General features: G+C 36.5%; 1 protein-coding gene and 2 pseudogenes across 2 annotated transcripts; 1 reads left to right on the forward strand and 2 right to left on the reverse strand.

Annotated features, from left to right (window-relative positions):
* Positions 1-11,787: 11,787 nt before the first annotated feature.
* LOC110773248 (histidine-containing phosphotransfer protein 4-like) lies at positions 11,788-43,527 on the reverse strand. Its single transcript, XM_088255643.1, has 7 exons — positions 43,415-43,527; positions 43,150-43,175; positions 12,779-12,886; positions 12,606-12,674; positions 12,394-12,465; positions 12,116-12,188; positions 11,788-11,991 (listed from the first exon to the last, which is right to left on the reverse strand). The coding sequence occupies exons 1-7, from the start codon at positions 43,472-43,474 to the stop codon at positions 11,944-11,946; spliced, it is 456 nt and encodes a 151-aa protein (XP_088111769.1). The 5' UTR covers positions 43,475-43,527; the 3' UTR covers positions 11,788-11,943.
* Positions 43,528-48,398: 4,871 nt separating this feature from the next.
* On the reverse strand, positions 48,399-52,473 carry LOC110744456 (uncharacterized; annotated as a pseudogene). Its single transcript, XR_015836478.1, has 4 exons — positions 52,301-52,473; positions 51,467-51,540; positions 48,978-49,278; positions 48,399-48,864 (listed from the first exon to the last, which is right to left on the reverse strand). The product of XR_015836478.1 is annotated as an uncharacterized LOC110744456 (transcript).
* An 18,741-nt stretch (positions 52,474-71,214) lies between these two features.
* The window catches only part of LOC110771365 (crocetin glucosyltransferase 3 pseudogene), a 1,288-nt pseudogene continuing 413 nt past the window's right edge, over positions 71,215-72,089 (forward strand).

The following is a 72,089-nucleotide window of genomic DNA, read 5'->3' on the forward strand; positions in this document are numbered from 1 at the left end:
CCGACAAATTCTATGCACTCATTGAGACAACATCTTGCCCGTTAAGGCCTGAAAAATGTAATTTTAGTTTTCAAAGTTCAAATGATATCAAAATTCAAACAAATTTAGAGACAAAGCACGGTACTCCTTATACTTTACATAACATAACCCTAAAGTTTATGTGATCCATTGGTGCCCATAAATTCAAAATGATGAAATCCATATTTTAGCCTACTATTATAGAAGGCATTGTTGTAAGGAGTCCGTTGCAATTTTCGGTTCATTTTTCTCATACTTGTGTATTTTTTTTTATAATTATTGTAAAATTTAGGGTTTAGGGTTTATTGAATCATATCTACGACGTCAGTTATTAAGTAGGGACGTATGTTTTGTTTACAACGTCGGTGTTGTGTGGAAACCGCCGTCGTAAGTGCATATTAGACATCCATATATAAGTATTTACTGTCGTCGTTGAAAAACGCGGTACTTTTAAATTTTTGACCGCGATCTAAAATTTTCATAATTTCCCTTTAACCCTAAAATAGTTCATTCTCTCTCTTCAACATAAATTTGTCTTAAAGTTTTCGCTCTCTCTCAAAGCATTGGGTATATTCTCTTAGCTCTCTCTCAAGCTTTTGTTATATTCTCTCAGCTCTCTCTGAAGCATTGGTTATCTTATCCATGTAAGTGCAAACCCTAATCTCTTTATTTAATGATATTGCACGGCTTCTTATATCCATAAGTGTTTTCGTTCGTAGCTATATTTGGGTTATTTTATGTTTTAGTGTTTGCATTCTTGTAATAATTACTCTCTGTTTGGGTTCTTTTATGTTTGTTTGGCCATCGGTTCTTGGAAAAGGAATGGGGATGGGAGATTTAAGCTGTTTTTTTTTTTAAAACCACGACGACGGTTTGATCGTCTAAATGTTTATTATACGTCGGTTGTTCATTTACTCCCGTCGTCTAAGTTTTAAGCCGCAACTGGTAGCCTAAAGACTATTGTTTCTCCATTAAACATCGTCTTTAGGCTACCAAAACCCCGTACAAATTTCTGGGTTTGGGTATCTTAATGACGACAGTAACTATAGATGCCGTTGTCTGAATTTATATTAAACGACGATTATGTTGTAAAAACGGTCGTCTTGTTCATTTTTATTTTTTATTTTCAATTTGTCTCTGCTATTTGAATGAGGTAGTGTTCCATTGCTGGTCTTTCCACTTTAATATATATATATATATATATATATATATATATATATATACAGTTATTCTCTTATCCGGATGTCCGCACATTATTATCGTGCGGATCCTATTGTAAACAGGCAGGAAAACAGAGAGGGGTAGTACAAAATACACTGTGTCCGCACGATAATAACGTCCGGATGTCCGCATAAGAGAATTTCTGTATATATATATATATATATATATTTATATGATTTTATAGAGTGTGAGATGGATAAGTCATGGATGCATGCGGATAGAAGATCGAAGGCATATGAGTTAGGGGTGGAAGGATTTTTGAATTTTGCTGTAGAAAATCTTGGAAATACAACTCATATTCATTGTCCATGTGTTAAATGTGGGAATATTCGATTGTTTGGGGTTGGAATTATAAGGGAACACTTATACTTTAATGGAATTGACCAAAGCTATAAGATTTGGATATGGCACGGAGAACCTTGGGAATGGACTACCAATGCTAGTAGAAATGTGGAAGAAGATGAGCAAAGTAGGTTCAGTTATGTTTATGAAGAATTAGGGATGGATGATAATGATTTTGCCAATATTGGATCTGATCCTTATGAGTTTGCCAATGTGATTGGGGATGGCGATGAACCCTTGTACCCTGGTTGCAGTAAGTACACGAAGTTGTCGGCTTTGGTGAAGTTATATAATTTGAAAGCAAAACATGGGATGAGTGATGTTTGCTTTACAGAATTATTGATACTTCAAGGAGAATTGCTTCCAGAAGGAAATACACTACCTTCCTCTATGTACGAGGCAAAAAAGACTTTGTCTGCTTTAGGGATGAGTTATGAGAAAATCCACGCATGTCCCAATGACTGCATTTTGTATCAGAAGGAGTATGAGGATTCAACTAATTGTCCTACTTGTGGTATCTCAAGGTGGAAGGAAACCAAAGATGGGTTCTTGAAAGAGGGTGTGGCAGCGAAGGTGGTGTGGTATTTTCCTCCAATTCCAAGGTTTAAAAGGTATTTCAATCACATAAGACAGCTAAGAGTTTGACTTGGCATGCTGCAAGAAAATCAGTTGACGGTCATATGTCTCATCCAATGGATTCCCCGTCTTGGAAACTTGTTGATGATAAATGGCCCGACTTTGGTAATGAGCCAAGAAACTTGAAATTGGCTCTCTCATCTGATGGATTCAATTCCCACAGTTCTTTAAGTAGCAGATACAGTTGTTGGCCAGTTATCTTAGTTACATATAATCTCCCACCATGGCTATGCATGAAGCGGAAGTTCATGATGTTGACCTTATTGATTTCCGGTCCTAAACAGCCCGAAAATGATATAGACGTCTACTTAGAGCCTTTGATTGATGATTTAAAATCTCTGTGGGATGGGATTAGAGGAGTGTATGATGCCCACATAGGAGAATACTTTACACTCATAGGTGTATTACTGTGGACAATTAATGATTTTTCTGCCTATGGAAACTTATCTGATTGTGTCGTTAAAGGATATAAAGCTTGTCCAATATGTGGCGATGATACACCTAGTCACAGGTTGAAAAATGGCCACAAAATTTGTTACATTGGGCATAGAAAATGGTTACCAATCAATCATCCATATAGGAGGCAACGTGCAGCTTTTAATGGGAAACCTGAATATGGCATGCCTCCCGAGCCATTAATTGGAGAAGAAGTGCTGCATATGGTTGAAGATATTAATTACATATGGGGCTTGAAAAATGGGGGAAGTGTTGGTGAGAATGATGGTGACAGAGTTTGTTGGAAGAAGAAATCAAAATTCTTTGATCTCGAGTATTGGAAATACCTCCCTGTGAGGCATGTCCTAGTTGTTATGCACATTGAGAAGAATGTTTGCGATAGTATCATTGGTACATTGCTAGAGATCCCTGGAAAAAATAAAGATGGGATTGCTGCTCGGTTAGACTTATTGAACGTGGGGGTCAAAACTGATTTGCAACCCGAGTATGGAGAAAGACGTACTCGCTTGCCTCCAGGGCCTTGGAATTTGTCAAGAGCAGAGAAGAGAGCGGTTTGCAATTCTTTCTACGGTATGAAGGTCCCTGAAGGTTATTCTTCAAATATAAAAAATCTTGTATCTTTAAAAGATTCAAGACTTCTTGGCCTTAAATCTCATGATTGTCATACCTTGATGCAACAATTGCTCCCTGTGGCAATTCGTTCTGTTTTGGAGAAGCATGCAGGGTATGCAATAACTCGATTGTGCTTCTTCTTCAATGCTATATGTGCAAAGACGGTAGATGTTTCCAAGCTAGATAAGTTGGAAGAAGATGTAGTAGTTACTTTGTGTTTGCTTGAGAAGTACTTTCCCCCTTCATTCTTTGATATCATGGTTCATCTAGTAGTACATCTTGTCAGAGAAGTTCATCTATGTGGGCCAGTATATTTTAGATGGATGTATCCGTTTGAAAGATATATGAAGTGCTAAAGGGGTATGTTCAGAATCGTACTTGTCCCGAAGGTTGCATTGCTGAGCGGTATATAGCTGAAGAAGCTGTAGATTTTGTACCGAGCATTTATCTGATGTTACTACAGTTGGAGTGCCTTCAAGCCAGAAGATGGGAGTTTCAAAGCCATTATCAGGTTGCACAGTGAGCTTAGTTGATCTGGACTTGTTGAACCAGGCACATCTATATGTCTTGGAGAATATGGAGGAAGTCCTACCTTATATCGACTAATTAATTTTGTTAAAATTATGGCATTCATTGTTTTACAACATGAGCCTTCCCATTTATTATTGTTTGATGATAATAATTTGAGGAAAAATGTCATCGTGTTCATCCATATGGAATTTGTAGTTAGTTTCTCCCACATGAAACTTTTCCAAAAGTAAATATGCCATTTTTGCATCATAAACTTTCAATTCATTTTCATTTTCTGCTTATTCTTTCAAATGAATATGAACAATTCATTTGGTAAATCTTCAGATAAATTTTCATGTTTAAACGAGGTAATCCATTACAAAACTCACGTTCTCCCTGCAAAACTGATTAAGACCCAAGAAAAATCATCTTTGTTGCTTATCTAGGTCTGCACCTGAAACCCATCTCAATTCTCAATAAATATATAAGTTCTCAATTGGCGACCTTGAATCTGCAAGAATGCCTATATAAAGTGATTATTTGGAAAATAGCAGCAACATAGAGAATAAATAGACAAAGAGAAAGGACTTACAGCTATGTTGGCTTTTCTCTTCTGTCATGGAGAGGAAAGGATAGGGAAAGAGAGAGGCGATGGAGAGGAGAGAGGCTGCAGTGCGACTGTGAGTGAGGGATGTACATATATAAGAAAATTGAGACAACAAGAATCTAAACCCTAGTATGGTCTGGTTTTGTTTTGTTTTTTTTTTTGGGATAGGATTAAAAAACAATATATTTGCTAGCATATATGGGTTAGCACGCGCTTTTGGGAAGGGAGGATTAAACAAAAATGCACGCCTGGTTATTATTATTTTTTTTTCTGAGGACTTTTTGTTTTTTTATTTGTTTTGTTCTATACATATATAATATATGGCTTAACTTGATTTTTTTTTTGGTGCCCCTTTCAATTATGGGCCCCGAGCCCAAGCCCCAGTTGCCCTCCCCAAGGGTCGGCTCTACACTGATGCTAGGTTGGCATCAGCAACAAAAACTTTTTTTTTTTTTAACCATTGGCGATGAGTGTTCAATTTTAACAATCTATATAATTTTTTTACCATTGGCGTAAGGAACCTATAAGTTTTTACTCTAAAAGAAGACCCAAAAGTCCAATAGCATCGCGCTTTTGAACGAAGTATGATTCGTAATTGCAAACATCATGTATGATTTTACTGAATAAATGGGGCTGCATTCTATATCGCCCTCGAAAATCAACATTAGAGTACTACGAATTTAGGATAAAATAATCTTCCAAGAGATTCTTACCCCGAGAGTGCCTATGTTTGTCCACGTTTGGGCCTTAGTCGAGTTGTGAACCACAGTGGTGTTGGCTTCATTGATCGAGCACACCCACCACTAAAACAACTTGATTGTTATGTGCTTCCCACTCTCTTTTTTCTTTAGCATGTTTGTGCATTTTTTCTTCATTTTCTCGCTCGGCCCTCACTAATAACCTCCTCGTGTAAGACATTGAAAGTAGAATGTGTTTTGTAAAATCTGAGAAATGAAAGGATAGAGAGGATAGGGATGCTTGGTGTGAGTTGAGGGTGTGGTTTTATAATAGGATTTAGAAGATAGAGATGACACGTGGCGCAATAGTAGCAACTGAAAATCTTATCTGAAATTTGAGATGTAAATTTTATAATAAATATAGACACGTGGCAACCGAAAATCTTATCCAAAAATTTTATCAGAAATTTGATATGTGAATTTTTATAATAAATATGGACACGTGGCAACTGAAAATTCGAATATTTGATCCGGAATCTAATATGTGAATTTTTGACAGGACCCATCCCAAATTCTCCCTTGGAATCCGTAATGAACCCTGTTGCCCGTTCGACATCTGGCCGATGTTGAACCCACTTTACTAAAAAGCCATTTAACCCTAATTTAAACTGATAGACAATTCGACTTCTACCAAAATTTCGGTAGAGTCTCTCCTGTAATTGGAATATTTTTCAATTTACAGTACCTGCAAACAAGTGCCAGAACAAATCCAACTTCCAACAAGGTAAAGAGTCTAAAGATAGTAGTCGCGAGAGGAGAAAGAGAAAAGTGTGAGAGAAGGAGCTGTCCAGGTTTTTAAAATTTTGACTTAGCAAAAATTATGATTGTGCCACTGCACTTCCGTAGATCATAACTCCTCTGTTTTAAATCGAAACTAAGCATGCCACTTGTCTACAAACTCATATCAACGAGCTCTACGCAACAGTGTCACTCAATTCCCCAAATTCTTTTTCGAACAAGTGACTAAAATACCCCTACTGCCAAGGGAAAAAATGTACTTTCACAATTAAATAATTAAATAAATTACTTAAATGGGTCGGGATGTTACAATTTTATAATAAATATGAACACGTGGCAACTAAAAATCTTATCAAAATTGATATTATAAGTATAATAAATAAAATTAATTTCATGTGAATAGTGATTGCCCTTTGTCATGGCAATGTGTGGAAAAGCCATAAAAACATTGCCATGGCAAGCACTATTCACATGAATAGTAATAGCCCTTACCTCCCCTTGCCCTTTACCATGGCAAATGGGTGGAGGTGCTCTTATAGCCTTTAGATGTTTACTCATCCCATAGTTAAAAATGTCTCTGGCACCAATAGAAAAACATTTATTGTTGTTATTTAAAATAGGTTTAATTTCGATTTAGTACCCTGGACTCTTACCTTTAAAGCATGTTTGCCTATGCACTCTCAATTTTAACGATTACATACCCTATGCTTTTCAATATTTTGCAATTTGGTTCTGGCGTTAACTTCGATATCAAAATTTCAGTTAATTGCTTGCATGGCAGGGATGGGTCTCATCTTTTCACTTATTTCAATGTCAGTTGAAGAGTATTTTCGAGTAATTAGTGTCTTCCAACCCATGAAGAACACATTACACGCATTAATACCGAACCATTTTTTTTTTTAATAGAATACCCTTCAACTGACATTAAAAGAAGTGAATAGGTGGGATCCAAGCCTGTCACACAAGCAATTAACAGAAATTTTAATGATGAAGTTAACGCTGGAACCAGATTGCATAAAATTGAAAACCTTAGGGTATGTAATCCTTAGAATTGAGAGAGCAAGGGCAAACATGTCTTAAAAGTAAGAGTTCAGGGTACTAAATTGAAATTTACCCTTTAAAATATTAGTTTGCTACACCAACACATTCAACAAGGTGTTGATCTCTCCACCTCCTTTACTTATTCTTTTCTTTTTACTTACCACAAAAAACTCTTCTCTCTCCGTCAAACCCTCCTATCTCCATCTTCTTTCTTATTAAACTTTGGTGGGAGTATGAAAAACCCCATATGCAGATATATGAATCTAATCACTTCCTAAAGGCAGATGCAAAACTCTCATCTCCTCCAATCCCTCTTAATTTGGAATTGAAACCCGAACAACTCCAACAATATGGGTCTCCTCTCCTATACAACTTTTGGTCCATAACAATGCAACAGGAAATGATTCATCCATTTAATAACTTTTGAATTTTTTTTTTGAATTTTTTTTCTTGATGGAGTTCCGATATGGGAAAGAAGCCTTCATTTTTTGTTTGTAATATTGTGATGGCTCAATATTGTCAGGTTTTTCATGACGAAGCAGGTAAAAGAAAATTACTTTTGATATCACCAACTGTTCTTGACAAGTTAAATGATATTTGATTATGGAAAATGGTTTGATCAGCAGAGAGGGTATTTCACTTGTTATACCATTTTCCTTCATTAATTATCTTCACATTCCTAAGCAGTCATTAATTATGCTAGTTCCCAAAAATACTATTAACTTGTTGACTGAGGGTGTTCCATGAATTTATAGACGAATAATTTTAGTATGAAACACACAGATTTTATAGGCTGAACTGAACATACATAATCAGATAACTCTTCCATCCCTTGTACAATTTTTAGCATATGATTTCGCCCACTTGCACCAATCTCAGAGACCACCTCCAGTAGTTTTAGTGAGAAAGGCACCAATGTCAACCACAGCACCCATATAGCCCTAGTGCCTTCTCAGACAAAAATTTAGATATTGGCAAGAAATCTCCAGGGAATGTACCAGGGGCAGTCAGTGCGACTGCCCTGGGCCCATTATTTAGGGGGGCCCCAAAATTTTATTTTAATAATTGTTATATTATATTATTATAAACTGATTTAATATTTTTGAGAGAAAAACAAAAAATAGCATTCAGAACGACGACTTCTTCTTCTTCTTCTTCTTCTTCTTCTTTCTTCTTCTTCTTCTTCTTCCTCTGCGAAATTCTTCTTCTACCTTACTTTCCTCTTGGAATTGTTCCTCTGCGAAATTCTTCTACCTTGCTTTCCTCTTGGAATTGTTCCTTTGCGAAAATAACCTGGGTGATTTCCTATTTTTCTTGTAAGATGAATCAAAATTAAATAGACATTGTTTTCCATAATTTAGGAATAGGATATTGAGATGAATCTGAAATTTTGGAACAAAGGACCTATGACGAGAGTTTTAATTCTTTGATATTGGCTTGACTTGCATTCTTGAAATTCTTTGACTCACTGGTATGGTATCTATAGTTGGACATTTGTTTTCATTATTTAGGAATATGGAAGAATAGCTCAAGTCTATAAACATTTTGGAATAAATACTTTCTAAAAGAACCAATGCTTAGTTGATAAAATAAGAAGTATACTAGTGTTAGTGATTAATGTGTGTAGGGCACACTTTAGATTTTCGCCCTGGGCCTTTGAAAACTCAGGACCGGCCCTGCTCTTCCATCCCTTGTACAATTTTTAGCATATGATTTCGCCCACTTGCACCAATCTCAGAGACCACCTCCAGTAGTTTTAGTGAGAAAGGCACCAATGTCAACCACAGCACCCATATAGCCTAGTGCCTTCTCAGACAAAAATTTAGATATTGGCAAGAAATCTCCAGGGAATGTAGCCAGAATCTGTAAACCCTTCACTGCATATCAATTTAAAATGAAAACCACCACAGTCAATAAAAATATCTGCGCATTGCTACCTTAAACTTTCAAATAAGTATATGTCTTTGTCCTTTTACTTTCATTTATTTTTATATAACTCTATTTACTTAAGTTTACAATGTAAATAAGGAAGTTACCCCCATATGGATTCAAATAAAAATACTAGAAAATCAAATTCCCACCAAATCAAAATATGAAAAATCGGTTTTAGTGCAAAATACGATTTAGGCTAAAAATGATAGCTCATTAAATCAATATATACTTCACACTAAAATTCCCTAAAATCATGTTTTCTTATTTGATGTGTAAGGAATAAAAGCTGCCAAAAATTATCTTGAGAAAATGATTATTCCTTTAAACCATTTTTTATACTTAGCTAATATTTTTACATAAAACAAATTTTCATGTATGATATGAATGCATGAAGAGACCTAAGGTCAATTTAGGTAAAAAGCCTTAGATGTTCAATCCACAAAGAGTTTTACAAGAATAACCTAACTCTTACATATCGAAGAAATAAAAGCCGCCACTGGCTGTTGCACATCATGCTTGTTTTTATTATTTATTTTTATAAATAAATCTTGGCCAAAATTGCACCTCCATTAAAAAATTCTTGAGTCCGCCAGTGAATGTCATTGATATTTTTTTGAATCATTATATATATGTTTGCTATCTAATCACCCTTTAGGTGTCTCCATTGGAGAATATGGACACCAGAATCGAATTTGTCAATACTACCCCCTAGACATCACAAAACCCCCAATCACTCCAATCACTCGAATTTGTCCACGTTCTACCCTCAGTTCCCCTCCTACACACACCCAACCAATTATTATTTAAACCCCTCCTTGCTTCTTAACAATTTATCTCATCACACATTGTCCTTACAACTCTCTCTCTCTCTCTCCCTCCCCCCAATATATCTTCTTTATTATCCTTTGCTTTTCTACCCTTCTCATCAAATGGACAAAAACCAGTCGTGTAGGCAGGTTCGTCTCATGAGGCAGTCCCTCTTTTTTTTGGTTACATTGGAGGAAAGAAACCCCACTGGGGTTCGATCCTGGGTGCCATGGGGGGAAGGAGGAATCCACCACCATCCTGGGTGCCATGGGGGGAAGGAGGAATCCACCACCACTGTGGTGGGCAGTCCCTCTTTGATCAGGTTTTTCTTTTTCTTTTGCATCTCTTTACCTTTTCTTTTTCCCTTTTTCTTTTCAAATTTAAATTCCTCACTTTTTTTTTCTTATGAAAAATTCCTCACTTTATTAATCTTCAAACTCGTAATATATATTTTACAAGGTACTAATGCAAGGAGACACTGTTCATATCATACATGTAATGCATGACGCCATTAAGTGTTAGAAGTATGCCCTAAAAGCCAATCATTAGATGAAATCTTTTATGCATCAACAGAAACTTCATTTAAACCAATCAGTTGGGTTAACATAAAAGGGCAAATATGTCAACACAGTAACAATTCATGTGTAACCATCGACTTACTTGACAAGTCCATGAATTCATGAGATAAGGAAAGTGATCCAAAGAGGTTAGATGCAAAGGGACCTTTCCCTATAACTTAAACAAAAAATATTCTCAGTCATAGGATCGATCAACTGGGCATTGACGAATGGCAAAGACCGGTACACACTCTATCTGCTCAATTATGAGGATGACTAGTCTCAAGTTATTCATATATGGACACTAAGATAAGTGCGTAGGTGCTTGCTAGAGAGTGAGTTCATTGAACATAATCAAGTTAAGGAATCTTGTATGGAAGTTCTACTAGCATGTCAAAAAAGATTTCTTCGGTTGCAAAAACGCAAGATTAATCCTTAGACTTGAGGCACCATGGTTGTCTTATGAATGCTTAATTGGTCTCTGATTGTATCATAAGGTTGAGCTCATCCTTGGGCTCGATTCAAGGTAATGTCAGGATCCTCGACAAGTTCATAGAGGCAAGTGAGTGCACAATAAGGAATCTCAACTTCTAGTAAGAGGGAGAGAATGTTATGAGATATGATTTAGGAATCTCCGGCCGGAGTCGGAGCACAATTGAGAAATAGTCTTCTAATTGTGTTCATATTGAATCATATAGTCATATAGCCAAGAGCGATCACGTTAGAGATTTGACATGAATTCCGTATCCTATTAATGAGATCAAGAACATTGTGAAATAGAGAAGGATCGAATTGCATTGTAATTCCAACTAAATGGATTCTCCTAATATAGAAAACAAAGACTTTTACAAAGATTTGTATGGATGATATCACTGAAGGGATGAGAACAAAGGTGGGTTAAAAAGGATGGTGAAAAGTCGAATATATCAGAGGAAAGAAGAGTTAGGGTAGACGGAGACGGTGAAAATTAAAAAGGAAATTAATAAAATCCCTTAATTAATAAAATACATTAATATGTGTGTCAATTTTAATTAAGTTAGGTGAGTTAAGATTTTTAACCTAAGTCCTTAGAAGTCATTTTATAAAGGGATAAATTTATCTTTAAAATTTTAAAGATAAGATGAGTGGGGAAATAGAACATGGGGTAGAAATAGCAGCACTCTTTAACAAACGAGATAGTAGTGTTGTACTAGCCACTTGGTAAAAGGCATTTATGTATTATGAGAAAACAACGTAAGAGTAGTTTTGGTATGAAAATGTTAATTCCAACTTATCGTTTCTCAGTGCCACCTAAGCCATATGACACTAGAGGTCGTAACCTCAAAATTACAAGAGACAATTATAAAGTTTCCCAAAATTGGAATAAATTTTTCCCTGACCATTTTCAGCATACATCCCATCTTTGGGTATGACAATCCTTTCCCTTCAATTTAGTGGGCATTGATTTGGGCCTGAAGACCAAGGGTGCGTTGATCCAACCCCAGAAATTCTGAAGCATTCTTGTTGTGTATAATAAAACCCATTTCATATTCTAGCAAGGAACACGATAATCATGAAGAAATGCATAGCTTACATAGATATTAGAATCCAAAAAGCACCTAATTAAGTTTTCTAATACACCTTCATTAATCTAACGGAGGTTGGTGCACATACATAGTACAAAATCCACTAACCACTCAAACTAATTGTAGCCTCTGGCCCCCCTCTCTGGCTGTTAATAATTTTTTCTTCACTTGGGGCGACATGCTGTCTCAATAGGCCCAGCTTGCCTTGCCATCTGAAAGAAAAAAATAATAATTCAACACACATTTTAATGTATATATATATATATATATATATATATATATATATATATATATATATATACACACACACTGGAAGGTGTAATTTGGAGAGTTTACCTGAAAATAAGCCTCAAGCCTCTTCTTCAGTGTTGCATGCTCTTTCTTCAATGCTTGGAAAGTCCTCATGCATCTGGATTTACCATCAAAACTTTTAAGTGACATACCAATTTTATTTACACATTTTTTTCCTTCTAAAATTTATTCTCTATATTATCAATTTGTTATATGTTTTGTACAAATATAAAGAGAGAAGATTCGAGATTCGAAATTCGAGTTAAGAGAATATAAATATGACGAGAGTTTTTTAGTGATTGATACTAGGATTGCGTACGTACCCTTCTCCATTTCCTGCCTTGCAATATTCCCTAAACTGTTGGCACTCAGCTTTTACCTTTTTGGCTCCGATGCTGCACCAATTAAGAGAAATGTTTAGTTGGGATTAAATCTTGTCATCTCTAAAGCCAACATAGAATATACTTACAGATTCCTTTATAATATTTCTTAAAATTAATAACAAATTGAGGACATTTTATTTTTTATTTTTTACCTTGAGCTACTTCCCTTGAACTGATGCATGTAGCCGTCCAATTTATTAAAATCACGAGGGGTCTTCTCTCTGCATATATATCCTATACATTATTATATGTCCCTGACATATATAATCAACCACATATATATTGTCATTAAAAAGAAGTGAAAATTATAATTAATTTGACTCACAGCGCCAGCTCTATGGTTTGGAGTGATCTAGATGAATCTCGGTAGTAGGATGTAGCAATTTCCTCCACAAAATTTGGGTTAGCATCATCTTGCAGCTCCTCCAACTCACTACTATGTTTTACTATTTGCACGACGATAGTTTGCGCGACGAAGACAGAATCGTCTTATATAAGACCATAGCGTGACGGACAAGAATATGCGTAGCGTAAAATTGAGCGACAGCGTAGATGACCGTCGCGTAAAACAACTTAGCGCGACAGCGTAGACAACCGTCACGTAAAACTAGGGGAAAAAATCGCGATTCTGGCGCCAAATTCTTGCGCGACGACTAAGCTCGTCGCAAAAGAGATCTTTGCGCGACAATTTCCTTATCCGTCGCACAAAAAAGTGGAAGGAAAATAAAGCAGCAATGGCGCGAATATGTTGCGCGACGAATATGCAACATTTGGCGCACTGAGTCTCTTGCGACGAGAAAGAAAGTCGTCGCGTAAGAAAAACGCGCGAAAGATGACTTTTGCGCGATGAAAAAAGTGAATCGTCGCATATAATCGTTGTCGGCAGAGTGGTTTTTGCGCGACGATAAAAAATTATGCGTGACGAAAAAGTTTAATGCGACGAGAAATGCATTCATCGCGCAAAAATCTCAAACTTTGCGCCACGACATAGAGGCTTAATGCGACGAATATGTATTCGTCGCGCAAATGTTGACATTTTTGAGCGACAATAATTATTTTTGCGCGACGAATATTGTTCGTCGCGCAAAAAAGTTCATCTACTACATTATCCGGTTCAGCCATGGCAGAGGCAAACTGCAAAAAGAAATTGCAGCTTGCCTCTCCCTGTCTCTTCCTCTCTCTCGAACGTTTTGGGCCAAAAAAGGTATTCAATTTCGTTTCCTGTATGAGTTGAACTACCTCTACCACTGCTAAGTTCGTTCGGTATGTATTTTTTGTCGTTAGTGTAAAAGTGTTAATGTAAATTTATACTAACACTATTAATTTCGTTGTTTATAGGGATATTATATGTGATTAGCGATTGGTGGAGAACGATTGATAAGGTATTTTCGTCGTTTTATAATTTAAAATAAAAAATTTATTACATTATGTTTATATTGATTTATGAAATTATATTTATAATATGTTGTTAAATTATGTATGTACGTTGATGTACGAGGTTAATTGAAATTAACTTCGTACATTTTTTTTTTGTAAAGCTTAGTTCAGGTTCGAGGTTAGTTGGACCGCGCATGGGTGGGTAAACCACGACTACAGTCCAATTAATTCTTGAATTGTCCCATATTTTGGACAGTTTGGAAATGCATAGTCGTGTCACGTAGTTTACAGCTACAGGATTAGGTTTCGATTGTGGAGAATTCGGTGTCATCTCGGTACGTTCTTCGGGTGGTACGTAGGTATTTTATATCTACGGTACACCTCAAGAACTGTACCGAGATGCTGCCGAAATTCATCCACATCGAAATCTAATCTCATGTAGCTGTAAATTACGTGACGTGACTATGCATTTCCGAATGGGATAGGGCCATTACCGGAGGCATAAGGAAAGATTTTGTACGAATACAACATAATTGTTGTATTGTGATTGTGATTCCAGGAACTATGAGCAGGAGGTGGATACAGAACCCGAATAGGTGCGCAGACGAATACTTGGACGGAATCGAGGATTTTATTGACTTTGCACGGACACACAACCCGGGTGCAACTAGAATCCGGTGTCCTTGTAGGAGCTGTAACAACACGTTGTGGGACACAATTGAAAATGTTTGATTTCATTTAGTGAGGAATGGAATGATTGAGACATACATCACTTGGAACCATCACGGGGAACAGTTAGACATTGCTTCGTCTTCAGGGGCCACAAGAGTAGACAATGTTGAATTGAACCCATTGTGGATCCTAATGAACAAGTCAGGGATATTATAATGATGCATTTCCATTTGCATTGACCAGCAGCAATCAGGAAGGTGAAGATGACGTGCCTACACAAATGGACAGTGCAGAGTTCGAACAGTATGAAAACTTGTTAAGAAATGCCAACCAAGAGTTATACCCGGGGTGTGAGAGCTTTTCCGTTCTGACGGCGATTGTGGAGCTAATGCACGGAAAAATAAAGTATCGTATGTCGAACCTGTGTTTCGATTACTTTTTGGGGGTTTTCAAGAAAATGCTTCCAATGGACAATTGTTTGCCGAAAGACCACAGACAGGCGCAGAAGATGTTGAGTGGTCTTGGATTGGGTTATGAAAAAATCCACGCTTGCAAAAATAATTGCATGTTATTCTACAAAGAGTATGAAACGTTGGATACATGTCCTATATGCAATGAGTCAAGGTTCAAACAGACGTCTCAGAATAGAATGACTAAGGTTCCACAAAAAGTCATGCGTTATTTGCCCCTGAAACCAAGATTGCAGCGACTTTATATGTCGACGCATACTGCCACAGACATGAGATGGCATAAGGAAAAACGGGTAGACGACGATGTGATACGGCATCCTGCAGATGGGGAGGCATGGAAAGAGTTCGATCGAACGTTCCCTAAGTTTGCTGCTGATCCTCGAAATGTTAGATTGGGACTTGCCACAGACGGATTCAATCCGTACAGGGTTCTAAACTAACACCACAGCACTTGGCCGATTTTCGTATTCCCATATAATTTGCCGCCATGGAAGTGCATGAAAAAAGAGTACATGATGATGACTGTTTTGATAACTGAGGATCCTGGCAGGTCAATCGATGTGTACTTAAGGCCATTGGTTGATGAGCTGAAGGATTTGTGGACAAATGGTGTGCGCACGTACGATAAATCCACTAGGAAGATGTTCACTTGCGGGCTACAGTTATGTAGACTGTGAATGATTTTCCCGCATATGCAATGGTGTTGGGGTGGAGCACAAAGGGTTATATGGCATGCCCTGTATGCAAGGAAGATGTGACTTCTGGTTGGCACGCTGGAAAAGTGTGTTTCCTTGGGCATCGAAGATGGTTGCCATGGGACCACGAGTGGCCGGAAAAGGATAAAGAGTTCGACGGGAACAAAGAGCGTCGCGCAAGACCTAGAGAATCGTCCAGTGATCAGATCTTAGAACAACTAAACCGTTTGGATTTTGCTCAATTCGGAAAAACAGTTAGTAGGACCAGACCTGCTACACATATGAACTGGACGCACAAGTCTATGTTTTTTGAGCTCCCATATTGGTCGAAACTAAAATTGAGGCACAATCTCGACGTTATGCATGTTGAGAAAAATGTGTTTGACACATTGATGGGAACGATTCTAGATATCAAGGAGAAGACAAAGGACACGATAAAAGCTCGTCTTGATTTGGAAAGAATGGGCATACGAAAGGGTTTATGGCTGAAAAGGGGCAGTGATAAAGCTATAAGGGATCTTGCATTTTTTTCCATGAAACCGAATGACAAAAAAGAGTTTCTGCAGTTTGTATCGTCTGTAAAGTTTCCTGACGGGTATGCTTCTAATATCGCACGTTGCATGAATGTTGACAGGGGTAAATTTACTGGACTCAAGAGCCATGACTGCCATGTGTTTATGCAACGCCTACTTCCTGTGGGGATTCGACACCTATTGCCGGAAGATGTAGTCAAGCCAATCATATTGTTGTCCAGATTTTTTTCCCAACTGACGGCAAAAACGTTGCGAAAGACAGACTTTGATCAATTGCGCCATGACATTGTCCAAGTCTTATGCAAGTTTGAGATGATATTTCCTCCGGCTTTCTTCACAAGTATGATTCACGTGACGGTTCACTTGCCAGAAGAGGCATTGCTTGCTGGTCCAGTCAACTATCGTTGGATGTATCCAATAGAAAGGTATATAATCCTCATCATTTTTGTATGCATTTTTATCCTATGCTTGCTACTTGCTAATTTGCATCTTGTCGTTTTAATTTGGCAGGCTTCTTGGAGAGCTGAAAAAAAACGTATGCAACAGTGCGAAGCCCGAAGGATCAATTGTAGAGGCTTGGGTTCAATATGAGGCGCTTACTTTCTGTGGAATGTATTTAAAGGATGTGGACACGGCTTTCAATCGACCTTAGCGCAATAATGACGGAGGTGTCAGAAATGAGCAACTTTCTATTTTTAGCCAAAGCGCACGACCCTTTGGAGATCCTGTACGAGGAGAGTCGTTTTCCAGAAATGACATGGGGTAGCTCATTGGTTCGTATTGAACAATTGTGATGAGATAATAGCATACTTAGATGAGCATGAAGAGATGATGAAGCGAGAACATCCATCACATTTGTATTCGAAGAAACACCGTGAATTGTTTCCAAAATGGTTTTTGGAATATGTAAGTTATAAGTGTTTTGTAATTTACATATATATTGTAGTATTTAATTTTCTCAAACTAATATGTGAATGTTTTAATTAATATTAGGTGAATAAGTTGAAATCAGAGAATTCCCCCACTTACAGTGAAGAGTTATATAAATTGGCATTCGGCCCAATTCGGGTTGAATTGTTCTCGGGTTGTCATGTTAACGGCGTCAAGTTTTTGGGGACTGCACGAGATGACAAGTTGTGTACGCAAAACAGCGGTGTCCTTGTTCCGGGTGGAGGCGAAAGTACGGACATTAATTTCTATGGCAAATTCACAACTGTCGTGCAATTGCTTTACAAAGACCGATACCAAGTGATCATGTTTAAGTGTCAATGGTTTGATACGAACCCAAATAGGCAGGGAAGTGTTAAAATTGATCATGGGTTACTATATGTGAACATCAACAGAACTTGGTATGATGACAACCCTTACATTTTGGCAAACATGGCAAAACAAATTGTCTATCTAGATGACCCTAAAGCAGGGAGCGGGTGGAAAGTTGTTCAGCAGATGGATCAGAGGAATGTGTATGCTATACCAGAACTAGACCCATCTGACAACGACGTTGACGTCGCTGACCAACGTTTCGAATCTTCCATGGAACATGATGCAGAAACACTTCTAGATACAAATGTCGTACAAGAACCCTTTCAGCTTGAAGGAGTGTCTTCAAGAGAAATACCGATTCAGTCAATTACAATTGACCTATGTTTTCTTCCGCGATACGATCCAACCATGGCCCCGAACAACGATGATGATGTACTTATGGAGGAGGAGGAGGAGGAGGAGGAGGATTGGGAGACCCAAAGTGATCATAGCAACGATAACGAAGATTATTATAGTTCAGATGATGAATAATGTAATTTATTTGCGACTTGCCATGTAAAACATAGTAATGTGAAATTATTTGTAATTTAATAATGTTAGTGTAAAGATTTTGGCAAGTATGCTTGTTTGAATATATGTACTTGTTATATCCATGGATTAGGCATCAAAATAAGCTTGATGTTGAAAATTTGGTAGTACGAATTAGATTTGGTGTTGATGTTGAAAATTAGGCATCAATGTAATATATCTCGGTTACAACTATATCGATGTATTGAACCTTATTTATGTTTCTAATATTGGGAAAAAAAAAAAAAGCAAGATGAAAACAAATTATAAAATAGAATGAGCCAAATTTAGTTTGACACATAAACAAATCATATTTTGTTATACTTTTAATGAGTTATTTCGATTGTGTTTCACGTCACGAAAAAAGACTACTTAGAAGGAAAGAGCCACTTTAGCTACCACATCCACTTGCTTGTTTATTTATATGGCCTCAGGTTCTGCATTACGAGATCATAGCAAAGAAAAAAAATGGCATACTCAGGAGAATCTGTAAAAAAAAAAATAATAATAATTATTAAAAAAAAACCGAGACCTATTTGCGCGACGAACAATGGAATAGTGTCGCGCTAGATAACTTTGCGGGACGAACAACTTCGTCGCGCAATAACAAAAATTTTGAGAAATAAAAGTGACTCTTCCGTGTAGAATCTGTAAAAAAACGACCGGTCGCATAACAATCTGTGCAAAAACGACCGGTCGTCGCTTATCCCCGACCGGTCGCCGATATTTGCACGACGAACAAGATTTTTCCATCGCACAAGGACAGTTTGCGGGACGCAGATATTCTTCGTGCAAAGTAGAAAATATCCCCAAATTATGAAGATTCGGAGTGACCCTTGCGCGACGAGAAACCCTATGCCGTCGCAGCTTCACAGTTTGTGGGACGAACACTGTTCGTCGCGCAACGTACAATATGCAAAACCATTAATCCTACGCCTTAAATTTAATTTTGCCATCTAAATCATATGTTTTTCATTGAATGTAGTGAAGATCATCATTCATACCATTTTAATTATGGGAATGGTAGAGGAGAATCTTTTTGTAGGGTTATCAACCTCCATACGAATAAATTTTAGGGTTATCAATTTCCCTACGAAGAGAACAGCGCGAAATATGTTTTGAAACTAAAAAGTGTTCCTTCAACTCTACAAAACTAGTTTCAACGATCCAACCATCAAACGTGTTTGTATATACTACGAGATCGTATATCCCAAAAATCGCAAAAAACAAACATTCAGAGATCATGTAACGAACAAAAATTTTCAACGGTTATAAATGAAAAATCACTATTTAACGGTTATTTTAATTCCGATTTTTATAATTTTTTTACAACTACACTCATTGACCCTATATAAAAACAATGATTGAATTTGATCTTCAATTGAAATGATTTACACTAGTGGATACCACAAAATCTTAAGCTATATATAACAAAAGTATGTATAAACTCTTAAATGTTAGAGAATATATTGTTGGGATGGCATACACATTATATGAAACTCGTTTCAACAATCCAACCGTTAAACGTGTTTGTATATACTGTGAGATCGTATATCCTAAAAATCGCAAATAACAAATATTCAGAGATCTAGAAATGGGACAAAATATTCAAAGGTTATAAATGAAAACATTTGCGAGACGCACTCTTTCGTCGCGCAACAGCACTTTGCGCAACGACATATTATTTTACGTCGCCAAAACTATTGACAGACGAAGAAATTCGTCGCGCAATGTTATATTTTCAGGACTTTGGGTTTAGGGTTTGCGCGACGGACACCATTTTTCGTTGCGCAAAGTGCAGAAAAATTTTGGCGGTTCGTTTCCCGGGTATTAAAAATTATTTTCGCGACGTCTTATTTATGTACGTCACGCAAGGTTGAATTATCGGACATTGATTTCCTTTTACGTCGCGCAAGGTTGAAATATCGAGTTTACGCGACGTCATTTGACTTCGTCACGCAAGGTCTTGAATATTTTTTCTTAAGAACGCGACTCTCTGTTTCTCTCTGTCTTCCTCCGTGAAAAATCTCAGTCCTCCTCCAGCCGTGCCCTCCCAAACGTCCAGACCACCACCGCCGGCAACGCCCAGCCCCAAGACCACCCCATCCAGCCGTCACAAACCCGAGCCCTTTCCCCCTCACTGTTCCCCCCCCCCCCCCACCGTCGACCCCAACTTCACAAACCCTCTCTCCCTTTCCCTCACTGACCTCAAGTTCTCTCCCTCTCTCTCCAACCCAACCTCCGCCGCACCGTCGACGCCCCCTCACCAAACCACAAACCCTCTCTCCCTTTCCCCCTCACTGACCTCAAATTCTCTCCCTCTCTGTCCAACCAGAACCCACCATTGGTGAAATCCCACGGTTTCCTCCCTCTGCGTGTCTCTGTCGCCATCTCCATCTTCCTCTCACACTGCCTCTCGCGTCCGCTGCCTCTCGCATCCACGGTATAATTTCTGTTTCCTTTTTCTTTAAATTTTGTTAATGCATTTGTGATTTTCTTTAAATTTTATAATTTCTGTTTGTGATTTCTGTTTCCTTAGTCTGATGGTTGGTTAGGATTTTATGTTTCTGATTTGATTTCAAATTTTATGTTAGGATTTTGTAAGCGTTGAAATTGCTTAGTCTGTTTCCTTTTTGTATTGGCTTTTGATTTCAGATTTGATTGTATTGGTTAGGGTGACTGCATTGTGTTGAAATTGTATTATTTGATAGCAAAACAGCGATTGTATATGTCAAAATCCCGTAGGTTTCTAATTCTATAAATCTGAAATTTTTTGGAATTGTGGTTCTTGGGTTTGTTTTATTGTTCATATTGCATATATCCATTTAATTTTGTAAATCTGAATTTGTTTGGAATTGAGGTTCTTGGTTTGCTTCACATAATAGAATGATGTGTTTTTCTTTTTTATTTAGGTAGAAATTATTCTAGTATATCAAGGATTGATTTTTTTGTTTATTGCTACTTGATACTGCAGCATTTGGGGACTCCATGAGTTTTTGCAATTTGATTTGTTGGTATTTGGTGAATGAATATGTTTAATATTGAATTTGTTCTTGATTAGTTGTTGGGGTTATTTTTATTATAAATTTTTTGTGTTATAAATTATAAATTTTTGGCCAAGGAGGTACTTTAAATGTTTGTTTCGTGCAGATGTCGAACCTTATCAAAACTCGTAAGGCGATGACGACTGCACAACCTTTGCCTCCCCCGGCTTCGACGTCGGCTGCCAATGCTCCACCACAGGTGGACGTTGTGCCGGTTTCTCCTCACGTCTCCCATGTGGCGGTGTCATCTGAGTCATCAGTGGCGCAACCTGTTAGCGCCAAGCGGCGTCATCGCCCCCCCCCCCCCCCCCCCATATGACCGACGCCACTTCGCCCTCTGTTGCTGGTGCGTCGGATTCACAACCAGGTAAAGATTTCTTTCAACTCCAGCTGTTTTAGACCAAGATTTTGGTAGGATTATATATTTAATGTTAATGTTATATGTGTTTGCAGCCAAGAGGAACACCCTGGGACCTTGTCGCCAGTTGAACACGGCGAAGGCCACCCGGGTGACCAACAGTCGTGTCAACATCGGATATGACGAGCGACATCGAGCTACACCAACAGCGGACCAACATAGCTCATTGGCCCACGACATTGGTCACGTCGTTCGGACCCATTGTCCGATGAAATGGAAGTCTTGGAAGGTCATGCCTGACGAGATGCGGACGGTGGTGCGCGGACAGCTGTCGGTATGTATTCCTTTTAATTGTTTTGCTTTCAAATTATATATATTTCTAATACTTAATGAATATAATTAATGTATTGCAGGCGAATTACAATTTAGAGAACCTCCCTGATGAGTCGTTGGCGTATGTCAACAGACTCTTTGGTGAGAGGTACAAGCAGTGGAAGAGCGATCTGCACCACCATTTTATGGCATATGATGATCCGCAGGTCGCTCTTCAGGAGGGTTGCCTGAAGGAGCTTGAGGGGCGGGAGGATAGTTGGGCGTGGCTCTGCAGTCATTTTCAAGACTCTGATTATGTGGTAATTTTTTTATATTAAGTTGAAATTTATTATATGTTTCTTACTAATGTTTATTTACTTTTTTTTAATTTCATTTAATTTTCAACTAATACGTTTATTTTTGGTATAACAGAAGAAGGCAAAAGCAAATAAGGGCAATAGGGACAAGAAGACTCTTCTCCATCATTCCGGTTCCAGGCCCTTCTCATATAGGATGGAGGCGCGGCGGCGGGTAATAATTAAATCGTCTTTTTTATAAAAATTTTAATATGTCATTAATATGAATTTGTTTTTTTTGTACTAACAATTTTCTTCTCTTGTTCAATCAAGGGGGGGTCCAAATTCCCGGAGATCGACGTCTTTGGCGACATTTATGTTCGACCCGGGAATGAGTTGGCGGAGTCCCTTCATGTAAGTATTCTTTAATTTTAATTATTGTTTTACGCATTCAAGTTCATGGTTATTATATGAGTGTTTTAATTAATATTTTATGTTATGTTAAATAGACGACCATGATGGAGAAGAGCCAGTTGGTTCTTCAAGAGTCCGCCTCCCAGCTTCCTCCCGATACTCCGCTCGATGTTGTGGATCCTCCACCGGATGCGGGGTTTCAAATACTGACGGAGACCTTAGATAAGACTCTCGGGAGGAGGCCAGGGACATATTGTCGAGGGATGGGGAATGCCAGACGGCGGGAACCTAGAGCCCCTCCATCGTCCCAATCAGACGGTGAAGTGATTGCTTTGAAAGCTAAGGTGGCCGAGCTTAAGACCCAAATGGCTACCCAAATGGCCTCGTATAATACCCAGATGTCACAGCTTATAGAGTCCCTCTCTCAGTCCGGCATTCCACTCCCGTCACATTTTGGTTCCTCGTCGACCTCCGAGCCCCCTTAACCAGAGCATGGCCACCACACTTCTGCCCCTGTTGACCATGTCCAGACTTCCGAGCTGCATTTGCAAGACGACAACATAGATCACTACTACAAAAAGGGCAAAAGACGACAGTAGAACAAAAAGCCGTCGTTGTTTTTAAAAAGACGACGGTAATAAAAAACCGTCGTGGATAAGTGACTTAAATAACTAAAAAATGGAGATACTGTTGAGAATTTTTTTATAATGACGCACACAAATAAAATAGCGTCGTCTTATTAAAAAGCTTTTCTTCAGAGTTAAAATCTGACCAAAAAACAACGACAGCAGGTATGACAAGCGTCGTCTTTTAAAAATCAAGTGTCCTTTTTTTGGTAAAGACATGGTTGTTTTGAAAAAACTGTCGTCTATTATAAGTAAAGACGACGGTTTTTTTATAAAACGGGTCGTCTATTATTAAGTAAAGATGACCCTTTTTATATGAAAAGGGTCGTCTATTATGAAGTAAAGACGACCCTTTTTATATAAAAAGGGTCGTCTATTATATGTAAAGACGACGGTTTTTTTATAAAAAGGGTCGTCTATTATTAAGTAAAGACGACGGTTTTTTTATAAAAAGGGTCGTCTTTACTTCAACATAGACGACCCTTTTTATATAAAAAGGGTCGTCTATTATATTTAAAGACGACGGTTTTTTTATAAAAAGGGTCGTCTATTATATGTAAAGACGACGGTTTTTTTTATAAAAAGGGTCGTCTATTATTAAGTAAAGACACTACTACAAAAAAGGCAAAAGACGACGGGAATTCACCGTCGTGAATTTGGTCGTAAAATCGATCGACGTCTTTTGCAAAGTAAAACCACGACGCGAAATCACCGTCGTTGTTATAACAAACAACGTCATTAACAAAAAAACAACCGACGTCTGTATACTGAAAAATGAACCAAAAAATTGTCTTGGAGAAGAATAGACGACCTATTTTATACAACCTCCGTCGTGTAAAAGAATACAATACGTCTTTAAATAAATAAAATATGACGTTATTAAATCATACGACGTCCAATGTATTTATATAACCGTCGTGCAATAGTAATGCCACTTCGTTTTTTCCATTAATATTGACGTGGAAATAGCGGTTAGGGTAAATCACCGTCGTTGTTGTAACAAATAACGTCATTTACAAAAACAACCGACGTCTGTACACTGAAAAATGAACCAAAAAATTGTCATGGAGAAGAATAGACGACTTATTTTATACAACATTCGTCGTGTAAAAGAAAACACTACGTCTTTAAATAAATAAAATATGACGTTATTAAATCATACGACGTCGAATATATTTATATAACCGTCGTGAAATAGTATTGTTACTTCAGTTTTTCCATTAATATTGACGTGGAAATAGCGGTTAAGGTAAATCACCTTCGTTGTTGTAATAAACAACGTCATTTACAAAAACAACCGACGTCTGTATACTAAAAATGAACAAAAAAATTTTCATTTAGAAGAATAGACGACCTATTTTATACAAACACAGTCGTGTGTATGTATATACTACGTCTTTAAATAAATAAAATACGACGTTATTAATATTTACTACGTCTTATATATTTACATAACCGACGTGGAAAATATGTTAGGCTCATGACTTACGACATATTTATTTCTATAAATGACGTAGTATGTGATATACAACGTCGTGATCATGTAAAAGACAGCTGTGTTTCTCTATTTATAAATCGTCTTTAGTAAAATAATAGTCGTCTAATCCATCCAAGACGTCATCTTTTGTAACGTTCAGGTTCGATATCTGTCCTTTTAGACGTCACTATTATTGTACTGAAGTCGTGTTATTTGTAATTACATGTCGGCTCTTTATCCTTCTCCGACGTGATATCGTTAATAACTGTTTCACAATAACGTCGTCTTTTTTCACTTTTAGTTCGCTTTTAGACGTCGGTAAATTCAATGACGTCGTTGAATGCTCCAAAACGTCATTTTTTATTGACAATTTTATGGCAACAGACGTCTGTTTTTCACAGTTTTATAAGGACCGTCGTTTTATAATACTGAACCAGTATTTTATGTACTGATTGTTTTGTGTCCAAAACCTGCATAATGAAAGTGAAGAAAACACATTACAATTTATTGCAAAATTAATGTCATACAGTAGTGCTGTTTAGGGCATAAATAATTTCATAAATTACAAGAGCATCATTCAATCCATATATCTTCACACCCATCTCGAATATTTTGACTCCCAAACTCACCCACTAGTTCATCAAATGTGTCAACATTTGGCATCCCTCTAGTAAATGGCTCACACTCAATTCTCACATCACCAAAGACATCATCACCAATAACATCATCATTATATTCTCTATTAGGCGCTGATAACACTACCGACCAACCATGATGCATCGGGTCGTCAACAAAAAATACTTGTTTGACTTCAGAAGCCAAAACAAATTGGTCATTCCTATGTCCAATTTTACTCAAATCTACAAGGGTAAATCCAAGTTCGTCGACTACAAGGCCGGAAGTACTATCTATCCAATCGCACCTAAAGACTGGGATTGTAAACTTTTGGTAGTCAAGGTCCCAAATTTCTTGAATGACACCATAAAAACCCATATTTGAGAGAATTGGGTTTTTATCCTTGGCACCAGCAACTTGCATGGTATGTGCAAGTAAATAAACTCCACTATTTTGAACTGTCCGCACATCATCTTGTGCCTTGATGTTAAATTTAACACCTTTAATAAGATAGCTCCTATATAATGGCACTGCCATGTTTGGACCAGCTGCTAGCCACCTTAAATTTTCTGATACCCCATGATTGTCTCCCTCATCAAGTTCACTTTGAACCTGCAAATTAATCATATCTTAATTCAATCTAACATAGAAAGAAGAAAATTAAAAGTCCAATATGTTATTGAATAACATATACCTTGAAGTGTAGCCATTGAATGAAAGTGCTATTGTGCTTATCTTGCAACCACTTTGTTCTCTTTCTAAATTTTGGATAAGCGGCCTTGATGTGGATCATATGTTCCCTACATGACACGAAAAATTCAAGCATTACGGTCCCAAACATATAAGATAAACATAAGGAATAATTTAAAATGGAAACTTAAGGAATAAAACTCATACTCGATATAAGGTAGAACTTCCTCCGTATTCTCCAAGACATATAGATGTGCTTGGTTCAACAGGTCCCGATCAACTAAGCTCACTGTGCAACCTGATAATGGCTTTGAAACTCCTATCTTCTGACTTGATGGCACTCCAATTGTACTAATATCAGATAAATGTTCAGTGCAATATTCTACAGCTTCTTCAGCTATATAACGCTCCGCAATGCAACCTTCGGGATGAGTACGGTTCTAAACATACCCCTTTAGAACTTTCATATATCTTTCGAACGGATACATCCATCTAAAATAAACTGGCCCACATAGACGAACTTCTCTGACAAGATGTACTACTAGATGAACCATGATATCGAAGAATGAAGGTGGAAAGTATTTTTCAAGCAAACACAAAGTAACTACTACATCTTCTTCCAACTTATCTAGCTTGGAAACATCAACCATCTTTGCCCATATAGCAATGAAGAAGAAGCACAAACGAGTTATTGCATACCTTGCAGGCTTCTCCAAAACAGAACGAATTGCCACAGGGAGCAATTGTTGCATTAAGGTATGACAATCATGTGATTTAAGGCCAAGAAGTCTTGAATCTTGTAAAGATAAAAGATTTTTTATATTTGAAGAATAACCTTCAGGGACCTTCATACCATAGAAAGAATTGCAAACCGCTCTTTTCTCTGCTCTTGACAAATTCCAAGGCCCTGGAGGCAAACGAGTACTTCTTTCTCCATACTCGGGTTGTAAATCAATTTTGACCCCCATGTTCAATAAATCTAACCGAGCAGCAATCCCATCTTTATTTTTTCCAGGGATCTCCAGCAATGTACCAATGATACTATCACAAACATTTTTCTCAATGTGCATAACATCGAGGACATGCCTCACTGGAAGGTATTTCCAATACTCAAGATCAAAGAATTTTGACTTCTTCTTCCAACAAACTCTGTCACCATCATTTTCACCTCCACCTCCCCCTTTTTTCGATCCCCATATGTAATTAATATCTTCAACCATATGCAGCACTTCTTCTCCCCTTAATGTCTCCAAAGGCGTGCCATATTCAGGTTTCCCATTAAAAGCTGCACGTTGCCTTCTATATGGATGATTAATTGGTAACCATTTTCTATGCCCAATGTAACAAATTTTGTGGCCATTTTTCAACTTGTGACTAGGTGTATCATCGCCGCATATTGGACAAGCTTTATATCCTTTAACAACACAACCTGATAAGTTTCCATAGGCGGGAAAATCATTAATGGTCCACAGTAATGCAGCTCTGAGTGTAAAATATTCTCCTATGTGTGCATCATACACTCCTCTAATCCCATCCCACAAAGATTTTAAATCATCAATCAAAGGCTCTGAGTAGACGTCTATATCATTTCCGGGTTGTTTAGGACCGGAAATCAATAAAGTCAACATCATGAACTTTCGTTTCATGCACAGCCATGGTGGGAGATTATATGTAACTAAGATAACTGGCCAGCAACTATATCTGCTACTTAGAGAACTGTGGGGATTGAATCCATCAGATGAAAGAGCCAATCTCAAGTTTCTCGGCTCATTACCAAACTCGGGCCATTTATCATCAACAAGTTTCCAAGACGGGGAATCCGCCGGATGAGACATCTGACCGTCAATTGATTTTCTAGCAGCATGCCAAGTCAAATTCTTAGCTGTCTCATGTGATTGAAACATCCTTTTAAACCTTGGAATTGGAGGAAAATACCACAACACCTTCGCTGCCACACCCTCTTTCAAGAATCCATCTTTGGTTTCCTTCCACCTTGAGATACCACAAGTAGGACAATTAGTTGAATCTTCATACTCCTTCCTATACAAGATGCAATCATTGGGGCATGCGTGGATTTTCTCATAACTCAGCCCCAATGCACACAAAGTCTTTTTTGCCTCATACAAAGAGGCCGGTATTGTATTTCCTTCTGGAAGCAACTTGCCCTGAAGTATCAATAATTCTGTAAAACATACATCACTCATCCCATGTTTTGCCTTCAAATTATACAACTTCACTAATGCCGATAACTTGGTGTACTTTCTACAACCAGGGTACAATGGTTGATCTCCATCCCCAATCACATTAGCAAACTCATAAGGATCGGATCCAAAATCACCAAAATCATTATCATCCATCTCTATTTCTTCAGACACAAAACTGTACCTACTATGGTCATCATCTTCTTCAACATTTCTACTAGCATTACTAGTTGCAATTGGTTCCCAAGGTTCTCCATGAAATGTCCAATTCTTATAGCTTTGGTCAACTCCATTAAAGTATAAGTGATCCCTTATAATTCCAACCCCAAACAATTTCAAATTCGCACATTTAACACATGGACAACGGATATGCGTTGTAGTTAGAAGATTTTCTACAGAAAATTGCAAAAATGCTTCCACCCCTAACTCATATGCCTTCGATCTTCTATCCGAGTGCATCCATGACTTATCCATCTCCGACACTATATCCTATTATCTATAATAAGGTGAAAAGACAAGCAATGACTATCACTTATAGCAGATTATATAAGGTTTTAATAGCAAATAATAGAGTAAACAGACGACGGTTTTTAAACAACAACATACGTATTACACATATATAGACGACGGGTTTTAAAAGAAACGTCGTCTAATGCTAGCAAGAAACGACGCCAGCGAACTTGAACCACGACGGTAGTTAAAAACTGCGTCGTGGTATATATTTACAAACGACGGTTTGTTAAAAAAACCATCGTCGTATGCATAAAAAGATATCGAAATCCCAGTTTATTTTCAAGAACCCAAAATATATTCAGAACACAACATATATAAGGTGAAAAGACAAGCAATGACTATCACTATAGCAGATTATATAAGGTTTTAATAGCAAATAATATAGTAAACAGACGACGGTTTTTAAACAACAACAGACGTATTACACATATATAGACGACGGGTTTTAAAAAAACGTCGTCTAATGCTAGCAAGAAACAGACGCCAGCAAACTTGAACCACGACGGTAGTTAAAACAAGCGTCGTGGTATATTTTTATAGACGACGGTTTGTTAAAACAAGCGTCGTCGTATGCATAAAAAAGATTTCGAAATCCCAGTTTATTTTCAAGAACCCAGAATATATTCAGAACACAACATATACATTAATACTAAGCACGAAACCAACATATACTAAGCATGAAAACATTAAATCCATTCCCGATTCATAATAACAGAGAGTATTAAAAGATCCGACAACATTAAACCCTAAACCCGATTCATGAAAACAATAAACATTAAATCCATTAACCCATACCGTCGACAACATTAAAACATCACAAAACCCTTTACCACAGAACTGAATATCATTCAATGAATTTACAAGCATGAGATTAGGGTTTGCACTTACAGGTAGGCAAAGCTCACAGCTTATGGCCAACTTGGATTCGACGGAGTTGTAAACTTGGCCAACTTGGATTCGACGGAGAGACCAACTTTGACTTAGAGTTGAAGTGAGAGAGCGGAGCGAAATGTTTTAGGACACAGAAATTTTGGCAACTTGTATAAGAGTTAGAGCGAAATCTGAAAATTTTAGGTCGAGGTGAAATTTTTAGAAAGCACGCTTTTTAAAAAACATCGACGAAAACAAAAACACAATCGTCGTTAAAAGTTCAACCTAAACATGACGCTTATTTTAAAAATGACGTCGTTGTAAATATCCTTACGACGCAAAACCAAACTACCGTCGTTAAACCCTAATAGACAAATATAACCTAAACCCTAAACCCTAATAAATAAAACCACAATTATATATATTTTTATAAAAAAAATAATTTCTCCAAAGGAATTAGGGTTTTATGCCCTAAAATATCTCGTCCATAAAACCCTAAACCCTAATCCCTTTTCTAAATGTATATAAACCCTAAACCATGAAAGTATAAGTGATGTTGTGACTCATGAAAACATTTCTCTTTTTGGTTTTAATTTTAAATTTGTATAACTCAAACTTAATTTTTTAAAGCTTAAGGGGGAAGAAAATATCTCAATGACTTCATAGGAGTTGACGTTGCATTTTTTGGATTTATTTTCAATTTATTATGAATATTTTGAATTAAATAGAATAAAATATTATTAATAAAACCCACAAACCACGTCCGCGTTAATAAATTAACGACGTTTTAAATTATAATAAACGACGTAATTTTTAAACAAACGTCGTTTAAAGTTAAAACCATGGCCATTTTTACACAGAAAACGATGTACAAACCATTTTCCACGACCTAAACGTGTATAATGTAATTAATACACGTCGGTATATTACAAAAAACGACGTGTTAAATAATATACCATGACGCGAGAGATTAATTTATCGACTTATTATTTTGGAGCATACTACGACGGTACCTACAACACTACTGTCGTGTTTATTTACCACGTCCTAAGTTCAAATTACCGTTGTATTTTTTCAATTTATACGTCTGCCTTCTCTGTAAACCGCCGTCTTATTTTTATAGCTTTTAAAAATTAATTAATTTTTCTTTTATTTTGGTAATATCTTTCTTAACACAAAACAAAATTTAATTCTCAATCCTCAACAACATTTTCATCTTAAAAGGCAAATCTCTTCGTGTTAAATATTGATCAATATTTACACAATATATGTACACAAATTTGGCAAATACATCTGAAAAATATATGTTCAACTGTTTCTTCCTCTCATATGCAAGCTGGGCCCTCTCCTTCCTCTTGTTCTCAAGCTCCTGCACAGCCTCGATTCCTGAAAATCAAAATCAAAATCAAAATCAAAATCAAAATCAACAAAGTGTGAACCCTCACTCCTCGATTCCTGGTTACATTGTAGTCCCCTTTTCCACAGTGATCAACTTCAAAACTCCTGTGTAGCAAGGTGGAACCAGCCTTAGAACCTGTTGTGGGTTGTGCCTTTGGGGTGAAGCTGGGAGAGGGCTTGAGGTTCAGAATGAATAGACACCACCTACTCATTTTGAACCTCAAGCCCACTCCCAGCTACAGCCACCACCTGAGTCCGTCTCTGCGAGCACCAGGAACACCCATGCAGGTTCTAAAGCTGGTTCCACCCTTGCTACACAGGAGGATGTAGCAAACCCATGCTTGGTCTTGTGAGGAATCATTCTGCAAACCCATTTGCTTTCAGAAAGACAATTTCTTGTGAGGAATCATTCTGCAACCCTAATTGAAAACTGAGAGTTAAAAAACGCGTGAAAAAATCATATTTAAACAAATTATCGAAGTACAACGTCGGTTCTAATATACATAGCGACGTCATATTTTAATAATCAACGTCCGTTTAGATAAACAAGCGCCGTCATAACTACATCGGAAATCCAAAAGTCATTTGGCGAGTATTAAAAAGAGAACGACGTCGTTTTCAGAACCCCAAAGTAACCACGTCGGTTTATTAAAATACACAGTCGTTCGGCAGTTGTGATAACTACGTCAGTTATGAATTATTTACCGTCGTTATAAATTTATAATACGACGGTTTGTAAACCCTTTTACGTCGCTTGGTAAAAACTATGACGTTGTTATGTGTGTACAACGTCATTTTAAAGAAACCAAGGTTCAGAAATGCGCTCTTCGTAAATCATCGACGGAAAACAATAAAATCGTCGTTAAATATGACATCTATACCCTAAACCCTAAACCCTAAACCCTAAACCATAAAATATAAACCATAAATTATATATATATTTTTAAATAATTATAGAAAAGGATTTATGGTTTTAGGGCCTAATATATATTAACCATAAACCCTAAACCCCAAAAATAAACCTTCATCCCCCTAAACCCTAAACCCTAAACCATTAAAGTATAAGTGATGTTGTGACTCATGAAAACATTTTTCTTTTTGGTGGTAATTTTAAATTTGTATAACTCAAACTTAATTTTTTTAAAGCTTAAGGGGGAAGAAAATATCTCAATGACTTCATAGGAGTTGACGTTGCATTTTTTGGATTTATTTTAAATTTATTATGAATATTTGAATGAAATGGAATAAAATATTATGAATAAAACCCACAAACCATGTCGGCGTTAATAAATTAACGACGTTTTGAATTATTATAAACGACTTAATTTTAAAACAAAACGTCGTTTAAATTCTAAACCATGACCATTTTGCACATAAAACGACGTACAAAACATTTTCCACGACCACAACTCTTAACTTCTCGCCGTCTAATATAAAAAAAACAACGTCGTCTATAGAACCAAGAGTGTCGTTTGAACAACCTTTTACGTCGCTTTTTTAAAAACTGTGACGTTGTTATGTGTCTACAACATCTTTTTGAACAAACTACGGTTTTTCACAACATGAAAACCTCAACAAATTTACAGGGACGTTGATTTCAACAAAAACTTGCGAATTCTAACCAATTTTGTACAAAAACTTGTCTAATTCTAACAAAATTTGTACATTTTATAAAAATGTTTAAGTATGCTAAAATTCCTCTACTCCATATGAACACACACAAACTCTGCCCATTCTTTCCTAACTTCTTCAATGGCAGCTTGGGGGAATGGCGCTTGATCCTTTCCTTTGGCAAACTGCAGTCCATAAACAAAGATTAATCTCACAGACGACGCTATTATTCATTCACCGACGTAGTATATATATTCAACGACGGTATTTTTAATTTACCGTCGTTGATAATATAAAAACCCACATAAAAATAAATCTGAAAATTTTCTTCTTACCATCTTCTCAAATTCCAGTGAAGTATCCTTTATGATGTCTCTCATAAAGCGCATGACATAATACCCGCATTCTACACTGCTTGGTTGCTTTGGAGTGCCGGGCAGAGTTTTCCAGAGAGGTGTTTTACGGCCTACTCTGCCTATGTGTGTATTATACATTTTTAGAGTAGAGTTCACAATGTTTTTCCCGTCCTCATCCACAACCCGATTTCCAGGCAGTGGATCCAGAAAATAGACGGTTTCCTTCTTTGCTCTTACAATGATCAAGACCCAATGACGGCTGCACAAAATAAATATAAAGGTTAAATAGTGTTATATGCATAGCATCATACAAACAAAATCCTGTTTTTTGTTTGGAGACTAACCCTGGATTGTAAGGCATCAGGAAAATCTGTTCACCATCTGTTTTTTGAAGACGATTGGCTACGAGACGTGATCTTTCAGTTAATGAACCAGCGTCGGCACTAACTAGAGCAGGGTCTATAAAGCCAACCATATTCACCATATTTGCAGCTTTCAGATGATCAAACAGGCACCTAAATATATGAATTGAAACCATGAGTGTTTTTTTTTTAAAACATAAAGGAGAGTGTCAAATGAATATTTGATAAGGACAAACCTCATATCTACTGCAACGACAGTAGCCCCAATTTCTTCCATGCCAGCAAATTGGGTAATATCTTCATGCAAGACGAAGGTGTGACGATCTATGCCAAACACCTCCTTCTCAATCATAAAGCTCATAGCCTTCTCCTGAGGCTTTAGTGTCGATTCAACATAACTACAAAGGGATTGTAAAGAAGATGGCAACTCCAGCTTTGAATAATCTGGTACTTCAGTACTCTGTTTGAACAAATAAAGCAACATAAAGTGACGTGGTAAATAAATAACAACGACGGTTTAAATAACAAAACGTCGTCTTAAAATGAGTTACCCGACGGTAAAAAAATACCGTCGTAATGAATACTTTATTACGTCGTTTAAATCAAACCGACGTCTAATTCAAATGCAAAATTCATAATTAATGAATTTACCTTTTCAATTTTCTTTTCTCCAACACTGGATTGTTGTTTTAATAAATAAAGAGATATATATATATAAGAAAGATTGTACAATAATTTAAACATTCAACTAAATAAAAAATGGCGTGGAAATTTAAAACAAACGACGGTTGAAAGAAAATATAGACGTCTGAAAATTGAAAAAGAAATGAAAAAGGCAAAGTTAAGAGAATTTACCTTTTCATCTTTCTTTTCTTCATTCTTTTCACGATCCCCAGATTTCTGTTATAAGAAATAAAGAAATATATATAAGACATAGTACAAAAAGGGCAAAAAAAAAAAGTAAAAAAATTAAATTAAACCGTCGTGGTAATAATAACAAACGACGGTATTTAAGAATTACAGACGTGTATATTTAATCAAACGACGGTAAATAATAAACGTCGTGGTATTTCATATACTACGACGGTATCTAAGCTTGTTCAACAATTTAAACATTCAATTAAATAATTGCAGACGTGTAACATTCATTAAACGTCGTGGTAATTCCTTTATTGAAAAAAAAAATTGAAAAAAGCAAAGTTATGAGAATTTACCTGTTCAACTATCTCAAGTATCTTTCCTTCTACTCTCTTTTCAACTTCCCCTGATTTCTGTTATAAGAAATAAAGAAATATATAAATGACATTGTAGAAAAATTAAAACAAATAAATAAACCGTCGTGGTAAACATTAACAGACGACGGTATGAAATAATTACAGACGTCTGAATAACATCAAACGACGGTTTAATAAAGAGCGTCGTGGTATAACTTTAACACGGCGGTAAATATAAACAGAGAAACAGAGAATTCAAAGTTCAAAGACGTTACCATTTCCTCCTGCTGTTCCCCATTCTTGGCAGTATCCTCCTCAAATTGTAGGGCTCTAACATCAAGTGCCCCAGAACAGCTTGCTTTGTCAGACATTGGATTTTTGGGACTTTGCCCTTGGATTTGGGACAATGTATTCAGTTTCAGCAGGCTTGGATCAAAATTGGGGATGATTTTTGAAAGCTGACTCAGCAAATTTTCCCTCTCAGCTTCTACCAATTGCTTCGTCCTAGCCTCCATCTTTAAACTCTCTTCCCTTGATCTAGCCTCCATTTTCAAAGTCTCTTCTTGAAGGACAAGTCTTACACTTTCCTTCAATTGATCAGCAAACCTAACCTTCTGTTGTCTAGGTAAATTGAAGTATTGCTTAGGGGAAACCCCAGCCCCTACACCTCTAACTCTTCCTGGATGCTCGGGACCCAAAGCCAATGTCAAAACATCATTGGATCTTGACAGAGAAATTGTGCCTTCAGAGACTTGCTTTTGCAAATCATCCTAACAAAAAGACATAATAAAAAGTCAGAATAAGGAAACAAACGACGGTTATTTATAAAAAAAATAGACGTAATATAATATTTCACACGACTCAATAACATAACAATCGACGTAATATAATATTTAAGACGACGCTAACTAAATACCGACGTTATTAATATATTAACACGACGTCAATAATAATCCACCGACGTCTTATGATATAATTACAAAAAACAGAGCATGGATTCCAGATTCAGACCTTTAACGTCGCCTTTTAAAATATTTCGACGTAGTAAAACTTTTCACACGACGGAAAAATATAACAGCAGACGTAATAAAATTTTTAAAACAGAGTGAGTAGGCTTACAATTAATTTTGCTTTCTCTGCAGTCTTTGGATCCAGGATGTTACCATGTTTGTCTTCTCTTGCTTTTTTCCATAAGGTAGATTGATCAATATCTACCCCAGGCATGATTTCCTTCAAGTCCTCCTTAAAACCAACATATCCTTTTCGAGACAATCGATGATTGTACTCGAGTTTCTCCCTCCTCTGTGATTGTTCTTCATGCACAGCCTCAAATTCTTTAGATAACCTTGAAGCTACAAAGGCATCCCATTGAGCTTTCTCTATGAATTTGTATGTTTCAGGGGGCTGCCTTAATCTATCCTGCTCCTTGATGAATGGAAGGATATGAAACCTCGTTAGTGTAGACTTGAAATCTTTCCATTTCTTGGCGGCAGAAGATAACACCATTTGCTTGCCCCCTTTACCAACCACAAAAGCCATGTCAACGGCTTCCCAAATCTGCTCTTTTATATCCTTGGATATTTGAACCCATTTCTTGTCCACAAGTGGGACTCTGGAGCGTGCCAACACACCAATGTAGGACTGCATCTCATTATGTGCACGGCCATAAGGTTTCCCTTCTTCATTGTACTCAACAACAGGCTTGATTTTCTGAATTTTTCTCTGCACAACACGGGGCATTGTGCTCATACCCCGACCTGACTTTGCCTCCTCAGAAATAGTTGCCGTGCTGGCTGGTTCTGTCTCAGAAGATGAAACAAACTTCATCTTCTTCGAGGTCTTGGTTTGAGGATTTACAACTCTAAGCTCCTTCTTCGAGGATTCATTTTTTTTCAAGCTAGACTCCTTACTTTGGGATTGAGAAACCATGGTTACAGACAAATTAAACCTGCAAGTGAAAATATATCAGTGAAATTAAGAAAAACCACGACGATTATTTATAAACTACGACGTATTATAATATTTCAAACGACGTAAGAACAAAAGAAACGACGTAATAATAAATTTACACGACGGTAATTAATCACCGACGTGATAAAATATTACAACGACGTCAATAATAAACAACCGACGTCTTATGATATAATAAAAACAGAGTATTAAATATTACAACGACGTTAATAATAAACATTCGCCGTGGTATTGAAAATAAAACGACGTAAATATTAATATACCGTCGTCTATACCACAAAAACAAATTAGGAACAACGTAAAATATTTTCAACAGAAAAATAATTAAAAAGATTTTCGAAACAAAAACCATTGTTCAGAGAAATCAAACATGCGATGAATATATCCTTAAAAATCAAAAACAAAAAAAGGATATCATTTTAAAAAACAACGACGAACACTTTCACACGACGCTAGGGTGACTGACGAACCGTCGTGGTCTATAAATCTAACCACGTAAATAACAAGCCACCGTCGTCTTATTTAGTTGAAGTAAAAGAACCAGAGTAGTGTTCAAACTTGGAAACTTTTCGTCTTTGTCTGCAAATTTTATCAAACTTGGAAAGAAAAAATGTAAAAAGAATAAAAAAAAACGAAAATGATATGCGCATGCAAAACAGGAACAAAAATCCTTCCAGAAATGCTTACCCTTTGCTTGCGATGAAAGCTTTCTTCTGGAGTTTGGTGTTTCAGTTCAGAGATGAAGACGAAGAGGAGATAAGCTTGAAAGTTTGAAACAGTTCTTGGAGAATGAAAAATGAGAAAAGCTTGAAAGTTTTTCTCGGGTTTGGAACCAATGCAAGTATGGGTCAGGAAGGCGAAAAGTTTAAAATAATAAAAAACCTTTTCATAACAACGACGCTATTAATAGTATGCGCCCTAGTATGATACATTATACGGCGCTATTGTTAACACTGCCCTATAATATTACTTTAAACGACGGTATGTTTTAATGAAACGACGTTTTGAAATCGAATTACACGACGCATGTTTCTTCAAAAAAGATGAATCGTCATTTTCCAATTTACCCAACGACCTTATATTCAATAATAACGACGTTAAAAATTAATACCACGTCGTTTTAATTACTCATACCGACGTGTAATTTTTTTAATTACACAATAAATTAATTTTCCAAAAAATTACAACGTCGTTTTTATATAGCGTCGTTGTTAAATAATTTATACGACCTTATTTTAAATTTAAACGACGTGTATGTTATATATAAACGTCGATATTTTAAAAACCGACGTGGTATATAAGATTTGTTTATAAATAATGGGTTTTCTGTCTTTCTGTCGTCTTCATTTTTCAATTAGGGTTTCAACTTTTTCTCAATTCTCTGGAGGCACATCACCTCTCTGTCTCATCTCGCTTTCATTTTTCAGTTTGGATGTTGATGTGTGTGCGCGTTTGTGTATCTGAAAGACACAAACATGCACACATCATCTAAAAAATTGTCTTTCTGCACAGAAGGAGAACAAGGTCTGCATCAGCCCTCTTTCTCAGCTCCTCCATGATGGGGTTCTCTGGGTTGATCTCCATGGTCTTCTTGCTCGACATGTACCCAGCCGCTCTGTTATCCCTCAAGGCCTGAGCCTTCATGATTCTTTCCATGTTGGCAGTCCAGCACGGTCAGACGGTCAGACACCACAACCTTCTCCACTCTGTCACCCAAAACATCCTTCACAACCTTGCAAAGTCCCTCAAACTTCTCCTTCAACTCTTCCTTCTTCTTTGCCTCGTCTTCACTCTCATCAAGCTTGAGACCTTCCTTGGCGGCTGAGACAAGCTTCTTGCCCTCAAACTCCTTGTGAGAGTAATTGGCACATCATCCACTTCTAAAACATTGCCTTTGTTCATTCTGGTTCGATTATGATGAGGAACAGAGTTCATTCTGGTAATGATAGACGAATAATGGCATAAAATTTGTACGTCGTTAATTTAACAAACCATCGTGGTTAGTACAATTATGCGACAGTAGAGTTATGGATACCGTCGTAGTATATTATAATTAAAAAGTCGATAAATTTATATTTACAGTCGTGGTAACTTAATTTAAAGCGGCGATTTTTTTTGTAATTAATCGTCGTAGATTCCTTTGAATTTATGCGTCTCTGACTAAGAAAATTGGGTCGTGTTTATTAATTAATTAACACGGCGTCTTATTTTTATATCGTCGTCTTTACTTTCTACGGTGGTGATTTCATAGATGCAGTCGTTGTTTTTAGGTTCAGATTTTAACTCTGAAAATACCTTTGTAATAAGACGACGCTTTTTTAATTTGGTGCGTCGTGGTTTCAAAATATCTATACGTGTGCCGTTTTTTAGGTGTTTAAAGTATGTTTCTACGACGGGTTTCTATTACCGTCGTCTTTTAAAAAACAACGACGGTTTTTTGATCTACCGTCGTTGTTTACTGGTCGTCTTTTGCCCTTTTTGTAGTAGTGAGACGACGGTTTTTTTATAAAAAGGGTCGTCTTTACTTCATCATAGACGACCCTTTTTATATAAAAAGGGTCGTCTATTATATTTAAAGACGACGGTTTTTTTATAAAAAGGGTCGTCTATTATGAAGTAAAGATGACTGTTTTTTTTTAAAAATGGTCGTCTATTATGAAGTAAAGATGACGGTTTTTTTTAAAAAGGGTCGTCTATTATGAAGTAAAGATGACGGTTTTTTTTTAAAAAGGGTCGTCTATTATGAAGTAAAGATGACGGTTTTTTTTAAAAAGGGTCGTCTATTATGAAGTAAAGATGACGGTTTTTTTTTAAAAAGGGTCGTCTATTGTGAAGTAAAGATGACGGTTTTTTAAAAACAAGATTTAACGGTTATTTCAACTCTGATTTTGATGATTTTTTACAGATACACTCCTTGACCCTATATGAATACAATGACTGCATTCGATTGTCAATTTAAAATATTTACACTAGTGGATACCACAAAATCTTATGTTATATTTAATGAAAGTATAAATAAACTCTTAATTGTTAGTGAATATATTGTTTTGATGGCATACGCATTCTACGAAACTAGTTTCAACGATCCAACCATCAAACTTGTTTGTTTACACATCGAGATCATATACGCCAAAAATCGGAAAAAAAAATAAATCAGAGATCAAGTAACGGGACAAAACATTTTGACGGTTATAAACGAAAAATCAAGATTAAACGGTTATTTCAACTCTGATTTTGATGATTTTTTACAGCTACACTCCTTGACCCTATATGAATACAATGACTGCATTCGATCGTCAATTTAAAATATTTACACTAGTGGATACCACAAAATCTTATGTTATATTTAATAAAAGTATAAATAAACTCTTGATTGTTAGTGAATATATTGTTTTGATGGCATACGCATTCTACGAAACTAGTTTCAACGATCCAACCGTCAAATTTGTTTGTTTACACTTCGAGATCATATACGCCAAAAATCGGAAAAAATAAACATTTAGAGATTAAGTAATAGGACAAAACTTTTCGACGGTTATAAACGAAAATTCAAGATTTAACGGTTATTTCAACTCTGATTTTGATGATTTTTTTCAGCTACACTCCTTGACCCTATATGAATACAATGAACCAATTCGATCGTCAATTTAAAATATTTACACTAGTGGATACCACAAAATCTTATGTTTTATTTAATAAAAGTATAAATAAACTCTTAATTGTTAGTGAATATATTGTTTTGATGGCATACGCATTCTACGAAACTAATTTCAACGATCCAACCGTCAAACTTGTTTGTTTACACATCGAGATCATATACACCAAAAATCGGAAAAAAAAAAATTCGGAGATCAAGTACTGGGACAAAACATTTTGACGGCTATAAACGAAACATCAAGATTTAACGGTTATTTTAACTCCGATTTTGATGATTTTTTATAGCTACACTACTTGACCCTATATGAATACAATGACTCAATTTGATCTTCAATTTAAAATATTTACACTAGTGGATACCACAAAATCTTATGTTGTATTTAATGAAAGTATAAATAAAAAAGGGTCGTCTATTGTGAAGTAAAGATGACGGTTTTTTTAAAAAAAGGGTCGTCTATTATGAAGTAAAGATGACGGTTTTTAAAAAAAAGGGTCGTCTATTGTGAAGTAAAGACGACCCTTTTTATATGAAAAGGGTTGTCTATTATATGTTAAGATGACGGTTTTTTTTTAAAAGCATCGTCTTTTAAAACACGCTAAAAAATGGCCGCTTAAGTGAATTCGCGCTCGACAAATTTTCAAATTTTCACCCGTCTTTGAAAACCTTATCTCTTATTAACAAGCGTCGTCTTTTAAAACACGCTAAAAAAAGGCTACTTAAGTGAATTCGCGCTCGACAAATTTTCAGATTTTCCCCCGTCTCTGAAAACCTTATCTCTCCCTCCTTGAAACCCTCCTGCACTCTCTAAAACACCCTCATGAAACTCTCTACAAAATCATCAAAAAATCGATATCAATGAAGGAGTTGTGAGATTGAGGTCTTCGCAGATCCATAAGATGTAGAGGGAGGTTCTGTATTTGAGAATCAAAGCTGGTTGAAAGGTTTGATTTGAAAGAACTCGACCTTCACTTTCTTCAAAGAAGATCTCGCTCTCAGGCACTCAACTCGCTCATCAAACTCAGCGACTCGATCTAGAAAGACTTATGGAAATCGGTATATATATATATATATATGTTTGTTCATGTATTGTGCTAATTTCGTGGGATTTAAGTGAGTTTCTCATTTGGGTTTTTTATAAATATGCATAGCCGTCCCACAAGGCCTTCGTAATGAAGAAGAAGCTGACGAAGAAGATGAGGCAAAACATACCCATCCCTCACTAGATCCGTTTGTTTTTGGACCGACAACATCATCAAGTCCAAAATACTTTTTGTTTTTGTTGTTTACTTTAATTATTTTAGAATTTCATTGTTAATTTTCTGAATCTCTGATTTTTCATTTGTTATGGTGCCACCACAAGAACAGGTACTTTGCCAATTATGCCAATTGTGTTCTGCTGTCATTCTAGAGCTGCATAGATCTTTTTGCTAAGGTTACTGCTAAACAAGTTTATGTTTAAGAGTATTGGGGTCTCTTTCGTGCAGGTCTTTCCTTTTCCGACACCAACAACTTGGAAAATGTGCAAGAAGGCAGAGCTAAGTCAACCCAAGAACAAATTGATGAAGTTAAAATCAAATTAGTAGAATTTGTGAGCTCTGTTATTTCTAATTATAGGTAGGAAGTATGTATGTAATAGAATAAAGATTGGTTGACTATGTAATAACTATTGACTCTTCAAAAAACTAAAGATAATAAAACGATGGTTTTATTGAAAAAACCGTCATCTGTATATATTATCAATGACCTCTTTTAACACCATAATGTCTTTTTATATACAATCAATGACGGTTTTACTAAAAAATCGTTGTCTTAGAGTTAATAGACGACAATATTTCAAGAAATCGTTGTCTTCATATTTAATAGATGATGGCTTTTTAACAAAACCGACGTCTTTGGATATAATAAAACATAGTTCTTTACTTAATAATAGACGACCCTTTTTATAAAAAAACTGTCGTCTTTACATATAATAGACGACCCTTTTTATATGAAAAGGGTCGTCTTTACTTCATAATAGACGACCATTTTCATATAAAAAGGTCGTCTTTACTTCATAATAGACGACCATTTTCATATAAAAGGGTCGTCTTGACTTCATAATAGACGACGGTTTTGAATAAAAGCATCGTCTATTTACATATAATAGACGACGGTTTTGAGTAAAAGCATCGTCTTTAGAAATAATAGACAACGGGGATTTACCGTCGTGGTTTTATGCATCAAAAGATGTCGCTCGATTTCACGACGGTTGAAAAACCGAATACACGACGGTGGATTACCGTCGTCTATTTCGATTTTGTAGTAGTGGATGTTGCTACATTTTTTAATTAGTTTTTAACTTTCTTAATTACATTTTAAACATTTTGTCTTGTATTATATAAATTTATATTATCTTTCCTCTTCATTATGGTTTTTTATTGCAATTTTATTCTATTACAAAAAAAAAAATTGAAAAATTAAAACTAAATAAAATATATTGCAAAAAAAAAAACGTACAATTAAAATTAAATCAAATAGATTTTATTTAAAAAAAATGTAAAATTAAAATTAAAATTAAATATATTTTATCACAAAAAAAAGGGTAAAATTAAAATTCAATAAAATATATTTAATTTTGCGCGACGACAATATTTGTCGCGCTAATACAACAGTATAAATTTAAATTAAATTTGAAAACTCTATATTTATTTTTACGCGACGAACAATTTTCGTCTCGGAAAAGACAATGCGACTAATAGGTTTTGTCGCGCAAAATTTAGGGAGACGAAACCCTTTCGCCGCACGAAAGTTGGTGCGAGTACAGCCCCTCGTCGCGCATATTTTGGCGACGCAAAAATTGCGACGAGTATTAACCGTCGCCCTCTATGTTGCGCGACGATTTAGTTGTCGTCGCGCGTATTGTTGTGAGACGAATGTTTGTGCGACGAATATTAACTGTCGCCATGTTTGCGCGACTAATATTGTTCTTTGTCGCATTCTGCGCGACTAAAACAATTATTTGTCGCGCAAAGTTATTCTTTACGAACTTTGTGTGACGGTGAGTGTCTCTGTCGCCCTGAACCTAGTGCGACTCGATTGTTCTTTGCGCGACGAATTATTCTCCGTCGCACAAATGGTTAAATGTAGTAGTGACTGAATAAACTGTTCGTCCAGAAATCCCTGAAATTCCCAACAGTTTTGAAAAGGGAAGATATAAATTTTGTATGTACATATATCCCATTTATAACGAGTGCTAAAATAGCTACAAGTGTACATTAATTTTTCTTTTTTTAAATTACTGTTCTAGGATTATTGTGTTGTGCTATACTTTTTGAGAACTTATGTCTAATGCATGTTGCATGTATGATGAACAAGGGAAAAGGAAAAGGTAAAAAGAGATGGAAAAGAAAAAGAAAAACCTGATCAAAGAGGGACTGCCTCATGAGACGAACCTGCCTACGCGACTGGTTCTTGTCCATTTGATGAGAAGGGTAGAACAGCAAAGGATAATAAAGAAGATATATTGGAGAGAGAGAGAGAGAGAGAGAGAGAGAGAGAGAGAGAGAAGACAGTTGGAAGAAGAATGTGTGATGAGATAATTAAATTGTTAAGGAGCAAGAGGGGTTTATATAATACTTGGGGGGTGTAGGGGGAGGGGAACTGAGGGTAGAACGTGGACAAGTTAATTTCCATGAAAAGGAAGAAGAGCATGGAGTGATTGGGGGTTTTGTGTGTCAAATTCGATTCTGGTATACTAAGTGAAATAAATAAATAAGTGATTGGTACTGTTTATGAATTATGTTAAATCTGGAATGATCTGTTTCTGCATGTAGATAGATACCTTATTCTAAATAGTAAATACCCCTCATGTAGATATTATCATTTTTTTTAATTGAAATGGGTTGAATTAAAATGCCTAATGCACTCAAATCCATCCCATATTCTCCATCTAAAGATTCAAAAAAATATATATGACATTACATGTACAGTTTTTAGTTTTTATGTGTAAAGGTTTTGCTGACTTTGCATTTATATATATGTATATATACTCTTCTGGGTTTTTTTTTTCATAATCACTCACCAATTGGTTAAATTCTTTGAATAATCTGGCTGAAGAAGATGTACGACAATATATTCCCCTTTATAATTAACAAACACATGAACAATTAATCAAAAGGTACACATTTCCAATAGGAGTGAGAATTAGGTTTAAAAAGCAACATTCATGTTTTGATGCCGCCCTTTATTTTAGTGGCCACCTCAAGCATGCATGAATATGAGACAAACAATTCATCCTGAAACTGAAAGAACCCAAAAGCTAGCATGAACTAAAGCCAAAAGAATGCATTATATAAGTTCATAACCAGTGGCGGAACCAGGAATTTTTCAGCGGAGGTGCAAATTTAAAAAGCTAAGAACTCCCACCAAAAAAAAAAAGAAAAAAAGAAAAAAAGAAAAAAGACTACTAAACATCTTTATAATTTAAGCAATACTAATATTATTAATTGAAGAAAAAAAAATAACATTACAATTAACCTACAATTGTTCCTCCTTGAGTTTGCTATTGATCTTACTAATACAGAGAGAGCTAAATAAGCCAAAAAAAATTATTATAAAAAAAAAAAAAGAATAAACAAAATCAGCGTTTGCTCAAGAAAATATATATATGCATCTAAGTTACTTTGGATTGGCGTACTCAAGAAGGAAAAGAAAAACGTAGGATTCTTGTGATGCATACACACTTTGATGAAATTGGGTGATGTTAAATTGATCCTTTATAAAGAGAATTCCCAATCCCACTTAAATAATGAATTCATAAAACCCAATTAAATAAAGAAAACTTAATTGGGTTTTAATTGAAGTACAAAAACTCAATTAAGTGAGGAATTACAAAAACCCAATCAAAATCAATTCAGCAAGGAATTGTAAATACCCAACTAAGACCCCATAGAAGCCCACGAAATGGCCCAACTGTTTTAGTTTTTTCTTTTTTTAAAACCCTGGTCCAAAACGACGTTGTTTTGGCCAGGCTTCATTAAAAAAAAAGAGAAGCGAGCGCGCGCTGCGTAGCAAACAACAGCGCAGCACCCAGCTCTCTTGCGCATTTCATTGAACAAGTTCCGTGCGTCTCTAATCTGAGCAAAGGTGCAACTCCAGTAGCTGTTATGGACTTTTCCGGCGACCGGAGGTGCAGGTGCACCTCCTTGCGCCTACACAAGTCTGCCACTGTTCATAACATATGCATGCAGTGGCGGACCCATGATTTTTTTTGCGGAGATGCAATTTTGAAAGACTAAAAGCTTTATAATAAAAAAAAATTTGACAACCACATATTTGAAAGGCCAAATATTATTACAAGAAAAAGGAAACTGATGCGACGATTGCTGAAGAAGAAAAACAAACCGCATGCATGTTTGATGAACTTACTTTGGAAGCTTGATAGATACAATATTTTCTTTCTTGGCACAAGACTTGATCGATGAATCTGTTTTTATAGAAGACTAGAGTTCTCTCAAAACAAAAAACAAAAAAGAAAACAAGAAAAAAAAAAAAACTTGGTGGTGGAGACGTAAATAAAATGTATGAATTTGATGATATTTTCATAAGGACTTGGATTGAATTGGTGGGTGGGGACGTAATCAAAAAGGGATTTTTTTTTTAAAAAGCGAAATCTACGTAAGGAGATTCCCTCCTTTTCCGTCTATAGCACGCAGAGTTTCCCTTTTTTTTTTTTTTGGGACCAAAACGACGTCGTTTTGGCTAGGGATTTAAAAAGAAATAATACAAGCACGTAGCGCAGCTGCGCAACAAAGGGCGCAAGGAAAGTAGGTATTTTGTCGAACTGGTAGAGTGTACAATCAGACTGAGCGAAGGGGCAACTTTTCAGCTCTCCGACGAGAGGAGGTGCAACTGCACCTCTTGCACCTCATTGTGTCTCTATAGGTCTGCCAGTGTATGCATGACAATGGATGGGAAGGCTATGATTATGGGCATGTTTGGAAGTGAAGCATCTCCCATGTGCTTCTCCAAAAAATACTTAAAACAACCTAAAAGTGATTATATGGAGAAGTGATTAATTATTTGTCTATTTAGAATCACTCCCAAACTAACCCTTCTGTTTGAGACTTTATGACGCAATATTATTAGATTATTATAAATAAACCCAATCCTAGACATGTATTTATAAAAAAACCCACACACTATTTAAACATAGAAACACACCCAAAATCAACCCCAAAATCAACAATTGTATATTTTTTGGGTGTGTTTATAAATGGGTTTTGAGTGTGTGTAATGATGGGTTTTGGGTGTGTTTATAAAGTGTTTTGGGTGTTGGGTTTTTTTATAATTTCAGCCCCTATTTTGGGTGTTTTAGTGAAACTCCCATATATTATCTTATTATCACCCATTCACATGTGAAGATCAAGACTTAATAGTTAAACATGCGTGCAACTTAGATGGCGTTCGATAACGTTTTCAAGGCTCCGTTTTCATTTTCTACCAAAAACGCGTTCAGTATGTCATTTTCATTTTTATTGGAATTCATTTTCTGAAAACAAATTCAAACTCATGTACAAAAACTGAAAACACTAAGCCCGTTCGGTAATGTTTTAAGGGGTTGTTTTCATTTTTAGAGAACAAAAATGAGGCAAAAACACGTTCGGGGGCCCAAAAACAGAAAACACTGAGAATGTTTTCATAAAATGAAAACAAGTTCATGTGTACTTGTAGAAAACAGAAAAAAAAAAAAAAAAAAAAAAAAAAAGTTGTTTTCATTCTCATGGGAAACGTTTTCATAAAAATAACTCACATATTATTATTTCAAATTGTACTACCAGACACGTTTTCATTGTTTTTGTTTTCTGAAGATGTTTTCTAATTAATCTACCAGACACATTTTCATTTCCTGAAAATGCAAATTCGTTTTCTTGTTTTCATTCTATAAAAATATTCTAAGAAAACATTCTCCGAAAACGTTACCAAACGAACCTAATATTCCCTGGCATAAGAGTATGTATATGTATAGTAGTCGTTTAGCTGTTAATATCTGCTTTGATACTATAATAAAGTAAAAGCATATCTAATGCAAAACCAATTGGTGACCCATTGGTGAAGAGGTTTAAGATCTTACACTATTATGCAAGGCTTAAATCCCGGATATAATATTTTCTTTCTACAAATTTATAAGTATACCTACTTATATATATATATTTTAAACTTAGAAGTATTTTCTTGTATATGTAGTTTTAGAAAATTAGATTATCATGATTAGATATTTCGTTTGTATAGTTGACTTTTTTTAATTTGTTGCAGAAAGAATCGTATCATATATACTTAGGTCCATTTGTAATACTGTTAAGTTATGCCTTTCAATTCTAGCTATACCATTATGGAGGAAGCCACAGATTATGATAGGTTAAAGTCACTTCACACCACAGCCTGTGTTTTACACACGTTAACCCCTATCAATTTTCACTACAGCTTTTAGGGGTCACGTGCCTAAACAGAACTGAGTATGAGCTCGTCTTCAAATGCCTTCCATTATGTATATCTCTCATATGACAAATCTGTAATTAATGAAATTTTTAGCAAGTTAATTGTATCCTTCGTACTAGTCTGAACAAAATAGCTCCTTAGCTTCATTTTCTTCTTTTCTTTTCATTAGGTTAAAAGATAGGGATGCAACACGAGAACGTTTTAAGAGATTATCTATTTTATGTGCGATCGCCTAATTACATTTGAATGTAAAATTTAATGCTGGTATAGAAATCATTATTCAGAATGAGTTTAGGCCCAAGAAAAATAAAACTTGAACCTTTTCATGTAGCTGCTTCTAAGAAGAAATTAAGTGACATTGTTGTTTTTTTTTTTTTTAAATTTTATATTTTTATATGGTGAAGTCTAAACTTCTGTGGAAAAAATTGTTAATAGATAGAATAATTTTGTTGTTGTTTTTGAGTTCTAGAATAATCCTTGTTACAGTGGTAGATATAAGATTTGGTGGGTAGAGAATATTGGTAGAGAATCATCAAGTGACCAAATTAGGAAAGGGTTAATTACTGTAGACGTCCGTCAATTATGGCTCCATTTGCAATTGGGTCCGTGAACTAAATTTCGTGGCAATTTAGTCCTTTAATTAGACAATAAGTTGCAATTAGGTCCTGCTGTCCAACTCTGTCACTTTGTCCATCAAAATGAGGGGTAAAAACATCCTTTCGAGTCTGAAGAAAAAAACTGAAAAAAAAAATAGAAAAAAAAGTCCCTCTCTCTTTCGCTTTGTCTCTCCCTCTCTCTCACAACCCATTTCCCCCTCCTTATCCCACCCCCCTCAAAACCCAGATCCCAACCCAACCTGCAACAGCAGCCTCAACCCCACTCCCTATCTCTCCCGAACTCAGAGTCTTTCAAAGAAAAGCAACATTGGATTCACGACCAAACATAAAAACATCAACCCTTTATCTAAATAACTTATACAACTTTGAAGTTTGAAGTACCTAACTCACGCAGCTCCATACCAACATATTCTTCCATTCCCAACTATATAAACCAAAACCCAATGCTATTGTTACAAACTAATCCTTCAAATTTCAAATAACTGACTACGAAAGTTACAGAATGTCATCATAAGCAACGATTTCTCTGGGTTTGGCAGGCACATCCAATACTGAAGAACCATCGGCAACAGCAACTCTGGGTTCACTATAGCCAAAGCAAGCTTGTTGCCTCTACCATGTCTCCTCAGAGGCACCTTAGCCCTCAAAAGATTGGAATTTGAGGATGACCCATTACTAGAATCTCTGTTTTCAGCACCAACTCCAACTCCTTTCCTCCATTGGGCAAGTGGGTCTGTTGCCCAAAGGACCTGCAACTGCAACAAAACCCCAAATTTCAACCAACTTGGCTAAAATTCGAAAACCCACAAAGAAACAAAGAAAAAAGCAAGCTTCTATGGGCAATTGAAGGGAAACTTAAAAAGATTACCTTTTTAGAGTCGAGGGTAATGCCAAAGGAGACGAGTCGGTGGCGCGGTAGGTGATGTAGCCAACCGCATCGCGGTCAATGCGGATGCGAGAGATGGCTCCGTATATTTCTAACCGGGACTTGAGGTCTAGGACGGCAACCATGAGGAAGGCAATGACGGTGTAGAGCTGCAAGTACCTGAGGCGATGATGATTGGAAGACGAAGACAAAGAGGAGGAAAGAGGGAAGGGGTGGTAGGGCTTGGCGGCGTACGACTGTGGGGACTTAAGGTGGACGGCAGGACCTAATTGCAACTTATTGTCTAATTAAAGAATTTCATTGCCTCAAAAATTAGTTCATGGACCCAATTGTAACTGGGGCCATAGTTCAAGGATGTCTACAGTAATTAACCCTAAATCTAAACGACGAAAAGTCGAAGACACCCCGAACAACAAGAGCACGTGACACTCACATGATCAATTTCGACGGATTCAGTTACGGCAGGACCCAATTGCAACTTATTGTCTAATTAAAGGACTAAATTGCCACGAAATTTAATTCATGGACCCAATTGCAAATGGGGTCATAGTTGACGGACGTCTACAGTAATTAACTCAATTATGAAAATATCACTTGATAGAAAACCAAAAAGTAATGATTGACACAGCAACTTCACCCTGCAGTGGTCCTTGTCATGTCTGCCTCTAAATCTCACTCTCACTCTACCTGCAATTTCTTTCAGCAACATGTTAAAAGGAGAAAGAAGTGTTTATGAAGAGATTCTCCCTTTATTCCACAACCAAGTGAGAGCAGAAAGCAAGAGATGTATTTATACCAAATTCAAAAATATTGATGGTTTGGAAATATCGGTTGTCCGAAAACACGGAAATTTTTATGGAAATTTCGGAAAATTATTGATATCGATAAAAATTGAATATTTTTTTTTTCGGATAAAAATTGAATAAAAACCATGAAAATTGTAAGAAAAACTTGGAAATTTTTCTTTAAACTTTGGAGGATGTTTATTTAGTCAATTATCTATTACTTCATCACAAAAAATTGGAAGTAAATGCATTGCATGATGAGTTTAACTGATTTAAGTTGATTATATAGCGAGCTAACAAACACTATGAGTATATAAAATATGTAGTAATTAATGAAAGAAAATTAAACACACCATAATCATTTATTTACAATCATTTACTATAATATTTTACACTTTATACATTGCATAAGATATATAAGTGACTTAGTACCACATAGAGTTCCTATAAGGTTCAAATTTGAGTTATTTACACTAACACCCCTTGAGGTTTTCGTCTTTTTCACAAAACTCCTCGAGGTTTTAGAAATTATAAGACCACTCCTTGAGCTTTTAAATTGTTTTCACAAAACTCCTTTTCATTGATTTTTCATCCAAAGATTGATGATTTTATACACAAAAAAAAATTCTCCAAATGACAAAGTTGGCCTTTGAGATTAGGTTGCATATACTTCATTGAGCTTAATTTTGTCATTTGCATAAGTTTTCTTTCAATGAAATCATCAATTTTTGGACAAACAATCAACAAAAAAGGGTTTTGTGAAAACAAACTGAAACCTCTTGGGGTGTTCGTGTAATTTTTGAGACATGAGGGATTTTGTGAAAACAGAAGAAACCTCAGGGGGTGTTAGTGTAAAGAACTCTTCAAAATTTTCATTGTCTTCATCATCTCGATATTATTGATATTATCAATATTATCAATATTATAGCAATATTTTTACCAAATGTTGCTGAAGTGTGAGAGAAATTATCGACATCGATATTTTCCGATATTATCGATACTTATACGATATGTTCCAAAATATCTTAGACATGAAAAAATAAAAATATCCTCAATACTTCATCAATATTATTGATATTTTAGTCCTTGATTTATACAATTACTCTCTCTCTTCAACTTTTTTTTTCCTGCAAAATTTGTGGTCACATCTGCTCCTTTGTGTCTTCTTTCTTAAAAGAGTGGAGTGAGTTCAGAATATGATTATAATGTGTTATTTTTTGCTGGCATAGATTGAGATTCTTTTTCCAATTACTTTCTTCTATGTCGATAAGAATCCCACCTTGGAACAAGATCAATGCCTGCTCATGCATGATATTTTATTTAATTTTTTATTCTATCAAATCCCATGAAAAGAACTTACATCAGCAAAATGACATAATAATTTAGTCCCTCTTAGTTCTCATCGGCATCTTTTAGGAAATTAAAGGATGTGATAGTTCAGGAGAAAGTTTGTAAATTAAAATCTAATTTTCAAAGAAAGTAGAAGTTTATGAAGTATAGATTTGTTCTTGGATTTTGTATTTATATTGTATCACAGTATTCCCTAAATGCAATGGGTTTGGGATGAGAGAATTAGCTGCTACAGGAAAGGACCATATGGGGAAATATACCTTTTTTAAAATAGTCCTGAACAAGAATGCGCTTCTGGTTATAATCCAAATTTTGTGGGCATTGATGCAATCATACACAAGTTAAGCTTTACAGTTGCTTTCTTGATGACCTTTCTCCAGATATTTTCTTGCAGCATCAATTCTGCACATCTTCATCATAAGAATCCATTATTTGGTATAACACATTATTCAATGCAGAAAGAAACCCCACTATAAGGCTGCTGCTGATCATGATTTTTGTTTCTTTTGCCAAATTTTTATCCAAATAAAACTGAATGAGACATGATCCTGGTTGCAAATCTGAAAAAGAAATAACTTAGTTGGTAATAATGGAGCCACCAAATTTATTGATGGCAGAAGATTGTGAACAAAATAATAATAAAGGGAAAAAGGAAAAGCCAATAATCCTTCCAACTTTTGGCTCCACCCCTGTAGAAGTGTAATACAAATTAGGAAATAAGGGCTTACATGTGAAAAACTCAACTAAAAGTGTAACATCCCGGTCCGAAAAAGAAATAAAATAATTAAATTAAGAGGAAATAAATTTGAATGAGAAAAGGAATAAACAATAAAAATAAAGTGATTTGAATTAATTAAGGGTTTTGAAAATAATAAATATTTACGTAATTTTAAAAAGGGGCCAAAAGGTCATTTTAAGTTTGAGAAGGAATTTGGGATTTCCGGTTATACCGTTGCATAGAGCACGTCAAAACGAGTCCGTAGACACGTAACGGGCTCGAATCCGAGTTATAACGAGAGAGATACGAGCAAAATTGAAGAGGGGCAAAAATTGTAATTTTTGCAAAAACTGGTTTTAAAACCAGATCTCTCTCTCTTTCTCTCTCTCTCTCTCTCTCTCTCTCCCGTGCGCAACCAAAACCCCCCCCCCCCCTTCGCTGTTACTGTTTACCGGCGGCTTCCTTGAGCCGCCGCGCCACCACGGTCCACCACTGGAGCTGAGACCGGTCCCAAAACGACCGGCTGGTTTTCCTCTTCCAATCGCAGCCAAGCCCAGCCGCCACCATCCCCGGAAGCCACCGGAAAATGCAGAAAATCGCGGCTGGTTTTGGCAGATTTTCCCATCGTTCGTTCTCCCTCAATTCTCCACCAAATCGGACCAATGAGGTATGAAATTTCGACTACATTTCATGATCTAGCTGCTGGTTGGATAGGATTGCGTCAATTTTGAGCATAGGTAGTTTGATTTTGGATCCAAAGTTTGGCCGGAGTTCGGGTTGAATTTCCGGGCACTTCCGTTGACTTTTTAGGGTATGTCGAAGAACAAAAGTGACTCTAAATTAGGTGTATTACCTAGGGTAGGAGTCTTGGCCCGAGATTCTGAGATTTTCTGGCGATGCGATATTGCTTTGGACATCCACGCGCTGCCAGCGCGTGTGGCGGAGCGTGGGCACTGTAGCGAAGTGGCATTCTGTCCTAAAATGATCTCCTAGTGGTCACGAGCGCATAGGAATTTGCGGATCTCAATTCGGATAACGTTTGAACCCCGAACGGATTTTACATATTGTGTGTTTTCCGGGTTCGATACGTTAGAACCATCGGATCGCTTCCCATTTAATATATGTTGATCTAGACATTTTTAGGATCGTGTAGGATTTCGCGGATCGTGAATCGGGACCTCGAATGTTCCGATTTAATAACTTAAAGTTTGCGTTTTACGATAATCGTACGATCGTGGGATCGCGAGCGATCTAATTGCCCAATCTAAACCAAACTCGTAGGATGTATTTTCTAAACCTTGTGGAACCCATAGGAATGTTCGGATCGTAAAACGGAGGTCGTGGGCCCGCGGGCCTGGTTGACCAAATGTGGGAAGTTTGACCCTCGGTTGACCGTGAGTCTTCCGAAGTAGTTTCACCCTTTGAAAAGTATTAGGATGACCTTGTAAACGAGTTTTAATTGTTATTTGAGTTATTTGGATTATATTGGGAGTATGAGCTTGTTTATGATATCTTATGGGATTCTTGAATATTATTTGATAATTGAAATTATGAAAGTGAGTCTTGGGACTCGGTTATGATTATTTGGAAGTGAATGGGCATTGCTTTCAAATAAATGGCATGGTTTTGAGATGGAAATGTTATGCATATGAATTTAAGGGTTTATTGAAATGCACTTTATATTTAATAGTTGAAATGATTATTTTGTAAAATATTTGTGATATATGTGAGATTAGAATGTTAGTTTGAGTGCTATTAGCACTACCTTAGGTACCTCCCGGGATATAGATTATGCTTGAGAGTTTATTGTCTATACTATGAATAGGTAAATTGGGAAGAATTAAATTAAGGGAGGGAATATTATCTATATAATATTTATATAAGGGTTATGAACTCCACCATCATATGTACCTTCCCTTGGATGATGACACTTGGAAACAGTGGAAATGGATAATTGGAAACAGTGGATATGGACATTGGGATACATGGGAAATGGATTTATGGATATGGTTTGGATATGACGGAACCCGGGGCATACCTTAACGGGGTGTCGCTGTAGACCCTTAATTGGGTAGTCTGCGCGCGTAAGGCTGTTTTCAGGTGTATGAGTCTTGATTCTTCCTCCGTACGTGCTGGCTGAGAGTTAGCCCCCCAGTTGGACGGCTCGTCCCTAGCCACATGGGCGTTTGAGGCCGGATACTTGTGAGCTAGTCAACAATCCCTGGTTGGATTGTTTTCCCCAGTACATGATGTGCACCATCATATGTACCTCCCCTTGGATACTAATACATGGATTTATGGATATGGTTTGGATATGACGGAACCCGGGGCATACCTTAACGGGGTGTCGCTGTAGACCCTTAATTGGGTAGTCTGCGAGCGTATGGCTGTTTTCAGGCGTACGGGTCTTGATTCTTCGTCCGTACGTGTTGGCTGAGAGTTAGTCCCCTAGTTGGACGGCTCGTCCTTAGCCACATGGGCGTTTGAGGCCGGATACTTGTGAGCTAGTCAACAATCCCCGGTTGGATTGTTTTCCCCTGGTACAGGATGATGGTGAGAGGTGGGTGTTATTATATGTGGATTGAGATTCTTAAGAATGTGCTTTGTAAGTACGCTGTACATGTATGAAAGTTTAAGCCCTGGATTTGGGAAGTGTTGTGCGACAACATACGCCTGGGATAGGGTATGGTTGCGGAGTTGAACTGATATAAAGAAAGAGATTGAAATTGTGTTTCATTATGTTTTGTGGGAATTTGAGTTGTGATAAATCTGAAATGTATCGTTGGTTTCTGCTTTAAATATTGGTTTATTATCGGAGTTGTGACCGTTGATGATAAGAACTACGTGTGGCTTGATCCCTTGTCCAAGGGTACGTAGGTAGCCTGGGTTCTCACCTAGGTGCAGCTGCAAAATAAACTATACTAGAAAAGGTTTGAACGATTCTGAATTTATGAATGGATTTTATTGTGGTTGTGGGATTTGAATCCGGTTTAATGATTTTGGGGGTAATCGTATAGTTGTTTGAGATCATAAATGTTATGGTTTGTATATTAATTGACTTAAGACCATTATGGGTTTTGTTTCGAATTATCTGAAGGTCGGAGGCCTATTATGTGATTGCATGTTATTAACTTGTGCATGCTGCCAGTTGGTGTTTAAAATGTGTTCCTGCAGGTTGGAAGATTTTGGAAAAAGTCTAATTTACAAGGGAGACTCTGCCGAATTTTCGGTAGGAAGTCTCGTGCTCTTTTCCCTTAATTTGGAAAAGAGGCTAAATTTTTAGTAAGTGGGCCCGGCATCGGTGTGATGTCGGAATTTCCACAGGATTCATCTCGAGTTCCGAGGAATTCGGGGCGGGTCATGTCAAAAAGATAAATTTATAATAAAACTCATTTCTTGCATTGAATTTATATATAAACCCAAAAACTGATAAATTGAAAAGAAAAAAAAAAAGCCAATAAGGGTTCGTTGTAATATTTTTTTAAAAAAAATTTGAATGATGTGAGAAATGCTATTATTATCATTGCATTATGATTTTTAGAAGAAAAAAAAACACTGATGACATTGTTGTAATTTTTAGGTTTTTCAAGGGGGCTATGGTATATTTAGTGCATTTGAAATGTCAAATGAATTTATTTCTAAGATTTCAGTATTGTAGGGTTTTTCTATATTTTGGGCTCTATTTATGGGCTTATATGTGAAAAGCCCAAACTAAAAAAGAGAACAATTTTGTGAATTCACGATTATTCATATTCATTATTAATCTTCAAATCCTTAGGGGGGGGGGGGGGGGTATTAACAAATGAAAAATCAGAGATTCAGAAAATTAACAATGAAATTCCAAAATAATTAAAGTAAACAACAAAAACAAAAAGTATTTTGGACCTGATGATGTTGTCGGTCCAAAAACAAACGGATCTAGTGAGGGATGGGTATGTTTTGCCTCATCTTCTTCGTCAGCTTCTTCTTCATTACGAAGGCCTTGTGGGACGGCTATGCATATTTATAAAAAACCCAAATGAGAAACTCACTTAAATCCCACGAAATTAGCACAATACATGAACAAACAAATATATATATATAGACCGATTTCCATAAGTCTTTCTAGATCGAGTCGCTGAGTTTGATGAGCGAGTTGAGTGCCTGAGAGCGAGATCTTCTTTGAAGAAAGTGAAGGTCGAGATCTTTCAAATCAAACCTTTCAACCAGCTTTGATTCTCAAATACAGAACCTCCCTCTACATCTTATGGATCTGCGAAGACCTCAATCTCTCAACTCCTTCATTGATATCGATTTTTTGATGATTTTGTAGAGAGTTTCATGAGGGTGTTTTAGAGAGTGCAGGAGGGTTTCAAGGAGGGAGAGATAAGGTTTTCAGAGACGGGGGAAAATCTAAAAATTTGTCGAGCGTGAATTTACTTAAGTGGCCTTTTTTTTAGCGTGTTTTAAAAGACGACGCTTGTTAATGAGAGATAAGGTTTTCAAAGAAGGGTGAAAATTTGAAAATTTGTCGAGCGCGAATTCACTTAAGCGGCCATTTTTTAGCGTGTTTTAAAAGATGACGCTTTTAAAAACAAAACCGTCATCTTAACATATAATAGACGACCCTTTTTATATGAAAAGGGTCATCTTTACTTCATAATAGACGACCCTTTTCATATAAAAAGGGTCGTCTTTACTTCATAATAGACGACCCTTTTATAAAAAAAAACCGTGGTCTTTACATATAATAGACGACCCTTTTTATATGAAAAGGGTCGTCTTTACTTCATAATAGACGACCATTTTCATATAAAAAGGGTCGTCTTTACTTCATAATAGACGACCCTTTTTATAAAAAAAACTGTCGTCTTTACATATAATAGACGACCACTTTTATATGAAAATGGTCGTCTTTACACATAATAGACGACCATTTTCATATAAAAACCGTCGTCTTTACTTCATAATAGACGACCTTTTTTTAAAAAAAACCGTCATCTTTACTTCACAATAGACGACCCTTTTTTATTTATACTTTCATTAAATACAACATAAGATTTTGTGGTATCCACTTGTGTAAATATTTTAAATTGAAGATCAAATTGAGTCATTGTATTCATATAGGGTCAAGGAGTGTAGCTGTAAAAAATCATCAAAATCGGAGTTAAAATAACCGTTAAATCTTGATTTTTCGTTTATAACGGTCGAAATGTTTTGTCCCGTTACTTGATCTCTGAATTTTTTTTTTTCCGATTTTTGGCGTATATGATCTCAATGTGTAAACAAACAACTTTGACGGTTGGATTGTTGAAATTAGTTTCGTAGAATGCGTATGCCATCAAAACAATATATTCACTAACAATTAAGAGTTTATTTATACTTTTATTAAATATAACATAAGATTTTGTGGTATCCACTAGTGTAAATATTTTAAATTGACGATCGAATTGGTTCATTGTATTCATATAGGGTCAAGGAGTGTAGCTGTAAAAAATCATCAAAATCAGAGTTGAAATAACCGTTAAATCTTGATTTTTCGTTTATAACCGTCGAAAAGTTTTGTCCTATTACTTAATCTCTGAATATTTATTTTTTCCAATTTTTGGTGTATATGATCTCGAAGTGTAAACAAACAAATTTGACGGTTGGATTGTTGAAACTAGTTTCGTAGAATGCGTATGCCATCAAAACAATATATTCACTAACAATTAAGAGTTTATTTATACTTTCATTAAATATAACATAAGATCCACTAGTGTAAATATTTTAAATTGACGATCGAATGCAGTCATTGTATTCATATAGGGTCAAGGAGTGTAGCTGTAAAAAATCATCAAAATCAGAGTTCAAATAACTGTTAAATCTTGATTTTTCGTTTATAACCGTCGAAATGTTTTGTCCCATTACTTAATCTCTGATTTATTTATTTTTCCGATTTTTGGCGTATATGATCTCGATGTGTAAACAAACAAGTTTGACGGTTGGATCGTTGAAACTAGTTTCGTAGAATGCGTATGCCATCAAAACAATATATTCACTAACAATTAAGAGTTTATTTATACTTTCATTAAATATAACATAAGATTTTGTGGTATCCACTAGTGTAAATATTTTAAATTGACGATCGAATGCAGTCATTGTATTCATATAGGGTCAAGGAGTGTAGCTGTAAAAAATCATCAAAATCAGAGTTGAAATAACCGTTAAATCTTGATTTTTCGTTTATAACCGTCAAATGTTTTGTCCCGTTACTTGATCTCTGATTTATTTTTTTTTCCGATTTTTGGCGTATATGATCTCGATGTGTAAAGAAACAAGTTTGACAGTTGGATAGTTGAAACTAGTTTCGTAGAATGCGTATGCCATCAAAACAATATATTCACTAACAATTAAGAGTTTATTTATACTTTCATTAAATATAACATAAGATTTTGTGGTATCCACTAGTGTAAATATTTTAAATTGACGATCGAATGCAGTCATTGTATTCATATAGGGTCAAGGAGTGTAGCTGTAAAAAATCATCAAAATCAGAGTTGAAATAACCGTTAAATCTTGTTTTTAAAAAAACGTCATGTTTACTTCACAATAGACGACCCTTTTTAAAAACAAACCGTCATATTTACATATAATAGACGACCTTTTTAAAAAAAAACCATCATCTTTACTTCATAATAGACGACCCTTTTTAAAAAAAAACCGTCATCTTTACTTCATAATAGACGACCCTTTTTTTTAAAAAAAACCGTCATCTTTACATATAATAGACGACCATTTTTATATGAAAAGGGTCGTCTTTAATTCATAATAGACGACTCTTTTCGTATAAAAAGGGTCGTCTTTACTTCATAATAGACGACCCTTTTTATAAAAAAAACCATCGTTTTTACATATAATAGACGACCCTTTTTATATTAAAAGGGTCGTCTTTACTTCATAATAGACGACCATTTTCATATAAAAAGGGTCGTCTTTACATATAATAGACGACCCTGTTCATATAAAAAGGGTTGTCTTTACTTCATAATAGACGACCCTTTTTATAAAAAAACCGTCGTCTTTACCTATAATAGACGACCCTTTTTATATTAAAAGGGTCATCTTTACTTCATAATAGACGACCATTTTCATATAAAAAGGGTCGTCTTTACTTCATAATAGACGACCCTTTTTATAAAAAAATCGTCGTCTTTACTTAATAATAGACGACCCTTTTTATAAAAAAACCGTCATCTTTACATATAATAGATGACAGTTCTTTCAAAACAACCATGTCTTTACCAAAAAATGGACACTTGATTGTTAAATGACGACGCTTGTCATACCTGCTGTCGTTGTTTTTTGGTCAGATTTTAACTTTGAAGAAAAGCTTTTTAATAAGACGACGCTTTTTTATTTGTGTGCGTCGTCATAAAAAAATTCTCAACAGTATCTCCATTTTTTAGTTGTTTAAGTCACTTATCCACGACGGTTTTTTGTTACCGTCGTCTTTTTAAAAACAACGACGATTTTTTGTTCTACCGTCGTCTTTTTCTGGTCGTCTTTTGCCCTTTTTGTAGTAGTGATGAGAGAAAGTTTCTTCAAAGTCAATTCCCTCTCTTTGTCTGTAGCCTTTAGCTACTAATCTAGCTTTATAAGTCTCCACCTTGCCATCTCAGCCCTTCTTCCTCTTAAAGACCCATTTGTTTCCTATTGGTACAATACCTCCAGGTGGGTCAACCAGAGTCTAGACTTGGTTGGCATACATAGAATCCATCTTAGACTTCATGGCTTCCTGCCATTTCTTTGAGTCAATGTCCAACATTACCTTTGTGTAGGTTTCAGGATCTTCAATGTCATCTCCCATGAGAAGAACATGGTGTAAGCCTAGATATCTATCAGGTGCTTTATTGGTCCTTTCAGACCTACGTGGAGGTTGGGTGAGTGTGGGCAAAGGGATCGGATTGTCAACTGGATCATACTTTACTTCAGATTCAAGAGGCTCTCCAAACTCTTCCTTAAGCTCAACCTATTGCACACAGGTGCCATCCAATGCAAAATCAATCTCAAAAAATCTTGCAGATCTTGCAACAAACACCTTTTGTTTGTTTGGATGGTAGAAGTATTATCCTAAAGTTTCCTTTGGATATCCAATGAATCTACACTTTTCTGATCTAGTGTCTAGCTTGACAATATCATGCTTCTTGACATAAGCCGGACAAACCCATATCTTAAGATGATTACGACTTGGCTTCCTCCTGAACCACATTTCATATGGTGTTTTGGGCACGAATTTGGAAGATACTCTGTTTAGCAAGTATGCTGCAGTTTGAAGTGCATATCCCCAAAACAATACTGGGAAGTGAATATAACTCATCATTCATCGGACCATATCCATCAATGTTCGGTTTCTTCTTTCGGAGACACCATTAAGTTGTGGAGTTCCAGGTGGATTCCACTGAGATAGGATGCCATGTTTCTTGAGATACTCAAGAAACTCAATACTCAAGTATTCTCTTCCTCGATCTGATCTTAGAATCTTGATACTCTTTCCTATTTTCTTTTCAACTTCGTTTCTGAATTCTTTGAACTTTTCAAAGGCCTCATACTTGTACTTTATTAGGTATACATAGCCCAACCGAGAGTAATCATCAGTGAATGTCATGAAGTAAGAAAAGCCACCCCTTGATGTAGTAGACAATGGCCCACATACATCAGGGTGTTTTTTATTATTATTTATTTATTTATTAATTATAGTTTAAAAATTACTGATTATTAATGTGATTAATCATTTATGATAGTTGTGGTATCTATCTGGGTTCTAAAAACTGATGGTTCTTTGGTTTGTTTTCACAGGAAGTTGGGGAAAAAACTAAAGTTGAAAGAAAGTTGGAACTCTGTTCCTAACACTTGTGCTGTATTTGTCAGATTTGGTGGTGATTTCTGTATGTCTGTCTTGGAACTTTCTCTTCGTTGCTGATTTTTGGTTTTAGGCTTTTAGTTTTGGCTATTTTGGCAGTTTTTTTTCCTTTAGGGCTTAAACTCTGATGATCTGCCAAAAGAACAAAACTTTCTCTTCATTGCTGAATTTTTTTTTTGGGGCTTTCAGTTTTGGCATTTTTTTTCTTTTCTTCAAAGGGCTTAAACTCTGATTATCTGCCAAAAGAACATAAAAAAAAAGGGATTGGTTATGCAGCCTATTCCAAAGGATTTGGTTTCTCAATTTAGTTTATAATTATCAAATTGTACATCATGTTGGCGAGTAGAATATATCCTATTCTATTTGGGTTTTATTTATTTTTCCTTTTGTATAGATATTATGTAATTAGGATTCCACTTATTTCCTAATTAAACCCTACTAGGGTTTGTAACCTGTATTATAAATACCTCCTTTCGGAGAATGAAATATATTTGAAAATATTCTACCATATTGTTTGACTTGGTATCAGAGCCAGGTTTCTGGTGACCTGTGTGTGTTGTGCCCACCCGTGTTCTACTGTGTGCCCTAATTTCTTTTAGGGTTCTTGTGTCTGTGCCTTTGCTATGTTCCGCTGTGTGCTCTGTCGTGTTTGTGCCTCTACTGTGTTCGTGCATCTGCCTCTACTGTGTTTGTGCCTTGTGCTCTGTCGTGTTCGTGCCTTTACTGCGTGCCTCTACTGTGTTTGTGCATCTACCCCTACTGTGTTTGTGCCTCTGTTGTCTTCGTGCATCTGCCATATTTGTGTCTGTGCTGTGATCTGTTGTATACCCTGCGTGATTTGTTGAGTTTCTGCTACAATCATGGGTGATAATTCTATTGTTGGTGCTGCTGCTGCTTCTGCAAATTTGCGTGTTTCAGACTCTATTCCAGGTACTGGCTCTAATACTTGGATAATTGACACTGGTGCTTCTGATCATAAGACTTATAATGCTAAATTTTTTGATGAGTTGTCTAGTAAGACCCGTGACCCATACATAACTAGTGCTAATGGTTTGCCCTATCCAATTACTGGCGAGGGCACCATTTCTCTCACCCCAACTATGTCCTTGTCTCGTGCGTTATTAGTTCCCAATATCCATTGTAACTTGTTATCTGTTGGTCGCTTACTTGATACAATTAATGCTTCTGCTACTTTCTATCCTACCCATTGCTCTTTTGAGGATCTCAAGACTCACGAGGTGATTGGGCATAGTAAACGGATAGGGGGGGTTGTATTATTTGACATTATCTTCTGCACCAGTTCGTGATCGTGTCGTTAATACTGTTCAACGTTGCAGTGTCAAAGACAAACAGCAAATTTGGTTATGGCATCGTCGCTTGGGACACCCATCATTTGGCTACCTTAAGCGTCTGTTTCCATCTTTATTCCGCTCCTGTGATGAGTCTAGCTTCAAATGTGAGACTTGTGTAATGGCCAAGAGTCACCGTACTGTTTTTCCCTTAAGTAATAATAAAGCTGCCTTGCATTTTGAGTTAGTCCATTCTGATGTATGGGGTCCTGCTCGTGTGACTTCAAATGGTTTCCGTTGGTTTCTTACGTTTATTGATGACTGCACTCGCTTAACATGAGTGTATTTGATGAAGAATAAACATGATGTTACCTCTATTCTCCCTGATTTTTGTGCCATGGTGTCTACTTAGTTTCATGCTCATGTTAAATTTTTTCGGACCGATAATGGCGGTGAATATGTGAATCATACATTGAATCAGTTCTTTCGTGATCACGGTATCATTCACCAAACTACCACTCCATTCACTCCTCAACAGAATGGCGTGTCTGAAAGAAAGAATCGTCAGTTACTTGAAGTTGCCCGCTTTCTTATGTTGGATATGTCTGTTCCCCATCATCTTTGGGGACATGGTGTCTTGGCCGCAGCCTACTTGATTAACCGTACTCCTAGTCGGGTTCTTGATTTCAAGACTCCACTTGATGTGTTATGTGCTCTTACTCCTCCGGTTTCGGTCTCTAAGTTACCTCCGAAAGTGTTTGGGTGTGTTGCGTATGTTCATGTTTACTCTCATCAAAGGAGTAAACTTGATCCTTGTGCTCTCCGCTGTGTCTTCATTGGTTATTCTACGACTCAGAAAGGTTATAAGTGTTATCACCCGCCTACTCAGAAGGTACATGTCACTTTGGATGTCACATTTCATGAAGAAGTACCCTATTATGTTTCTCCCTCATCTTCAATTCAGGGGGAGAGAGGGAGTGAATTAAAGAGTTTCGGAGTGGAAAATATGGAATTTTTTGGCAAACAGGATGAAAACGACCAGTCGCTCATAGGACGCGACCGGTCGCTCGCGTCGAGCTGGGACTACAGTACCGATACGAGCGAAGCGACCGGTCACGGTGAGGAAACGACCGGTCGCGAACGAATCTGTCTGGATGCGACCAGTCATGTAGAAGTGGGCGACCGGTCGCGAATGAATCTGCTTGGAAACGACCGGTCGCACATAGGAAGCGACCGGTCGCTCGCGTCGACGAGCGATAACAGTACCGATACGAGTGACGCGACCGGTCGCGAGGAAAGCCACGACAGGTCGCGAGACGAAAATAATGGTGTTTTCGAGCCTCTCTCAGAAGGACATAACAGTGATATTGGCGACTCTCGTACAGATGAAATTGATAATATACCCCCTGCCCTGCCATCGCCTCAATCAAGTTGTGATAATGAGGTACTTTCTAGTGATATGCCTACCTATTCTTTGCCCCCACGTACTACCCGTGGGAAACCTAAAGTACAATATTCTCCTGATATACATGCCAAGTCTAAATATCCCATTAACCATTATATGTCAACTCATCGTTTATCTAAGTCATATGCATCATATTTGTGTCAATTATCTAGTGTATGTGTGCCAACTAAGTTGCAGGATGTGTTGTGTGGATTTCAGCTGCACCAAAATGGATTCAGTTGCATCCTCAACTTGTGATACTCGCAAGTGCACGAGCCGTTTGTAGTTTAGCGTATGTAAGTGCGAGGTCGATTCCACAGGGATTGGTGATTGAATGATCCAATTTAGTTTCCCTACACAAAACAGAAATGAAAAAGAAAGGAAATAAATAAAACAAGGAAGAAAGAAATAACTAACTCAAGCAAATAAGTTCCCAAGTTCAATTAGATTAATGGATTGGTTCTAGCTAAAGTATGATTAAGCCATGGTGTGTGGTCATAACCTTGTGTTCCTAATTCCCTAATTTGATCATTTGTTGTCTAACCTAAAATTAAGCATTAGGAACCCATTAAGCATAGAAGAACAATTTAAACAACCAAGCATGTATCTAATCCCTGTTGTCGAATGTCCATACATACTCTTCCTATTCATAGTTCAATTCGAATTAAAGCATGGTGTATACTCTTAATTCAAACCAAGATAGCTAACATGCAAGCCTAAATGGTGATCAATCATTCAAACTAGCATATTAACTTATAAGCATAATGAATAAGAACAAAAATCATAATTGAAACTTGGAAACTAATCAAACTTGAAACTAAAGAAAAGAATTTACATAATGAAAAGTAAAGTGGAACTAAGAAAAACTTAAGGAGAATTTCAGCACAAAGATCTCATTATAACAATTGAAAACTAGAAAGAGAAACTAAGAGAATTTGAGGGAGAGAAGGGAAGGGAGCTCTAGAGAAGTGTTTGAGAGCTCCCCCCCTTGGGGTGTGTTTACAAGCTTAGAGAACATCCCTATTTATAGGCCTAAGGGAAGTGAAAATCTGAATTCAATATGGCTAATGCATACAACACTTGTTTTATAAAATCTGAAATGGTTGATGCACTTGTATTAGAAAATCTAAATTGGGTGATGCACTTGTATTAGAAAATCTTGAATTGGTTGATGCACTTCACCAATAGATCCCACCAGCAGCCCTAGCTCATCTTCATGTCACCATGACCAAGCTTCCAACCAGAAATGATAGCTCATACCTAGCTCACCATGACCAAGCATCCAACCAGCACATGCTGAGGTCAGCATGACCAGAAACTTCAAGGGCTTACAACTTGGGCTTCTCTTAATCAAATTAGGACTTTAAGCACTCTAAATTGAAGTTCAGAATGTCTTCTTTCCAGCCATATGTTATTTGGGCCAATCCAAGGTCGGAGGAAGAAGTTAAGGCCGAAACAAATTGCTAACTCATTTTCCGCGCTGATAAGATCCATCCTGAGCATGGTTCTGTGTTTGCTAGGTAACGGACTCCAGATTTATCCAATGGGGCTGAATTTTGGATATGTTATAGTACACACCAATTGGAACAACTTTCATGAAGAATGTGGCCTCATTCGAGCTATGTAGGTTGTTGAAACAAAGCTTGCAATATGACCTACGGAACTGGACTGGCAGGGGGCTGTAGCCAAAATGAGTTTGTCTTTAAGCTCTTCATCCATTCATCCAAATTAGGCCTTAACATGCTTGAATTGCATGAATTATGCTCTCTAAAGCCATCATTATTACCTAAAGCTCAATGAACTGAAAGATAAACACAAAAAGGATTAAAAGCACAACTTTAACTCAAAAACATAACCAAATCATAAGCTAGAAGGGTACAAAATGATATACAATTATGAACCGATCAGGATGCTCTATTTGATCAAAACTAGGTAGATGCAATGCATGTTGAGATGGAAGCCTTGAACAAGAATGCTACTTGGGAGTTAGTTCCTTTACCAAAAGGAAAAAAGGCAATTGGGTGCAGATGGGTGTTTACTTTGAAGCACAAGGTTGATGGTTCCATTGACCGTTACAAGGCAAGATTGGTAGCAAAAGGGTATACTCAGACATATGGAGTGGATTACACAGAGACTTTTGCTCCAGTAGCTAAGCTCAACACTGTACGCGTACTCTTATCCTTAGCTGCTAAACGTGACTGGGCGCTGCTACAATTTGATGTCAAAAATGCATTCCTCCATGGTGATCTCAAAGAAGAAATATATATGGATCCTCCGCCAGGTATCCCTGTGACTTCTAAGGAGGGTGTGGTGTGCAAGCTACGGAAATCCTTGTATGGATTAAAGCAGTCTCCAAGAGCGTGGTTTGGAAGATTTGCTGCATCTATGAAGAAGTTTGGGTATGTGCAAAGTAACTCTGATCATACTTTGTTTCTGAAGCGTCATAAAGGTAAATTGACAGCTTTAATTATTTATGTTGATGATATGATTGTGACTGGAGATGATCATGTAGAGATACAGAGTCTTCAGAAGTATTTGGCTTCTGAGTTCGATATGAAATCATTGGGTGATTTAAAGTATTTTCTTGGGATTGAAGTTGCCAGATCTAAACATGGTATTTTTCTATCCCAAAGAAACTATGTTTTGGATTTACTTGCAGAAACCGGAATGTTGGATTGTAAACCAATTGATACCCCTAGTGAGCAGAATCATAAGTTGGGGATATATCTCGATCAAGTTCCAACTGATAAAGAACGTTATCAACGACTTGTGGGGAAGTTGATTTATTTGGCTCATACTCGTCCAGATATTGCGTATGCTGTAAATATAGTGAGTCAGTTTATGCACTCTCCTAGTGTAGATCATATGGGGGTTGTGACTCGTATTTTAAGGTATCTGAAAGTAACTCCTGGCAAGGGGTTAATTTTCTCCAAGTATGGCCATACAAATGTAGAAGGGTATACAGATGCTGATTGGGCAGGTTCAGCCACAGATAGGCGTTCGACATCTGGGTATTTTATCTTTGTGGGTGGCAATCTTGTTACGTGGAGGAGCAAGAAACAAAAGGTGGTGTCTAGATCTAGTGCTGAGGCCGAGTATCGAGGAATGGCCCATGGTGTATCTGAGTTACTATGGTTGAGGAGATTGTTGAAAGACCTTGGTTTTGGGCCTAATAAACCCATGGATTTATATTGTGACAATACGGATGCGATTGCAATTGCCCATAATCCTGAACAACATGACTGTACAAAACATGTGGAGGTTGATCGAAATTTCATTAAAGAAAAGTTGGATGCGGAGATTGTGTCCTTCCCCTTCATCCGTTCAGAGTATCAGTTAGCTGATGTTCTTACGAAAGCTGTTTCTACAAGTATCTTTCTCAACTCGCTTGACAAGTTGGGCATGCGTGACGTCTTTGCTCCAACTTGAGGGGGAGTGTTGGCGAGTAGAATATATCCTATTCTATTTGGGTTTTATTTATTTTTCCTTTTGTATAGATATTATGTAATTAGGATTCCACTTATTTCCTAATTAAACCCTACTAGGGTTTGTAACCTGTATTATAAATACCTCCTTTCGGAGAATGAAATATATCTGAAAATATTCTACCATATTGTTTGACTCATCATACGTCCTTTATACATCACTGTTACTAATCATAGTATATACTCTGTATATCGAATGCTTTCCAGAAAAAGAAAAAGAAGATTCACATGTAGAGGAGAACGTAAGATTTCATGGCTCTAATTAATGGATTTTTTATTCATTTCCACTTCCAGGTATATTGTTCTTTCTTCAGATTGGTTGTATTTCATGAGTCTCACTGATTTGGTTTTGATTGTGAATTTGTAATTTATTTGTGAAATATTGACTTATTAAGTCTGAAATATTAGTTGTGGTGGTAGTATGCAAGGGAGGCCAAAGAGGAAATCGTTTTGATGAACTCGACTTATTGAGGTGGTTAGTTTTACTAATGTGTTATCCCTCGTTTTTTTTCGTTCTTATTATTATGTTCTTCTTTGATTCATTTGAAGTCCTATTTTGTGTTTATGGGCATGTTTGGTATTCAACTTGAATCCAACTTTTTAAACTCAAAAATAGAATTTGAGTCAAAAACAAAAAAAAACCTGTTTGGTAGCAACTAAAAAACACTCCAATAATTAAAAACAAAAAATATCTGTTTTTCTGTTTTTTTTCTAACAATCCATAAGTTCTCAAATTTTTAAGATTTGAAAACGGTTTTCAAGTTGCATACCAAACAAGTTTTTGAATCTTAAAAATAGATTTAAGAACTCCTTGTTTTTAAGAAAAATCAAAGTTTTTGAGTTCACTATTTGAATAGGATACCAAACGCCCCCTAATATTTTCAAACAATGCTTAATTTAATTTTTGCAAAAATCTGGGTTTCATTTGTCTCCCTCTCCTTCTTCTTTCCCAAAACCCTCTCATGCTTGCGCTCCCAAGCTAGCACTTGGAATTAATGTACTGTTGTCTGAGCTTGTGAGTCTTTGTAATCTTGGTTTTATGCAAATCTAAGCTTGTGAGTTATGCAAATTCGCTACTTTGACAGTGATGATTCAAGTGGGAGATATGTTAAAAAAAAAGGTCTACACGATAATAATGGCGGTTTGTGATTTTTTGAGCTTTACTAATATAGAGAGAGCTAAATAAGAAAATAATAATAATTAAAAAAAGAAAAAAAATGAATAAACAAAATTGGCGTTTGCTCAAGAAATAAAATATATGCATTCGACTTACTTTAAATTGGCGTATTCAAGAAGGAAAAAAAAAAACGCAGGATTCTTGTGATGCACGCCCACTTTGATAAAATTGGGTGATGTTAAATTGGTCATTTATAAAGAGAATTCTCAATCCCACTTAAATAAAGAATTGTGCAAGCCCTATTAAACCCCAATTAAATATGAGATATTTAGTCATATACCCATTCTTAGCACTAAAACTATAAATAAACCCTACACCATTTAATTTCTATAAACAAACCCAAAAAAAACCTAAAAAATGATAGTTTGCCCTATTGAATTTAATTTTGATTATTAAATTACTTTGATGCCCTATTGAGTGTTTTGGGCTTTTTTTATGAGGTTTTTGGTTTGGGCTTGTTTTAAGAAATCAATGACAGTTTTGTAATTTAAAAAAAGTTAAAAGCCTTTTTGTTATGTTGTAAATGGACTTTGGATATGTTTCTAAAATCCATTTCATATGGGGTTTTTTTTATAATTTGGGCTCCTATATTGGGTATAACAGTGAATCTCCCATTAAATAAAGAGAACTCTCAATTAAAACCCAATTAAATAAGGAATTATAGAAGCCTTTTAAAAGCCCACGAAATGGCCCTACAATTTCCTTATTTTTTTAATTTTTTAAAACCCTAGTCCAAAAAGACGTCGTTTTGGCCAGGTTTTAAATTTATATAAAATAAAAAAAAGCTAGCACGCAACAGCCAGACCATTTAGGCATTTCATCGAACACCTTGCATGCGTCTCTAGTTTAAGCAGAGGTGCAACTATAGCACCTCTTATGAAATTTTCCGGCGAGGGGAGGTGCAGGTGCACCTGCACAGGTTCGCCAGTGCCTCCCTCCCTCCTTGAGCATGAGAAACAAATTACTAATCTTCCAAAAAATGCCCCTCCTTTTACTTAACCTATTTTTCTTTGGACACCCCCTTTTCCATTTTTTTCACTTTTTCTATCCTCCACATTGAAATTTAGAAGAAGAGTACAAGTAAGAGCTTATCTTCATGAGTGTTGCTATTTCCACCCACTATCCAATTTTCCCACCCACCTTATTTTCAAAATTTTAAAGATAAATTTACCCCTTTGTAAAATGACTTATAAGGACTTAAGGAAAAAACCTCAACTCACGTAACCCACCTATTCTACTGTTTGACAAAAAGAAAAACAGAAAAAGAAAGAAGAAAGCGTACAACTCATCAGTTGCTCACAACTCCTCAGTTGATCTTATGACTCCTCAATGCTTAGAACTCAATTCTCAAATAATTTTCTTTTGTCTTCTGTTCATTCAATCAAATTGTTTGTAAAGAAGAAAACAACAAGAGAATGGATGACAAAAAAACACAACTCCATCAAAAAGGTATAAGGAAATCGTAGTGAATAACAAACATTTATCTAGAATACTTTCAGAAGCTACAAGCGAGAGAACAAAAAACTAAAAGATCCAGAAAATCAAATATTTAGACTAAAACATTTATCCAGTGCGGCAATCACAATTTGATCCTCTACATATACTATTAATGATTAGCAAAGAGAATTTGCTTGAATTAATAATTAAAGGGTATTTTATGAATAATGGTGGGTGGAAAAATAGGATTGTGTTTTTTCAAATTTATATGGTGAATGGGAAGATAAGGTGGGTGGGAAAATAAGACATGGGGTGAAAATAGCATCACTCATCTTCATTTATGATGAATATTATAAGGACAAAAATGTAAAATTCTTGTCTGTTTTTGGATAATTTCGTTTGGATTTTTGGCATGGAAAATTTATGAGTTTGCAGCACAATGAATTAGATCATCACAAGTCATAAATATGAGATTGGTGTTCACCGCACAACGATGTGTGGTTTCCTATAATTGTAGATTTATGAGTTGTGCTAGCGTGGTTCACTCCACATGTCCCGAATACATAAATTTTCAAACGGGAAATTGAATAAATTATCCAAAACATACAAAAATCTTACTTTTTAAAGTTATCATAGTAAGTGACTTGTTCGTACATTATACTCTTTCTACATAATTTAGGTAAAAAATAATGGACATCATTTATTTTTTATTTTGCTATAAATAATAATAATAATATACGATTATTTTGATGAAAATAATGTACCTATAATTGGGAAAATAAAAGCTCGTCCCTTAAAATGAAAATACTAAAAATACAAAAAACCTTGACTGTGTGGTATGCTTTACTCACATGCAGGTCGCATAACTGTTCGGTACACCTAAGTGAGAGTCTCCCTAAGTGAACGTTCCAATTGGCAATATATGTTCTTGCTCAGCACAAGTACGTAGTGTTGAAACCAATTGTGTCCCACATCGGAGAGAGGGAAGGAGAAATAGTACTTTAAATAGAATTACCCTACTCTAACTAACACCGAGGCCTTTTCTGATAAAACCCCACACCTGAGGATTGTGCAGGTGGTAAAGTGGGGACAGTATCGGTGTTTTTGGAGTGGGCCCTCGGGCCCGTTGACCTGGAAAGTTCAACATGGTATCAGAGCCAGGTTGCGGGCCCGTACTTGCCACGTGATGGGTGGGTCCCTGTTTGGCCCCGCGCGATGGGTGAGTCTCCGTTTAGCTCCACGTAGGCCAAAGGTGCCATGTGATGGGTGGGTCCCCATTTGGCCCCGCGCGATGGATGAGTCCCTACGTGGCTCCATGTGGTTGCCGATGTGGATCTCCACGTGTGACCCACAAAATGGGGTCTCACGTGAGGGGGAGTGTTGAAACCAATTGTGTCCCACATCGGAGAGAGGGAAGGAGAAATAGTACTTTAAATAGAATTACCCCACTCTAACTAACACCGAGGCCTTTTCTGATAAAACCCCACACCTGAGGATTGTGCAGGTGGTAAAGTGGGGACAGTATCGGTGTTGTTGGAGTGGGCCCTCGGCCCGTCGACCTGGAAAGTTCAACACGTAGCATGCAGTCGTCAAGCCATTTAAACCTTAAACTATAGCCCGATCCAAATTAACAAAACAAACCCCAAATCGGAGATGGGATTTGGTCGTGAGCATATTGTGATGCTTCCCATGATAGCTAAGGGTCATCTCATACCATTCTTGGCACTAGCAAAGCAAATGCAACAAAAAAAAGGGTTTACCATCACCATTGCCACAACCCCACTCAACATTCAATACCTGCAGGCTACCATTTCCTCAACTTCATCATCATCAACACTCAATCACACTCCAACAATTTGGACATCAACTTGGCTGAACTTCCATTCTGCAGCTCAGACTTTGGCTTACCCCCCGACACTGAGAACACAGAGAATTTGTCTATGAAACAAATTGGAGATCTTTGTGCTGCAACAGTGAATCTTGAAGCTCCTGCTCGCCGCCTGATCTTGGATATCATCGAAAAAGAAGGCCGCCCGCCACTTTGTATTATCTCTGATATGTTCTTTGGATGGGCTACTAATCTTGCAAAGAGCTTAGGCACTGAGAATGTGACTTTCACAACATGCGGTGCTTATGGCAGTGCAGCCTTCATGTCCATTTGGCTTAACCTCCCACACCGTTCCACAGCTTTATGTGATGGCTACTTCACGCTACCCGGGTTTCCAGATCAGTCTCGTTTTCATATCTCTCAGCTGCACCACTATTTAAGAGCAGCAAATAGTACAGATTTTTGGCCAAAATTTTACCAGTCCCAGTTTTCGCTTTCTACCAAATCTTTTGGTTGGTTGTGTAACATAGCTGAGGAAATTGAGCCACTTGGATTGGAGATTTTGAGGCATTACTTTAGGCTTCCTGTTTGGTCCATTGGAACTCTTATTCCCAAAGATGCTCTCAAGAACTCATCCACTTCGGATTTAAGAGTTTCAAGGCTTCGGTTGTTTATATTTCCTTTGGTTCTCAGAACAGAA

The sequence above is a fragment of the Prunus avium genome, chromosome 6 (assembly GCF_965620075.1).
Source record: "Prunus avium chromosome 6, drPruAviu1.hap1.1, whole genome shotgun sequence".
NCBI lineage: Eukaryota > Viridiplantae > Streptophyta > Magnoliopsida > Rosales > Rosaceae > Prunus > Prunus avium.

Bases quoted from the DNA above. Each gene is read 5' to 3' on its own strand.
- LOC110773248 (XM_088255643.1), bottom strand. From the start codon at position 43,474: ATGGACAAGAACCAGTCGCGTAGGCAGGTTCGTCTCATGAGGCAGTCC. The intron at 43,176-43,414 runs GTTTTTCTTTTT...TGGGAATTTCAG, and splicing joins GGCAGTCCCTCTTTGATCAG to GGATTTCTGGACGAACAGTT. The intron at 12,466-12,605 runs GTAAAAAATAAA...TAATTGGTGCAG, and splicing joins TTCAAGGGAAGTAGCTCAAG to CATCGGAGCCAAAAAGGTAA.